This window comes from Euphorbia lathyris, chromosome 3 (genome assembly GCF_963576675.1).
Source record: "Euphorbia lathyris chromosome 3, ddEupLath1.1, whole genome shotgun sequence".
Classification (NCBI taxonomy): Eukaryota; Viridiplantae; Streptophyta; class Magnoliopsida; order Malpighiales; family Euphorbiaceae; genus Euphorbia; species Euphorbia lathyris.
This window is the reverse complement of record NC_088912.1, coordinates 21,363,044-21,435,132: the sequence shown is the minus strand read 5'-3', so window position 1 is coordinate 21,435,132 and position 72,089 is coordinate 21,363,044. Positions and strand designations below refer to the sequence as shown.

Genomic DNA, 72,089 nt, shown 5'->3' with positions numbered 1-72,089 from the left:
TTTATAAATTGCTCTTGACTCTACTTAGACGCTACGACTACTTAGGGGCAAGTGTACCCCGTCATATCAAGTAATAATCCGGTTAAGACCGGGTATCGAATCCACGGGATTTATAATTACAAGTATTAGACGACTCGGTTTCGTATGTTATTTAAGCGGTGATTACTTTGGGGTAAAGTAAGATACAACTACACACTAACTATTGGCGACGCAGATTTATGTGGCTAAAACTCTATGAAGTGGGGTGAATGTGATAAGTTATAACCACGACAAATAATGACTCTAAATGTATACGGATAGTAAATCGCTCTTGCAAAGACGACTAAGTGAAATAGGACCGACCCGTGAAGCACTTAGACTACGTGATTCCTAGTCAAGGCGTGTCTAAAGCGGGGGAATTAGAAACTAGGGCCCGTAAGTTCCGTGGCTTGTCAATTCCTACGGTTTCCGGTTTGTCACTTCCGGTAGGGCAACACCTATATAACTCCCTAAGGATAGCCCGAATGGCGTCGGAAATCGCGTTCTCCTACACAATAGTCAATTATCAATATCAAAACAAGTAGCAAGCACTAATACGTAAAGGGAAATAGAGATTATAAATCATGAAATTATAAATATGAAATGTATATAAATGGAATACAACCAAGCCTAGTACATAGGAAGAGTACAAGCTAATTAACACGTAAAAGGGGAGAATCTGCCCTTGAAACTAGCTAACCGGACTCAAAGCCGTCTCCTAGGTCGTGGAGGTGGAACTCTCAAGCTTGGTGACGAATGGTGGAGCGAAACTTCGATGGAATGCCAGAACAACCGAACAAGCTCTCGAGGTGGAGAGTTTAGCTACAAAAATTGAATCTATACTACAACAAGTAACAAAACAAGTATAGTTTGCTCTCTAGTGTATAATTATTTCTTAGTTCATAAGGTATCAAATGAAGTTCAAGAGCTTCCTATTTATAGACATCAAGCAAGGGCAAGCTTGTAATTTCACAAAGTACAAGTATGGAGCAACATCATTGAGTGCAGAAATCCTATGATACGCCCCGCGTAAAATGGTCTACGCCCCGCGTAAGTGCCCACTCCGTCAGAAATCTCCTGCATGTGGACCAATTCCGTGTCTAATTGTCTCAAACATGCCCTGCGTAGCTGAAGTACGCCCCGCGTGTTTGAGTCTCTGAAGTTTTATTGCTTGAATTGGTGCTTTTACGCCATGCATAGCTGAAGTACGCCCCGCGTAAAAGAGCCTCTGATCTTTTTACGTTGAAGAACTGCCTTTTACGCCCCGCGTATATGGTGATACGCCCCGCGTATGGAGAGTTGACTCTAGGAGACAATGCAGTCTGACTTTCAGGATTAGGCCAATTATTGCCGACATGTGTCATACGCCCCGCGTAGAGTGGCATACGCCCCGCGTAGAGTGGCATACGCCCCGCGTATGCTGAGTCAGTTCCACATGGCTTCTGTGGATAAGGCAATCATTACCGACACCATGTTTCACGCCCCGCGTAGGGGATTATACGCCCCGCATATGGAGTGGATTTTTGCTCCTTTCTTGTACTTGAAATACAAATCTTGAGAGCCGAGTTAGCTTGACGTTTTTATTTCCTAAATTAATCAAAAACGAGGAAAATAAACTGAAAGTACGAGATTTATTTTTATTTCTTTATTTTATCAAAAACACTTTATTTTTGTAATTAAACTTATTTATTTTATCCAAAATCAACCCGTAAATCACGCTAAGAGATAGGGGTAAAATACCCCTATCAAACCTCCTCGGACTTTAAAGTTTTACTTGTCCTCAAGTAAAAGAAATCGAAAGACAAGGGATTGAGAAAATTAAGAAACAAACCGAAGGTTGGTTTTGCCAAGTGCGTTATTTCAAAGTTATGGTTTTGTGCAAAGGTCTCGGTAAGTACCTACGCAAACAATTGAGTACAAAAACTTGTTTGAAACCTCCATGATTAAGATTTAATAGGCAATATTAACGGGGGTTGATTACCTTTTGAGAACCCGATAGTACCTCACCAAGGGATTTCGCTCTTACGCTCAATTTTAGGTGGGTCGGTGTTCTAGCACTCTTCTTTGCACTTACTCGAGATCACGTTGAATTTGCATTTTTATCCGGGTTTTTCCTCCTAAAATATGGTTAGGCAATATTAAAAATGAACCCGGAGGGGGGTTGTAATGTGGATGGCTACTTTAGTGGTTAGTTTAAAGAAACTCGAGTTCAAAAATACCGTTTTGTGATTGCACCGTATCATTGCTTATTTTGGCCTTGGCGAATTTTACAAGACGTACTTCAAAATTGCTCGGGTGGAGCTTTGAGAATGCCTTTTTATTTTTTTATTGTATCCTTTGTTTTGATAAAGGCACAAAAATAATATTTTGAGAGCTAATGGTGCTCATTTGCTAAGGCCGTGACTTATTTCGGGTAATTCGGGTGCAACTTGATTATGTCGGTAATTGAACAAGAGGAAAAAGGGTTAAATGTTAAGAGGGTATTAACAAAAAGTTGGTTAATAGGCTCGAGGGGGTTTCCTAATGTTTAATGAAAACGAGAAAAATAAATTAAGAAAAATTAGCCTAAATGGGTTCGGTTTATCATCTATTGCCTTTTTACCACAATAAGTGTACTTAACCCGGTATTAGATGCAAATTCTATGAGTCGAGTGAAGTCAAAGCTCTCGAAAAATTGTGAAAGAATTAGAGTTCTCGTACGAACTCTTTTAGGTTCAAATATACCTCACAAAGATTCGGGTTTAAATTGTGTACTATCAAGTTTTCGCTAAATTCTCAACTATCCCGTTTTTATTGCCTTTTTAAAGTTCATTATAGAGATAACATTTGGGTTAAGACTCAATGCCTTAGTTTAGTACTAACCTAAGCTTTGTACAAATTCCCTAACTTTAAGATCAAGACTAAAATTTCTTAATCGAATCATTCCTTTATGTTCCGACGTTTTTAGTTTTGATGACAAATAACGGAACTTTAATTAATTTCCGAAGGAGGGGTAACGTGTCGGGAAAATTTAAAAGAGTAAATAAATTAGTTTAATTATTTTGTTGTTATTAAATTTTTTATTTTTGTTTTTGGTAGTGCAAAACAAACGTTAAGTGCGGCGTTGCACGTCCCTCCGCGTTATTTATAATGACGCCTATTCCAAGGGCGTTGCAAAAAGAAACTAAAACAAAAACAAAAACAAAAATAAAGCTAAGGAAGGGAAAGAAGAAGACCCTAAGTGGTCAGGGGACCTATGCGAGGCGTGCCCAGAGGGGCGCCCCGCGTAGGGTGGCATTTTAATGCGTGTTGAGTCAGAGACTCAAATACGCGGGGCGTAATAGGGAGGGCGCCCCGCGTAAGGCGGCGTTTTTACGGTTTTTGGAGTTAGAGACTCAAATACGCGGGGCGCAAGAACATGGCGCCCCACGTGTTTGAGCTTCTGAGCTTTTTTAAGCATATAAATGATGGGTATGCGGGGTGTGCCATGGGGTACGCCCTGCGTGGTTTTATTCTAAACAATAAAAACGAAAATAACGAAAGCACAAAACGCAAACGGAACGTAACAATTTCAATGAAAAACAACATCTTACATTAAAATAGAAAAATAACATAAGGGATAACAAAATAAAATACATAAAGAAAAGAGAAAGAAAAACGGAAACTATGGTTGTGGTGGAGGCGGATTTCCATGGAGGTTGAAGTATGAGGTGAAGGAGTTGGTGAGGGCATCAAAGCGAGCATCGAGATGAACCCGATCCTCCCGTTGTTGTGCTTCGATGGAGTCGAAGCGGGTGTTGAGGGTGGCGAATTTGGAGTCATAATGAACCCGGTCCCGGCGTTGGTTATCCTCCAAGATATCCAACCGAGCATAAATGGCATTGAAGTCATGGTTGGGCGGAGGACTGAAATTGAGGCCCAAATCCGAATCCGAATCCGAACCCCCTTCCTCGTTGGCATGAGCCGCCCCCGAAGTCTCTCCCGAGCCCGAAGTGGAATGGTTAAGGGACTTAAAAGCATTTTTCTCCATGGGCCTAGGCAAAAGGCTTGGGAGGCGAGCAAGGGTAGCCTCGCCAAGAGCGGAAGTGGCGAAAAGAGTAACTAGATGGCCCAACCCGATCTTGCCCCGCTTTCGGGTGGAAATGTGGTGGAGTTGGACGGCCACAAGATAGGAGAGGTCATAGGCACGGTTGTTGACACAATAATAGAGTGCCAAAAGTTCGTCCTTGTTGACCTTGGTGGATTTCGACTTCCCCGAAAAGTAGACGGAGATGAAGCGGTGGAGAAGTTGGAGGATTGGATCACGAATGAGAGAGGGGCGGAGGTTGGAGACGTCATAATCCTCGGACCCGGTGATGGAGGTCCAAAAATCACGAGCGGAAACATCCTCGGGCCAATGGGAGATACCATTTTCCGCTTGTTTGGTGAAGTGATTGCGGAGCCATTGGGTATCAATGGTGAAGGGGTGGTTGTGAAGGCGGAAATTGAAGAGGGCGGCACCGGGGACATTGTTAGAGGTGAGGGTGGTGTAGAACTCCAAAACTAAGGAGGGGTAAATGTGGTGCTGTGTAAGAAAATGATCGTACCAAGAGAGAGCACGGAGGCGCTCCACGAAGGCCCCGCCAAGGCCGAAATGGTCAAGGGTGTTCCGCTCAATGTATGGAAGTTCCATAAAGTGGGCAGCGGAAAGTGTTTGGTAGTGCTCGGCCTCCCCCTCGGTTAGGAGATGAAAAGGGGCCCGGTGTAGGCGGGTAAGTGGTGGAGTTCCCTCCCGTTCGGGAGGTGGAGGTGATTATTGGTTTTGTGCGGAACGGGAGGATCGGGCCCGAGTGGACCGTGGGGGGCGTATGTCGGTGGCTCTCTTTCGTGCCATGGCAATAATTAGGAATGGAGAAGGATTGAGAGAAGGTGGAAGAAGGTTAGGAGAGAGTTGAGATAGTTGTGAGGAAGGGAAGGGAGAAAAGGGGAGATATAAATAGGGGAGAAGTGGGGAATCCAAGCAGAACTCGGATTCCCAGAGGGGTACGCGGGGCGTAAAGGGGCCACGCCACGCGTATCCCTCCCCCTGATGTTATTTTTGCGCAAGAATGGTAAGATACGCGCGGCGTAATTGGGGTTAGGCCACGCGTGTCGGACCTCCTGCTCCTTTTTTATGACAAAAAGGGCGGAGACGCGGGGCGTAAATGGGGTTACGCCCCGCGTATGAGGACGGAAGATGAAGGATTTTTGTGGTTTTGGTAATTTTCTGATTTTTTGATTTTTGGATTTATGAGTGTTTAATGATTTTTAATTGTTTTATGATTTTTATGTTTTATTTATGAGTGTTTAATTTTTATTAATTTGTAATTAAGGGGGTAGTTAATGAAAATTTATTATGGAGGGAAGGTGGAAATTTGAATTTGAAAGGATGGGAATTGATTGGGTGGAAGAGGAGGTGGAGTGTGGAAGTGGGAAAGGTGTATAGGGAAGAGGAGTGATGGGAAGTTAGAGAGAGAGGGAGTTTCCATAGGGAGTTATGATTCACAACTCCCCGAGGATACGCGCGGCGTACCCTAGGGTATGCCCCACGTGTCCTCTACGTGGCATTTATTAAACAAGAGCTTGTTTTAGGGAAATCGTACGCGGGGCACAAATTCAGGTACGCCGCGCGTAGTGTGTCCTTTATTAAGTAAAAAGGGGCAGACACACAACTACGCGGGGCGCAATGGGTTGTACGCCCCGTGTATTTTAAGAGTTTTGGATTAATGTGGGATTTGTTTTTCTTTTGATTTTATGAAAATAAAAGAAAAAAGGGAGAAAATAAAATAAAATAAAGTAAAGATGAAGACAATAATGCAAAATAAAGAAAGGAGATAACGTTTATAATACATATAGACAAGTGGTTCGAGGAATTCAAACCGACGCTACGTTTTGAGTCGAAGTAGCTCGACTTTCTTGTATGGCGGCTTATTGCAAGACGTCCGCGTTGGAGCTTGACGGGTCCGAACTCCTATTATTGAGGAGCGTTATCACTTGTTCGGATTCCCTATTCTTACCCCGCGGATTTTGTTCAGTGTTCGCTGGGAGGGTTCCTAGTGGCCTTTCTTGTTTGTTGACGGTTTAGGTGGGCCACCTGGCGGCTAAGATCCCTACAAAACACTTCGCTATCGGAAAGACGGGTTAATATGTCCTTCAACAAGGGCGTGACCGATTGGTCGTGTACATTGTTGGAAGGTGGAGCGTTTCGATTACCGGGCGCGGCTTGTGATTGCCTGAGCCCGTTTTCCCGAAATTCTTGCTCAAAGCCGGATGGGGGCCTCAACACGTTATTATTGTTGCCATATGATAAGTTCGGGTGTTGGTACCGAGGCCTCCATCCGCTGTTATTATTATTATTATTGTGGTGAGAATAGGAGTTCGGATGGGAATTATACCTTTGGATACCTCCTATATAACTTACATTTTCGGCATCGCCGGCGAAGGGGCTACCGATTTGGCAATTAAACGCATCATGGTCTCCACCACAGTGAGTGCACATCAGGACCTGCACACTTTTATTGAGGCTTAATTGGGCGATCAACGAGTCAAGCTTCTTGTTCATTTCAGCTATGGAGCTTTTCAGAGCCTCTTTCTCCACAGCGAATGTCTGGTGTCGCGACGGGCCGGCAAGCCGATCCTCTTGCCATTGCACACTTTTCCTTACGAGCTCATGAGCTCGTATGCCTCACTAGCTGACTTCCGAAATAGATCCCCACCTGCAGCGGAATCAACAGTCGCACGGTTAGTGGGAGTTAATGAAGGAAATTAGGGCTAAGGTATAGCAGCGGAAATATAAAATTTTTAGCCTATTTCCTTTTAACCATAGGATCCGTTAATCGTTATTTCATATAAAGAGGGATAAGAAGGAATACCTTTCGATGAACAATCTATCGTTGTTAAAGAAGCGCCCACAATTCTTCTCCGAGGTTCCAACCGCAAAGTAGAATACGGTGAGGTTAAGATAAAATCAACCCTTATGAGATGCAACCAAAATAGATTGCCTCTAATTAACCAACACAAGATCAAGGAGAAAGAGGGATGAATAAGATTAATCAATCGATGGAATGCCGTATGAATTCTTGTCCACGAACTTGGGGAATAGAATTCTTTTCTCTCTCTCTCTAAGCAATTTCGAAAATCACAAGTGGGGAGGCTTAGGGCTTGGTCGAAATTCACTATAGGGAGGGGTATATATATTAGCTTGTATCTAAACCCTAGTTAGATAGGAATAGGTTACTTAATAGGAATCCAATTCGGAAAAGGATTCCTAATTATTATCTCACTATATATCTAATATATTTAGGATAATAATAAATAACCTAATTGGATAATAATAGGAGAATATTAATCTAATTAAAACTCCTAATTAAATTATCTCTTAATTAATTTAATTCATAATCCTAATCAAATTAGGATTAATGGAATAAAATCAATCCCTTACTAATACATACAAATTTCGGCCCCCTCCTTGTATTTGGGCCTTACTGGGCTCAATTGGGCTTCCATCTATTAATCATATCCATCTCTCTTTTGGTTCCAAGTCTTATGTGTGATCCATTAGGTCCTTACTACTTCTGGCCGTATGAAACCTATTAAATTAATTTCTTCAAGAATTATATTTAATCCCTTGCATAACGGAATGATGTACAGAGTATGTTATTGGCAAGTCTGTAATCATTCCCCCAGAGTCCGTTAAGAAGACAGGTTGATTCTGTCGTTAACCCTTCCGTATTAGTTACGGTATAATACGATCCTTTATCAACTACATCCTTGAACTGAATCTTATGACTATGGGTAATGTCAAGTCACATATAGCGAGACGTTCGTTTTACTTGTTATTGGCCGAGTCAACTCAAAAAGATAGGTTAAGTGAAATCTGTATTTCTACTCTTAAGCTATCACCTTGCAAGGGTTTAGAGTCAAGTCTTCCACAAGCGATCCTTGGATGTATCTCCCATTAATCGGGAGTGATAAATGCTCAATCCAATGTATAACTACCCTGAAATTACTTCCTGTGACACCCAACCTTTGCAGTTCACATCCCAGAGTCATCTCTGTTAAGGATCGTGGGACCACAGGATCAAAGTCTCACATTCAGTAATTCAGGATGACCAATTAACATTCCTTTGAGTCTGAGGATTAGTTATACCTATTAATACCAATGAGATGAACAGTTGACAAGGATGAATCTACCCATCCTGTTATCTCAAATCGGATCCCCAATCCTAATGAACAACGTTTCATCGGATCTATATAACTGTCCAGATATCTGTATATATGAAGCTTGTGAGATCAGCTTTATGTCGGACAGAAGACATTGTTACATACAAGTCTCAACAGTGATATATCAATCCTAAACATATCACTTGACTTGGGGTGGTTTTAAGTTTATTATAAAGTTTTGTCTCACTTCATGCTTGTATGAACACTTTATAATCACTTTAAACAAACTTACGGATTTCCTTTTATTAGACTTTATTTAGTGCTTAAAAGGGATTGCCTTTATATAGTTATAAAACATATATCTCATTAAAACAAATGATATAAAGAACAATTCATTTACATTAAGTTTGTATCCTGCAACAATTGACTATAGGACACTAAACCCCAACATACTCCCGTGGTAAAAAGTGCTTACCAAGTCGTGCTTTGGGATGTCATGGTGGGGGAAGTTTCAGAGCAACTTCCGGAACCTAGCCCAAGCTGTGTGAAGGGCCTCGCATTCCAACTGCCTGAAGGATGTGATATCGGTCCGTAACTTGACTGTTTTGGACGGCGGAAAATAGTAGGAAAGGAACTCCTTTTCGAGCTCTTCCCATGATGTGATGGATCCCGCCTCCAATGAGTGTAGCCATTCCAACGCCTGTCCTGTCAATGAAAAAGGAAACAATTTCAGTCTCACAGCCTCAACGGGAACACCATTTTGCCGAGAGGTATCGGCACACATAAGAAATTTATCCAAATGTTCGTTGGGGTTCTCATGGAGTTCCCCTCCGAATTGACCACATTGTTGTATCAATTGGATCATTCCGGTCTTGATCTCGTATGTGTTGGCCGGGATCGTGGGAGCGACAATGCCGTTATGATTTTGGGGATGATGCGGCGCAAGGATCTCCATCATCGAACGCGTATCATTTCCCCCACGGACGTTGTTCACGTGTGGCCTTTGGTTTCCGTCGGGTTGGTTGACCTCGGCGTTGGGGTTTGCCATTCTCTTTTCGAATCCTACAAAGAGTACGTTCAATTTCGAGATCAATAGGAATAAGAGACTCACTTTTTGATCGGGTGTGCATAAAGTAAAAAGAAGTATAAAAGGTTATCAACAAGAAAGAATAATGTTAGTCAAAGTATATATAAACAATTTATACAAAAAGAATGCTTAAACTAACAATGAAACGTTTTTGTCTAATATTGTAGGAGATTATAAATCCTCGGCAACGGCGCCAAAAACTTGATAGCGCGCGACGCCTAGTGGTAGAGTCTCTTACGACGATTAAATGTGTATTGTGGTGAATGTGCTATGTCTATGGATGTGGTCTTTATAAATTGCTCTTGACTCTACTTAGACGCTACGACTACTTAGGGGCAAGTGTACCCCGTCGTATCAAGTAATAATCCGGTTAAGACCGGGTATCGAATCCACGGGATTTATAATTACAAGTATTAGACGACTCGGTTTCGTATGTTATTTAAGCGGTGATTACTTTGGGGTAAAGTAAGATACAACTACACACTAACTATTGGCGACGCAGATTTATGTGGCTAAAACTCTATGAAGTGGGGTGAATGTGATAAGTTATAACCACGACAAATAATGACTCTTAATGTATACGGATAGTAAATCGCTCTTGCAAAGACGACTAAGTGAAGTAGGACCGACCCGTGAAGCACTTAGACTACGTGATTCCTAGTCAAGGCGTGTCTAAAGCGGGGGAATTAGAAACTAGGGCCCGTAAGTTCCGTGGCTTGTCAATTCCTATGGTTTCCGGTTTGTCACTTTCGGTAGGGCAACACCTATATAACTCCCTAAGGATAACCCAAATGGCGTCGGAAATCGCGTTCTCCTACACAATAGTCAATTATCAATATCAAAACAAGTAGCAAGCACTAATACGTAAAGGGAAATAGAGATTATAAATCATGAAATTATAAATATGAAATGTATATAAATGGAATACAACCAAGCCTAGTACATAGGAAGAGTACAAGCTAATTAGCACGTAAAAGGGGAGAATCCGCCCTTGAAACTAGCTAACCGGACTCAAAGCAGTCTCCTAGGTCGTGGAGGTGGAACTCTCGAGCTTGGTGACGAATGGTGGAGCGGAACTTCGATGGAATGCCGGAACAACCGAACAAGCTCTCGAGGTGGAGAGTTTAGCTACAAAAATTGAATCTATACTACAACAAGTAACAAAACAAATATAGTTTGCTCTCTAGTGTATAATTATTTCTTAGTTCATAAAGTATCAAATGAAGTTCAAGAGCTTCCTATTTATAGACATCAAGCAAGGGCAAGCTTGTAATTTCACAAAGTACAAGTATGGAGCAACATCATTAAGTGCAGAAATCCCATAATACGCCCCGCGTAAAATGGTCTACGCCCCGCGTAAGTGCCCACTCCGTCAGAAATCTCCTGCATGTGGACCAATTCCGTGTCTAATTGTCTCAAACACGCCCTGTGTAGCTGAAGTACGCCCCGCGTGTTTGAGTCTTTGAAATTTTATTGCTTGAATTGGTGCTTTTACGCCGTGCGTAGCTGAAGTACGCCCCACGTAAAAGAGTCTCTGATCTTTTTACGTCAAAGAACTGCCTTTTACGCCCTGCGTATATGGTGATACGCCCCGCATATGGAGAGTTGACTCTGGGAGACAATGCAGTCTGACTTTCAGGATTAGGCCAATTATTGCCGACATGTGTCATACGCCCCGCGTAGAGTGGCATACGCCCCGCGTATGCTGAGTCAGTTCCACATGGCTTCTGCGGATAAGGAAATCATTACCGACACCATGTTTCACGCCCCGCGTAGGGGATTATATGCCCCGCGTATGGAGTGGATTTTTGCTCCTTTCTCGTACCTGAAATACAAATCTTGAGAGCCGAGTTAGCTTGACGTTTTTATTTCCTAAATTAATCAAAAACGAGGAAAATAAATTGAAAGTACGAGATTTATTTTTATTTCTTTGTTTTATAAAAAACACTTTATTTTTGTAATTAAACTTATTTATTTTATCAAAAATCAACCCGTAAATCACGCTAAGAGATATGGGTAAAATACCCCTATCACCTGACCAAATCCCAGCGATATTATGGTCATACCGCACAACCCCGCACTCCGGCATAGGGCGCACTCCTTTTTTCCTCACTTATGGGGCAGAAGCAATGGCACCATCTGAGGTCATCCTTCGCTCTCCTCGAAAGACCACCTTCGAAGAGGCCGACAACAACGCGGAGCTGGCGAAAGCAAGTGAGCGTTTAGAGGAAGAGCGCCTTAATGCCTTATTGTACATCACGGCCCATAAGCAGAGTATAGCGCGATACCACGATAGGCGGGTTCGTCTCCGCACTTTTCAAGTCGGAGATCTTGTGCTCCGAGACGCCGCTGCTGCCCAATCCCCGCTAGCTCACGGCAAGCTCGGACAGTCATGGGAAGGGCCGTACAGAATCGATACTGTCCTCCATAACAGAGCCTACAAAATCGCCTCTTTAGACGGTTTGGTCTTTGACAATAGCTGGAACATTCAAACGTTGAAGAAGTATTATCAATAGGCTCCTGTAATGTGAATCATGAATAAGAATTTGTTTTTTTACAGACAACCCCATGTTGTTACCGATTCAACAAGAAGTGAGCTACCTTATACGGTCCTCGCATGGAATGACTCAAAATGTTATCCCCCGGCTTCTCGATCATCTTGACACGCCCATTAAATCGTGCAAACAATCCCATGTTGTTACCGATTAAACAAGAAGCGAGCTACCTTATACGGTCCTCGCACTGAATAACCCAAAACGTTATTCCCCGGCTTCTCGATCATCTCGAAACGCCCCTTAAATCGCGCCAACAACCCCATGTTGTTACCGATTAAACAAGAAGCGAGCTACCTTATACGGTCCTTGCACGGAATGACTCAAAATGTTATCCCCGGGCTTCTCGATCATCTCGACACGCCCATTAAATCGCGCAAACAATCCCATGTTGTTACCGATTAAACAAGAAGCTGTTGGAAATTAGGCTAAGGTATAGCAGCGGAAATATATAAAATTTTAACCTATTTCCATTTAACCACAAGATCCGTTAACTGTTATTTCATATAAAGAAGGATAAGAAGAAATACCTTTTAGAAGTTCTATCTACCGCTGCAAACGAAGTGCCCACAACTTCAAAAGAGATAGAAACTGTCTACCAATCTACCCCTATCCGAAACAGACCTTCCAGACCTCCGAACGACAATCCCTTCAGTGGAAACGTGGAAGAATATGTCTAGAAGCTCCTGTCCAAAAATCGCGATGATCCGACGGTTCAATCTCCGGGAATCCGCGAAATCGTGAACTGACCTGATGTAGGAGTAGTAAAACGAATTTCTCCCTTTTGTTTGTTTTTTATTTTTCGAGTTCCCAAACACGAAATAAAACACGGGAAGATTAATTTGGAATCAACCGTTGAATAGCAACCAAAGTAGACTGCCTCTAATTAATCAACACAAGATCAAGGATAAAAGAAATAGATGAAAATCAATTGATCAAACGAAGCCGTAGAGAAATCTCGTCCTCGAATTAGGGGTGTCGAATTTTCTCTCTCTTAGACTAGGTGATTTTCGAAAATCACAGTAGGGTATGGCTTTCTTGGATTTCGAAAAACTCAAGGGAAGGGGTATTTATAATCTCTTGTATCTAATCCCTAGTTAGATAGAATTAGGTTACTGAATAGGAATTCCATTTGGAATAGAATTCCTAATTATTATCTCACTATATATCTAATATATTAAGGATAATAATAATAACCTTATTGGATAATAATAGGAGTATATTAATCTAATTAAAACTCCTAACTTAATTATCTTTTAATTAATTTAATTCATATTCCTAATCTAATTAGGATTAACAAAATCAAATTAATTATTCATGTATATTACTACATGAAATTCGACCCCCTTATGTCCATGGGCCTTATTGGGCTCAATTGGGCTTCTATCAATTAATTAACATCTATCTCTCTTTTAGGTTCCAAGTCTTATGTGTGATCCATTAGGTTCTTATTGCTTATAGCCGTATGCAACGTTATTAAATTAATTTTCAAAGAATTATATTTAATCTTTGCATAATGGAATGATGTACAGAGTATGTGATTAGCAAGTTCGTAATCATTCCCCCAGAGCTATAAGAAGACAGGTTAATTCTGTCGTTAACCTTTCCGTATTAGTTACAGTATAATTCGATCCTTTATCAACTACATCCTTGAACTGAATCTTATGACTATGGGTGATGTCAAGTCACATATAGCGAGACGTTCGTTTTACTTGTACAGGCCGAGTCAACTAAAAAAGATAGGTTAAGTGAAATCTGTATTTCTTACTCTTAAGCTATCACCTTGCAAGGATTTAGAGTCGAGTCTTCCACAAGCGATCCATGGATGTATCTCCCATTTATCGGGAATGATAAATGCTCAATCCAATATATAACGACTCCGCAATCACTTCCTGTGATACCCAACGTCTACTGTTCACACCCCATAGTTATCTCTGTTAAGGATCGTGTTACACCAGAGTCAAAGCATCACATTCCGTAATCCAGAATACCAATTAATATTCCTTTGAGTCTGAGGATTAGTTATACCTATTAATACCAATGAGATGAACAGGTGATAAGGATGAATCTACCCATCCTGTTATCTCAAATCGGATCCCCAATCCTAATGAACAACGTTTCATTGGATCTATGTAACTGTCCAGATATCTGTATATATGAAGCTTGTGAGATCAGCTTTCTGTCGGACAGAAGACATTGTTACATACAAGTCTCAACAGTGATATGTCAATCCCAAACATATCACTTGATTTGGGGTGGTTTTAAGTTTATCAGTTTACTATAAAGTTTTGTCTCACTTCATGCTTGTATGAACACTTTATAATCACTTTAAATAAACTTACGGATTTCCTTTTATTAGACTTTATTTAGTGCTTAAAAAGGATTGCCTTTATATAGTTATAAAACATATATCTCATTAAACAAATGATATAAAGAACAATTCATTTACATTAAGTTTGTATCCTAGAACAATTGTCTATAGGACACTAAACCCCAACATACTCCCACTTGGACTAAAGCCAATTGTTTCTAAAACTTATCCCAGTAGAAGTTAAATGACGATCATGTATTCTCTGGGTTAAAGGCTTTGTCAACGGATCTGCAACGTTGTACTCTGTAGGTACTCTTTCTATTCTCACATCTCCTCTAGCCAAAATCTCTCTAATGATGTGGTATCGCTTAAGGTAATGCTTGGATGCATTATGAGACCGTGGTTCCTTTGCTTGCGCAATGGCTCCATTGTTATCACAGTACAGTGTAATGGGATTGACAATGTCAGGCATCACACCTAGTTCTGCAATGAACTTTCTAATCCAAACCGCTTCCTTTGTTGCTTCTGCAGCTGCGATATACTCTGACTCGGTCGTAGAGAAAGCTACGCTTCCCTGCTTGGAACTCTTCCAACTGACTGCGCCCCCATTCAAGATAAACAGGTATCCTGATTGGGATTTATAATCATTCTCATCTGTGAGATGACTTGCATCTGAAAATCCTTCTATTTTCAGATCACCTTCTCCGTACACTACGAACATTTCTTTAGTCCTTCTCAAGTACTTAAGAATGTTCTTGACGGCAATCCAATGCTCGTCTCCCGGATTTCCTTGGTAACGACTCGTTACAGATAACATGAACGCTACGTCAGGTCTAGTGCATAGCATAGCATATATAATCGAACCGATTGCGCTGGCGTACGGGACTACAGCCATGCGTCGTTTATCATCATCGGTTTTAGGACATTGATGATTGTTTAACTTTACTCCATGTAACATGGGTAAGTTACCTCGTTTTGATTCAAGCATGCTAAACCGATTTAGCACCTTTTCAATGTATGTAGCCTGTGAAAGACCAAGCAGTCTTCTCGATCTATCTCTATAGATCTTTATACCAAGTATATAAGCTGCTTCACCAAGGTCTTTCATTGAGAAGTTACCAGATAACCATACTTTCACTGACTGTAAGAGAGCAACGTCATTTCCCATTAATAATATATCGTCCACATATAGTATGAGAAATGCTATAGAGCTCCCACTTGCTTTCTTGTAAATGCAAGCTTCTTCGCAATTTTGTTCAAACCCAAATTGTTTTATGGTTTCGTCAAAACGCTTATTCCAGCTTCTAGATGCTTGCTTGAGTCCATAAATGGATCTCTGAAGTTTGCAAACTTTATTTGCATCCTTCGATATGAAACCTTCAGGCTGCATCGTATATACATCCTCAAGCAGGTTTCCGTTTAGGAAAGCTGTTTTCACATCCATTTGCCAAATCTCATAATCGTAGTGAGCGGCAATTGCAAGCATGATTCTGATTGATTTGGACATAGCCACATGAGAGAAAGTTTCGTCATAATCAATTCCTTGCTTCTGACGATATCCTTTCGCTACTAACCTAGCTTTGTAGGTGCTAACCTTTCCATCCATGTCTGTCTTCTTTTTGAAGATCCACCTGCACCCAATGGGTATTATCCCTTCGGGTGGATCAACCAAAGTCCACACTTGGTTAGTATACATGGAATCCATTTAAGAATCCATGGCCTCAAGCCATGCTTTAGAATCTGGACTAGTAAGAGCCTCTTCGTAGTTTTCAGGTTCGTCGTCTAACACGGGAACCTCATTATCATCTCCCACTAGAAAACCATATCTAACTGGGAGTTCACGAACTCTTTGTGATCTACGAATAGGTGGCACTAGAGTCTCATCTAATGGGACTCCTTCGGGTACCTCAACCGCCTCTGTTGTTTCAATCGGTGTTTCTTCTTCTTGAACTTCGTCAAGTTCAATCATGCTTCCTTTTTGTGTTTCTTCGAGAAACTCTTTCTCTAAGAAGGTTGCGTGTTTGGATACGATTACTTTCTGATCATCTGGATGATAGAAGTAATATCCCATAGTTTCCTTAGGGTATCCAATGAAGAAACATTTACCAGATTTCGAATCTAGTTTGTCGGACGCAATGCGTTTGACAAAGGCTGAACAACCCCATACTCTCATAAATGAAAACACGGGTTTCCTACCAACGAACAATTCATATAGTGTGGAACTAGCGGATTTAGTTGGTACTCGATTTAGGGTGAAGAGGGCAGTTTCTAAGGCATAGCCCCAGAACGTCTTTGGAAGTAAGGCCATGCTCATCATGGATCGTACCATATCTAATAGGGTACGGTTTCTCCTCTCGGACACACCATTGTGTTGTGGTATATAGGGAGGTGTCCATTGTGAGCATATCCCACATTCAGTTAGATAATTCAGAAAATCATCTGAAAGATATTCGCCACCTCGATCAGATCGAAGCGTCTTTATTTTCTTTCCTAATTGATTTTCTACTTCATTCTTGAAGCATTTGAATTTCTCAAAAGCTTCTGACTTGTGCTTCATCAATTAGATGTAACCATATCGGGTATGGTCATCTATGAAGCTTATGAAGAATCTGAATCCTCCTCTTGCTTGGACAGACATAGGACCGCATACATCTGAATGAATGAGTCCTAGAGTGTCTAATACACGCTCACCTTTATTGCTAAAGGGTGTCTTTGTCATTTTACCTTTTAAACATGATTCGCATGTTTCCAATGATTCGGGATCGATTGGATCTATAAGCCCATCTGAATGTAGCTTTAGCATGCGTCTCTTGTTTATATGGCCTAAATGACAATGCCACAAGTAAGTTGAATTATCTAGCTTATGTCTTTTGGTATCAATTGCAAAAACAGGAATTTTGTCATCTAACACATAAATCCCATTTTGTGATATTCCTGAAAAATAAAAGATCGAATCTTTATAAAAATTGCAACTCTTGTCTTTTATTGAAATATGAAAAGCCGTCGTCAACAAGGCGGCTAATAGAAATAATATTTCTAGATATTCCTGGAATATCCTCAGGCTGCATCCGGTATCAAGTACCAAAAGATTCAGACTGTGAAATTTCAATATAAAACATACCAGATGTTGAAGTCTCAGCTTCTTCCCCTTTTGAGGAAGGCTAGGTACACCAACAGTTTCTTTTCCAATGCCCGTTTTTACCACAGAAGTGGCACTCTCCTTTGGGCTTCTTCACTTCCTTTCCCTTAGCTTTGTAGGGCACGACTTTCTTACCTTTCTTGGGATAATTAGGATTGGGATAATTCCCTTTCCTTTTCTTTGATCCCTCAATGACAAGAGTCGGTATGGCTTTGTCTTTCTTTATATTGGGCTCAACTGACTTGAGCATATTTGCAAGCTCTTCAAGAGAGGTTTGGAAGTCATTCATCTGATAGTTCATAATGAACTGTGAATAACTTTCTGGGAGGGATTGAAGAATTAAGTCTATACTTAATTCGTTATCCATCGCAAATCCAATACTAGAAAGTTTGGTAATGTAGCTAATCATCTTGACACAATGTGTCATGACAGATGTGCCCTCTTGCATCCTACTACGATATAGCAACTTGGATATCTCGTAGTGTTCGCACTTGGTTTGTTTCCCAAACAATCCCTTTAGGTGCATGATGATGGAATATGCATCCATTTCCTCATGTTGCCTTTGTAATTTCGGTGTCATCGATGCAAGTATGATGCATCCGGCATGATCATCATCAGCCTTATGCTTCTGGTAAGCATCAATTTCCTCAATGGGAGCATCATCAGCAGGGAGAGGGGGTATCGATGTATCAAGTACATACCCTATTTTATCGAACTTCAAAATAATTTTGAGGTTACAAAACCAGTCGGTGAAGTTTGAACCATTCAATTTGTTATCGGTAAGAATGTTTTGCAAATTGGTTTTAGTCATGATTATAAGAGTGGGTTTAATTAAACCTGAGAGTGAGAAAGAGTAAACGTATGTCATTCATTTGCTTAAAGTATATCAATCTAAAATTATAGGCCCTTTAGTTTATTTTAGATTGCTCCCACTATTTTGCCAAATTAATAGCCCTCCATATTAATTCGAAGAATTTCACAAATCCTTTAGTGAGCTAGGATCCTAACTCCTGAGATTTCGCCTTGAGTTTACTCAACAAGCTAGTCTCATTCATTAGGTAGATTCCTGTAATCAATCACATCTTTAATGTGATTCCTATGTTATTGGGTTACTAACCACATTAGTAACTAATATGCTATTCATATTAATCCCAACCGTCTTGCCCATTAGTTTATGACAACATGAGTTTACTCATCCAATTATCATAATCTAATTTAAGTATTACCCCATATTCATGAAAAATGATTTTCGATAATTCAGGTGTTACCAAAAGGACCCCGAGCTTGAGTTTACTCAACAACCCAAAGGCCCTCAGCACTGCCGGCTGAATTATAATATTAGGGAGGGGCAACCGATTTTAATAACTTGTTTATTTACTTAACTTTTTAATGAGGGATTTTATTTTAGGTCTCATAATCTAACTTAGTCTTGATTTGCTTTAGCATACATCAGACACATACATTCACATACATTGGCGTTATGGACATATCATCTAAATTATTCCGTCGAGCCAGAGACGGAATAAAAGGGCAAACCTAAGGAAATACTAACTATTACATATTTCTCTTTAGGTCCTCCGTCTTCTCCATGACGCCTTGAAATTACATATTAATTTCTATACTACTAAAGAAAACTTTAATTGAATTGAAGGGAATCAGATGAGAGGAGAAATTATAATAGATAGTAGAAATGCAGGACTCACAGACCCTATTTCAAAAATACCAAAAGACTAAAGAGGATCCAAATATGTCCATAACTCCAAACATGCATAGACTCAATTAAATAAATTTAATTGGTTGATTACATAACTATCTTATGTAATATTTATGTTAATCACATTAACATATCATATTAACTTTCATCCAATTTTACTTCTAATAGTTTCGTATCTTTTATATTAATCTTTAGATTAATATAACTATACAAAACTTTAATTACGCACGTCCCAATTATTTTGATCTTAATTCATTTAACATTTTGGTTTACAAATTGGTAAAACAAACTTTTAAACGAATTTTTCATTCGATAATCAAAACAGAAAACTATCAATTTCTGAAACATATGTATTTAAAATATATAAAAATGATTTTAAATATATATATCAGTTCTAAAACGGTTTTAAAACGATTTTCAGAAAATAGGAAAAACTACTATAGATTTCCGTTTTATCTTTAGAATTAATAAAACTGATTTTATCAATCTAACTATAAAACTAATAGATTTTGTTATGATGATTATCAACCAAAATAATTAGGAACATACGCACAATCTATTTTAATTAACAATTAATTAAAATTTATTTATCTTTAGAATTAATTAATCAAAACAATTTGTTAATTAATCCTAACTATAAATATTTATTCAATCATATTGAAAACTTCTAAATTTTCATATATGAAATAACGGATTTAACGATGGCTCTGATACCACTGTTGGTAATTAGGTTAAAGTATAGCAGCGGAAATATAAAATTTTAACCTATTTCCATTTAACCACAAGATCCGTTAACCGTTATTTCATATAAAGAATGATAAGAATAAATACCTTTTAGAAGTTCTATCTACCGTTGCAAATGAAGTGCCCACAACTTCAAAAGAGATAGAAACTGTCTACCAATCTGCCCCTATCCGAAACAGACCTTCCAGATCTCCGAACAACAATCCCTTCGGTGGAAACGTGGAAGAATATGTCTAGAAGCTCCTGTCCAAAAATCGCGACGATCCAACGGTTCAATCTCCGGGAATCCGCGAAATCGTGAACTGACCTGATGTAGGAGTAGTAAAACGAATTTCTCCCTTTTGTTTGTTTTTCTTCTTCGAGTTCCCAAACACGAAATAAAACACGGGAATATTAATTTGGAATCAACCGTTAAATAGCAACCAAAGTAGATTGCCTCTAATTAATCAACACAAGATCTAGGATAAAAGAAATAGATGAAAATCAATTGATCAAACGAAGCCGTAGAGAAATCTCGTCCTCGAACTAGGGGTGTCGAATTTTCTCTCTCTTGGACTAGGTGATTTTCGAAAATCACAGTAGGGTATGGCTTTCTTGGATTTCGAAAAACTCAAGGGAAGTGGTATTTATAATCTCTTGTATCTAATCCCTAGTTAGATAGAATTAGGTTACTGAATAGGAATTCCATTCGGAATATAATTCTTAATTATTATCTCACTATATATCTAATATATTAAGGATAATAATAATAACCTTATTGGATAATAATAGGAGTATATTAATCTAATTAAAACTCCTAACTTAATTATCTCTTAATTAATTTAATTCATATTCCTAATCTAATTAGGATTAACAAAATCAAATTAATTATTCATGTATATTACTACATGAATTTCGACCCCCTTATGTCCATGGGCCTTATTGGACTCAATTGGGCTTCAATCAATTAATTAACATCTATCTCTCTTTTAGGTTCCAAGTCTTATGTGTGATCCATTAGGTTCTTATTGCTTCTAGCCGTATGCAACTTTATTAAATTAATTTTCAAAGAATTATATTTAATCTTTGCATAACGGAATGATGTACAGAGTATGTGATTAGCAAGTCCGTAATCATTCCCCCAGAGCTATAAGAAGACAGGTTGATTCTGTCGTTAACCTTTCCGTATTAGTTACAGTATAATTCGATCCTTTATCAACTACATCTTTGAACTGAATCTTATGACTATGGGTGATGTCAAGTCATATATAGCGAGACGTTCGTTTTACTTGTACAGGCCGAGTCAACTCAAAAAGGTAGGTTAAGTGAAATCTGTATTTCTTACTCTTAAGCTATCACCTTGCAAGGATTTAGAGTCGAGTCTTCCACAAGCGATCCATGGATGTATCTTCCATTTATCGGGAGTGATAAATGCTCAATCCAATATATAACGACTCCGCAATCACTTTCTGTAATACCCAACGTCTATTGTTCACACCCCAAAGTCATCTCTGTTAAGGATCGTGTTACACCAGAGTCAAAGCATCACATTCCGTAATCCAGAATACCAATTAATATTCCTTTGAGTCTGAGGATTAGTTATACCTATTAATACCAATGAGATGAACAGGTGACAAGGATGAATCTACCCATCCTGTTATCTCAAATCGGATCCCCAATCCTAATGAACAACGTTTCATCGGATCTATGTAACTGTCCAGATATTTGTATATATGAAGCTTGTGAGATCAGCTTTCTGTCGGACAGAAGACATTGTTACATACAAGTCTCAACAGTGATATGTCAATCCCAAACATATCACTTGACTTGGGGTGGTTTTAAGTTTATCAGTTTACTATAAAGTTTTGTCTCACTTCATGCTTGTATGAACACTTTATAATCACTTTAAATAAACTTACGGATTTCCTTTTATTAGACTTTATTTAGTGCTTAAAAGGGATTGCCTTTATATAGTTATAAAACATATATCTCATTAAACAAATGATATAAAGAACAATTCATTTACATTAGGTTTGTATCCTAGAACAATTGTCTATAGGACACTAAACCCCAACAGAAGCGAGCTACCTTATACGGTCCTCGCACTGAATAACCCAAAACATTATTCCCCGGCTTCTCGATCATCTCGAAATGCCCCTTAAATCGCGCCAACAACCCCATGTTGTTACCGATTAACTAAGAAGCGAGCTACCTTATACAGTCCTCGCACGGAATGACTCAAAATGTTATTCCTCGGCTTCTCGATCATCTCGAAACGCCCATTAAATCGTGAAAACAATCCCATGTTGTTACTGATTAAATAAGAAGCGAGCTACCCTATACGGTCCTCGCACTGAATAACTCAAAACGTTATTCTCCAGGCTTCTCGATCATCCCGAAACGCCTCTTAAATCGCGCCAACAACCCTATGTTGTTACCGATTAACTAAGAAGTGAGCTACCTTATACGGTCCTCGCACTGAATAACTCAAAATGTTATTCTCCGGGCTTCTCGATCATCCCGAAACACCTCTTAAATCGCGCCAACAACCCTATGTTGTTACCGATTAACTAAGAAGCGAGCTACCTTATATGGTCCTCGCACGGAATGACTCAAAACGGTTTTCCTAAGCTTCTCGAAATGCCCCTCACCAATAAGCCAACCAAGGGCGGTGTCAGATGCAGTCTTTGCTCAAACAACGTCATGCAAGTTTTTAGCACTTTGACTGCGTGCCCATAAGGAGGCAATGTGCGATCAAATATGAAACTCGATCGATTTTGTTGAGAGTACTAACAAAGGAAATCCGAAATTGCAAATTTTCATTAGAAATAATAAACCACATAGAGTTGGGAAGCTTAAACAAGAAATCCCTAATACAAACACTGGAGCACAAAAGCTCGACACAAGATAGTCCAATCTCTTACAACATTCCATTAGCACAATCAGGATTAGGAATGGCCTCAGCATCCATTAAAACCTGGTGCACTGCCCGCCAGTCGATACATTCATCAGTATTATGCCCATTCTGCCTATGATATAGGCATGCTTTCCCAACATGCGTCAATCGATGCGCCGGATCGGCTGGAATAGGCCCCAAAAACCCCTGTCTAGAAAATTCAAGAAAAACCACACTACGAGGTTTCAGCAGATCGACAAACGTCGGCCCATGGGGTCGACTCGGTGAAGCATGGCGTCTAGAACGACGGCCTTCCATCTCAAGAGGAAGATTCATAACTCTATCAAGCTCGTCGGTAAGAAGCCTCCTTACCCAGGCAGGATGCGGATTCGTCACGGGTACCACCGACTCGTCGGGATTTAGAAACCCAATCCCATCCTGCGACCAAGCTTTCTTCTCAGTAGAAGACAAGGCGCTGACAACCACATCGCACGAATCCGTCACAGATCCAGTATAGGGCACGGAACTCTCACTCTCCCCGTTTCGGCTTCTCCGTGAAAAACCCCGATTCATCCACACAGGGGAAGCATATCGCACCTTCCTGTCCAGCTCATGATCATCCCTCGGGGGACAATACACATAGGGGTGAGGCATCGCCGAAATGGCATTCTGCACCTCAAGCACCTTAGCGGAGTCCACAACATCCCGAAGCGACATCACACGAAGATAGAAGTAAACAAATGACTAAGAATACGAGCACTCGAAGCAAGAACGCCACATGAACGAGAAAAACAAAAACCGACTCCTATTTATAGCAAGAATGGACAAGACATGACAAACACATCAGGAAGTCTCAAATCAAATCAAAGTGCAAAATGATGGTCAAAATAAACTGCCAAAAGATCCCCAAAGATACAAACCGTATAGCCAAATTATTACATCTTTGAAATCAAAAAACAAAAGAGCATGCTATCTCCAATTCCAACTATTTCTTCTTAAAACGGCCGCAGAACTCTACGGCTTTCGCCTGGGCCACTTTATCATACACGTTCGGAGAGAATATGACCTCCGGAGGAACCTCATACTCAGCAGAGTAAACAGCAGCAATGAGCATCATTCGATCCATTTTGATCAGCTTCTCCTCGCGCTGTCCCGCAAAGGCACGCAACTCACTAGCCTCTTTCCGAGCCACCTCAAACTCTCACTTGAGTCTCTCGTTCTCGTCGGACAGCGCGACTGCTTGCCTGGCTCTCTCGTCGAACTTCTCCTTCACTCGGCGGGTCCATAGGATAGCAAACTTGAACATAACCTTATAAGAGTGGAGCTCATCAGCATCATGTTCCAACTTCTTCGCCATCTCCACTCGGCCTCCTGTCTCCACTTTCAGCTGCTCGGTCAGCACAGCGATCTCACCCTCACGGAGTTCCAACAACTCTCCAGCGGTAGCTAGCTTCCCAGTCACCATTTCCAGCTCCTTCACCGCATTCCGCAGACCTTGCTCCATATCCCGAAACAGATTCTCATCATTCACACACATGTCGAAGACAGTGTTAGCATTTTGAATGGCCTGCATAAAAATTGCACAACTCAGGACACAGTTGTTAGAAACAAACCTAAGCGAGAAGGTTAAAAGAGCTTACCACACCAAGCCCCGATAGAGTCTCCACACCAAGGTTCATCTTGGTCACACCGTCCATTCGGGCAACTTCTCCAGGCACCTTAGCGACGCGAGCCATCACCCGCGTAAGGTCAGACGTCGTCAAATCGGAGTGCACCGACAAGCCCATAACGTATTCCCGGAACTTAGCAATATTGACGTCCATTCTTTTCATCATCTCCGGGTGATCGCCTACACGATCCATCATCCCCACTACAAGCTCGGTCCCGCCGTCAGTACACGCTCACTTAGAGCTGTCGTTTGCCCCAACGGTATCATCACCAGCATGTATTTTTTTGCCTTCTATCCCAGCAATGGCCTTACCCTTCTCTTTCTTACGTTTTCGGGTAAGGGGTCCCTGAATCTGATTCTCGACCTTTTCCTCTTTGACAGCCATCACCTCCGCAGTTTCCTTTGCCTCATTCTCTAACACATGCATCCCTTGCGGTATGTCACCAGTAGCGTCAATATCCTCGTGCGTCGCAAGCACGCCCCCATGCTCTGAACCACTTGGTTCGTATCTTCAAGCGAAGAAAACGAGGCCAGGGATCCGGATGCACCAGCAAATGCTTCCTCCATAGTGTCGAGGCCAACACCGAACTCATTCGGATCGAAATCCATACTAACACGAGGATCACCTGGACCTGCATCAGTAACACCATGATCAATATATTTCAATCAAACACACGTAAAAACTGCAAAACAAAGCTCACAACCCGGACCCCTCACCTACAATGGCAATGTTTACAGTTATCGCCTCCAACTCCGCTAGTTCTCCGGCTGAAAAGTTATACCCACGTTTCCACTTCTCAAAATCCACCTGCGACCAGCCAGATAACTGGGCCATTCGCCACTGTTTCCAGATGTAATATCCAGCGATAAGGAAATGACCAACGAGCTCGTCCACATCCTTCTTACGTTCTTTGTTCGTCGGCAACCCCTTTAAATACTTTATGATATGCTCTTCCGATGGCAACATCGGTCGCGTTTTTAGCCACCTAGCAGAATCTATAGGATCCTCATTCCATGTCACGCGGAAAGGGAAGTCGCCATCCAACTTCCGCACCAGAAAGTACCGATGCCTATACTCGGGAATCTTATCCTTCAGCCCGCCGAGTACCTTAAACTTTTGATGCGAGAAGGTCACATGTTAGGAGCGGGGTCCCTTATTCGGTCGAAAGAATTCTAGAAACACCAGCCCGGTAGCTCGATATCCAGCCGACCGGCATAACGAGTAAAACGCCACCATCATCCTCCACCCGTTTGGATGAATCTGACCAGGGCACAAGTCATACTCTTTTAATACCTCCATGAAGAAGGGAAGAAGAGGCAGCCGCATCCCTGACTCCAACTGCTCCTCGTATACTACCAGCTTGTTTGCCCCACCAACATGATGAGCACGATCATCTTCATCCAATGCAACCAACTCATACGGCTGCCCTAGTCGGTACACTGCAGAAATAGCGGCTAAGTCCACAGACACAATGATGCTATAGGCGTCGTCCACCGAAAAGGATTCCGGCCTCTTCGGGCGGTGCCTCCCCTCAAAGCGTTTCCCGTCCACACTTGTCACACCTGGCGACCGCGTCCACACTCTTTCATGCATTTCTTCGTAAATCAAGGCCAAAGGTCGCTCTTCGGTAATCACTCCCTCCGGTACAACCACAATTACTTCAAGGATACCAGCGGTGGCTCCTCTTGACGGTCGCTCAACACTGGGTGGCGCGCGCACCACGACGGTTTTTCTTTTCTTTCCAACAGAGACACCGCCCTCCTCCTCCGTCGCCACTCACCTTTTTCGTTTTACAGATCACGTTCGAGAGGCGTCACGTAGCGTGAAGTCGCCCGATGTCACTGGCGGCAGTCGTCTTAGGGCTCCCCGCGAAGAACCCTCTAACATACTATCCCTCCCAAGATAAACAAATGAAATAGCGAAACAGAAAAAATGAGGAAGAGGCAAGATTGACCTCAAACACCGTCTAGACAACGAGGATAAACCACCCTCAGATGAGCGCCACGAACAGACAAGCCCGGCGTTTGGTAATTTCTGACAGAGAGCGGAGCACAGATTACAATGACGACAAGGGAAGCAAAAAGTCCAAGGAACGAAATAGGCGAACAAAACACAACATATGCGACTTTGTAAAGAAAGGATAGAACCTTTTTTCCCCTATTTATATCTCAAACGGAGGCGCCGGTAGAGCACGGTTTCCAACGACACTTTACGGCGCATGTAGAAACATTAATGAAGGGGCAATTAATTTTCGCATCAAAAAACTAGGAGCGCATGCGGCAATTTGAAGGGCCACCCCAACCCCCGATGCTCTCCTTTCTAGTCTACCAACGCGAGTAGCGTTTTTTCAGTTTCCCCCTGCACACTAGACGGTGAAAATGCTATGAACTCCCCGACAACACCTCGCATGCAATACTCGGAACCCCTGATCGAAGGGGGGGGGGGACTACCTGATTCGGAAGATCAATTGAGGGCCCAACTGGCCAATTAGGCCCAGCAGGGCCCAAATGGACTCACTATAAATAAGGAGGATACAACCAAGACATGTGATCGGGTGACATACTATCTAACTCGTTCTTTCAGCAAAATATATAATTCTCTAGAGCGACTAACTGTCTTGATCGTCGGAGTATATGCAGGGACCGCTCCCCGCACAGAGACGATCATCGGAGAGCACAAGAACCTTTCCCGGAGAGAGCCGGATCACTGTTCCGCGTATCCTGATTATTTTTTATAATTTCAGTTTTGATTGAGAGAGATAACCAATTAATAGTTTATGAAAGAAAAATATGAAAAAGGCAAAATTGTCCAATAAAAAAGCGGTAACTAGCAATATGGGTATGGTAAATAGCAACGCCTAAAAAGATTATAGCGAATATTAACAAAAAAAAAAAAATCAGTTTTCAATTTTTTTAAAAAATAAAAATATTCATAAAGAACAACTTTATAAATATATTACACTCATTTAATTAACAAATCCCCTATTACCCCATAGAAAAAGTAAAAGGAAAAATCAGGGGTTTCTATGCTCGGTTTTGAAGTTGGAGACCATAAAGAAAATAAGGGAAACGTTGGAGGATTTTGGGCATAATTTACCCGATAAACGAGTTAAGATAAGGTGTTGCCGTGCCTAGTTTAGACTGAACCGGCAATCCTCGAACTCTTTTGTAGAAAACCGCGATCCTTTTTCGCGCTTCAATCTCAAATTTTGTGGCACCGGAGAGAAGAGCACACTATCAGAGAAATAGAGACGGCGACCATGGACGGCCCTCTTGATTTTGAATCAGAAGACCCACTTCTTAGTGCTCCTGTCACTAAGAAAAGGTTTTTCTTTGTTTCAATTTGAAATTTTTGTTATTTTCTTACTCTGTTTTATATTTCAGCATTTGTTTCGTCGTTCCAAGTTCTCAGATGTGTAGTTACACTTTTCGTCTTCTTGTTTCTGCGTTGAAGGGTTTATTTTGTATTAATTGCAATAAATTGTCAAACTTAAATGATCAGCATTTTACATGTCGAGGGTTTTTCTTCGACCGTTCACCTGGCTCGCTAGGGCTTTCATTTGATGAACATTGGTTGTTTGCTAATTCATTGCTACATTTTCTTAAGAAGTATCTCTCCTTTATAAAAACCATTTTGTTCTCACTTCTTTTTGAATCAAAACCTAGGACTTGATTGGAATGTGAAAAATTGACTAGGTAGAGCACGATTTGATTTTGTTTTTTTGGGTGATTTTAGGTTTTAGTTACTTAAGTGGACTTTAATTCGTTTTGATTTTGTTTAGAGTTTCATATAGGCGTATATATCTGAACCAGGAAAAAGGTTATTGGCTTGGATGATCTTTTGACTGACTTCTATAAGGAGAAAAGCAAAATGATTGAGAGGGAGTCAAAACAAGCAAAGGCCCGTAAAAACGACAACTCCGATGATGATGAATCTGACAATCGCAAAGAGGCCATGCTATCAAGAAAAATAAATGAATGCCACAATCAGGTATTATATGTTTTCTCTATCTATTTCATTTTACATTGTTATTTTCTCATTTTATAGATTACTGAGATTTAGAGCAAATTTTGTGCAGATGAAAGATATGACTGGTGATGAAGAGATCAGTAGATGGGGTGTACAGGTTTTTGCAAATCAGGTTCTCTTCAGATTTTCATTTAGGAACTCGTTGCTATTATTGATACTTTGCAGTTTTGAAATTCTGAAAAGATTCATTTCGAGTAATGATATATACATTTTTTTTGGATTCACAATGTAATTGCAGAAATCCCCGCCAGCTTTTACTTCTCCTGAACTTGGAAGCTGGTCACTTCTGCAGTCTTTCATGCGTGATAAGTTGAATAGTTTGGTTGAACTCACTACTGAAAGCGAAGAAAATTTTCTGGAAGAATTATTGGTAAACGGCTGGCTGTTAAGATTGGTTTCTAAACATATGCATGTGGAAGAACCAATAGCGAAATGGACTTTTAATTTGAGTGAGTACCTGGTGGTCCTAGTCCGTTTTATTGTTATGATGTTTTCTATGCTCTCATTCTATGGTTTTTCTAGTGCTATATTCGACGAAAGAAGAACTTAGGATGCCTGCTTGTGACTTCTGGTGCACCATTCTATCACCTCTGAATCAGGTGAATTCTCATTCATACCGACTTTGATTGCGCACAGTTCTATTGTCAAATATTTCAAAGCTAACTGTCATTCCTTGTTGATTGGGGTTTGATCAGGCTGAAAAGTTGTCTGTTAGTACCGAGTGGTTTCCTTGCTACGCTGACCTTAAAGGAGCCCTTGCAACATATGGATATCTATTCAATTGTTCATCACACATAAAATCAACAAATACGGGTAAGTTCTGTTACCTTCTTAATATTTTGCTCATATCATATGAAATTCAAGTATTTATTCTTTTGTTGTATCTCTATATTTCCCTTTCTTTAGTGATTTTCTTACTAATTCTGTTTACTATTCAGATTCCAATAGTGGAGGGCCACCTGAAAATATAAGAAGCTGGATCAAATTCACTACTGCTTGCTTTCATGTGAGGTATGCGACTGATTTCAAATACATGAGTCCCAAAATTTGCTTCCCTCAATGTTAGACATGTTAACTTTTAAGCCGAAGCTTGTAATTTTTTATTAGTTCACATTCACTATATTTTACTTATTTCTAAAGTTATTAAGGATTATTTTTATGTACAGGAGCAAGCATTCTTTGTTTTCAGCTTCAGAAGCTCAAGAGTTGCTTGAGTTTGTTATGTTTATGTCGTTAGACCGCCAGCTTCAAGGTTTGCTGATACTTTTGAGTGAATGCATGCAATCAGCTGTCAGCTACTTCACAGATCAGGAATGGAGTACTAGTTGTGAAGAAATAGCAAAAACTCTTGCTTGCAGGTTATTGATACATTCTTTCAGTCTGTTTATGGCATCGTATTTTACTGAATATTAATAGCACTGCCTAATGCCTATGATGTGAAATTAAAGATGGATGTTATGATGTACTTTGGCTTAATGACTTAAATTCTTTGAATTTTTCTGCTATTTTTATCCAAACTTTGTATTTTTTGTATCGTGATTTCAACAAGTAGTTGCTCTTTCATCTAATTAAAATTAGTCCAGAGTTCAAGTATGAAAATGTAATTCAGCAATGCTACTTGCTTATATCATGCTTCATATTTTTACAAAAGAAAAGCTCTGAGAAGAAAGCAATTGATTATCAGAATTGTAGTTGATGTAATAATGCTTAGATAACTATCAACTGAACATTTGGATAAAGTTTTCAAAATCATATCCAAATTGTCAAAATTACAAGGTTTGGACAAAATTATGAACACCAAAACCTGAATATTTTGTCATTACAACTGTTTTTTACTTGCATCTTTACATATGAGGGATTTGTCAGGCAGCACTGAATTGAAGATTCTAGAATTGTTTCAAGCAATGACACTTGTGTGTGCTTTTTTTATGAGCCAGAAATTTACGGAATGCTATCTGCATGTTCGTTAATTTCTTGCTTGCAAACAATTGAATTCAATCTCGTATTCATATTTACAGTTGTGGCCTTAGCCAAAGAAACTAACAAATAGCAAACCTGACATTCTTAAACATGAATTAAGTAGTGTAATATATTTCGTACATTGACTTTGACCAATTACCATTTACATTCTTGCATTTTTGGTATTATTGATTGTGTGCAGAGTCCCTAGGGATTTGAACTGCTTGCGAGCTTTGGAATGTATATCAGGAGGCAGCACACGTAGTCGTCACCTCAGAAGTGTAGTTGCTTACCAGATTCTGCTTGTTTGTTTTGATAATAAGGTTGCCTTCTTCTTTATTGTATTACTGCATGCTTTTAGAACTGTAGAAGGGTATAGTAAGTAGTAAATACGTAGTACTGTTTTTCTTTTCAATTTCTTTTGTGGCTCTGCTTCTGACATTATCTGCAAGTTTCTTGTTCAAGCATCGGGGTTGGTTTACTTTTCCGTTATTTCGATAATGTATACCAGTAACTTGTTCATATTGGTTGGAAATATTTAGTTTCGTAATTGTACAAGTAGATTATACTTCATTCAATAACTTGATCTTGTATTTCGTTTATGGTTTATCATACCTTGCAGGCTGCTGATGAAGAAGGGATCCTGAACTTGCTCATTTCAATTAATGTGAAGGAAAAAAGTTGCGACTTTTTCAACATGTACATTTACCTGGTGTTGACCGAGAATTGGCTCATATCAAATCCGTCTTTGGAATATAGTCCACTGATCTATGAAATGTGGGGTGTTTACCTTCGGAACTGTTCATGCCAAATCAGCAGCACAGACTTGAGGCCTTATGCATCCAAGGTATTCAATCAAAATTTTCTTTTGTTCATGCACTTGCAATGATTTTTATTGATTTTCTTAATGTTTCAGGTTCGAACAGAAGCTTCATATCTTCTCAATAGCTCCTCCAAGAAATAATGATTCCAAGTATGTATTTTGGACCCCCTTCTGTGATGTATCCATGTTCTTCATTCATATATGATGTGCATCTTTCTGTGAAATTCTAGAGGAAAGTATGTGAATGTGATCTATGTTGCATGGAAACAGAAACTGAAACGGACACACCGGGAAACGTTATTTCTATTAAAATATTGCTAGAAAACAGAAATTGAAACGGAGGAGAAACTGCAATGGAAACGGACACAAAACGCAGAAACGCTAATGAAGAAGAGTTTCCGTGCAACATAGTATGTGATAGATGCTTTACTGTAGCCGAAAAGAGCAGCTGTGTATCTATGAATCCTGCTGTACCCTCTAAATTTAGGCTAGTAGACATCGTGGGATCAGCCTTGGCTTGACTTCATTACTTCCTACATTTGCAGGGTGATTGGATAAAAATGGAATCTAAGCCTCAAAACTCGTGAGAAATGGAAGCTGAAAAGCTTGGAGATTGCGGTTGGAAGAGGTAAAATCACTCATCTAGCACTAGATATGTATAGAAGACGTAATGACTAGTATAGGTAGAGTAACCTCCTTTTCCCGCCTCCCCGGCCTTGAATCTCCGGCTTTTTTTGTTCTTGGTTTTGCTATTCCGGGATGTAGTGTAGATGAAGATAAAAAGAAGCTGGTTTGCAGGCACTGTGAGTTCCACGTCGTAGTATAATACATCTGGATCGTATTCCTGCCTTTTACTAATTATTTATGTGTTACTGTGTTGTAAGGACTTGAAAACTGAGCACAATGGTTGGTTGCTTGCTTTTGACTTTTGAGAATGTACTTATTGGGGAAAACAGTGAACAAACATAGCTTGTACAGGCTTGCAATTTACTCTTGTTTCCTTCTATTGAATCATATTTTTATCATTTGAGACGCACAGGTGATGAATGATGTCAAAAAGTTTCAAATTTTTATGGTTTGGTTTTTGCATTTTGCAAATTGCATGGCATGCTTACTCCATTTTCTAGGGATAAAGTAAAAACGTACCCCTATGTTATTTTGAGGATGTATAAACCCATGGAATATTAGCACTAAGTTTTGCAAATGAAGCAATTTCTGACTCGATAACAGTAGATTCAATAGAATGCAGTTTCAATTTCCGTTTCCATTAATTAATGGAGGAATCATGGATCTAAATTAACAAAAAAAAAAAAAAAAAAGAGTTTCTGTTAGATTTTTCGATTTTGCTTGTGGAGTCTAAATTAGGGGAAATGTTGTAATTTATCCCATTTTCATATTCCAAACAAAAAAGTGCTAAAGTAATCAAGGTGTTTTCAACATTAATATGCGTGTGAACTATTGGGTGTTTTCAACATTAATATGCGTGTGCAACATTAATATGCGTGTGAACTATTGATGCAATGTAAACTGTGCATATAGATAGCATGCGCTTAATTGAATTATTGGGTCGAATGTGATTGAATATACAAACTTATCGAATGAATGTGTTTTGTAGGTCCAATTGTACCATATAAATCCATCCATGAAGGGAAGGGCTTGCCGTAAGAAGCAAGTCGTCCAAATTGTACGGATTGTGCACGAGAGACAAGTGAGGAGCCTGTGAAGATCATGAGGTGGCAGCTTGTGAATGGTGCCACTTCGTGAAAAAAAGCTATTTTATTTGTAACTGCAGGTGTTTAGAATTTTGATAATACAATTTTACCCTCATTTTCTTAAGGAGAAGGTTTTTGTTTTTTCCCTACCAAGGGGTAGGGCTATTTATAAGGCATTTTTGGTCTTTTGTAGATATACAATATTTTCGGATACAATTTCTAGTTCAATATAATTTGCTATTTTCCATTTCCTTCTTCTGGAGAGGACCGGAAGCTTTGTGTTCCTATTCTTGGTATGAAGCTGTGTCGTCTATAAGCTCTTTATGATCTTTGTATCATGAAGAACGAGTAGACTAATCAGCATGTGATCGATCTTAACAATGGGGGAAGGTAAGCATTATGTCTCGGTATAAGGGTATTTATTTGTTTATGCATCCCTAAATTGTGCTGAATGAAATATTAATAGGCCATTAATATTGTATGTTATTGAGGACTAAACAATTAGGTAGAGATGCTGATTTTGAGATAGACAAGCTGTATATATGAGTAAGAGATTATCTATTAACTATCTGATGATGTGCTTGTTAATCGGTTAAATATTTAAGATTGATAGAGATATGACTTAGACATAGCTTGGACTTCTTCGACCATGGACATGTGGGAAGAATGCTTTTTAAATGCCTTGCTCTTATGCTTTAAACATACCCTTATGAGATGTAGTGCTAAATCTTTCCCCTTGTTGTGTAAGATCTATCCAGTGCATTTACCCAAATAGTATCTCGTTTATCCTGTGTTGTTTCTGTTGATTTTAGTATATTTGGTTTGGTTTCACTATAAACTCTTAAATCATTACTTGGTTACTTTCATCTCTTAAACATAAGCTAAATAGAATATAAATACATCTGCAAAACTCCATGTGGATCGATACTCATACTATACTGTGATTGATGATGTACGTGATAGTCTTATAACTATATTGTGCTAACAAAATAAACACATCAACTATAAACTAGTTAAATAAGCAGGATGACCAAATTTTTTTGCTAACAAATAACACGCAAGCATGAGATATATAGATTATGTTTCAGATCTACTCTAAACATAGATGTCATTCGCTTTCTAAAACCTCGTTTCACTTTGGAAGGCTCACAATAGAAGATAGATTATTAAAAATCATACTTGGTATTCAGGTATCGACTTCAAAGAAAAAATTCAGTCCAACACTACAAACTCAGCCCATACGTTGAATCAATACCCCTCTTAGTCAGCAGGGTGCGATAACTGCGAGGAGATCATAAGACCTTTCAGGGACATTTAGGGCATTCCCCTCTCACTAGGGATTAATATAAATAGGAAGATTCTGTCCATGGTCCAGGATATGTATTATTCTCTCTGATTCTTCTCTTTACTTTCTCTCTCTTAATCCCTCACTACATTTACTATAAATAGGCACAGAAGCCCAATCCCACTAAGAGCACATCCATCCCAACTTCTCATCACCTGTTATTTAACTGTTTCATCCGACATTTCAAATATTAATTATCTTAATTATTTACTGTGTTACTAACAAAATTACAAAGAACCTATCAAAATACTAAAAACTAAGAATGTCACATATAAGGTAATAATAAAAAAAATTAAATTTTTTATTATATTATTAACATAATTATAAACAATTTGCAAATCTATATAAAACAGACTCAATTTATCGATATTTTATATGATAGTCAAATAACTTGTTCAAATTATTTATTAAGGTAAACTTTTACCATTACAGTAAATTTATACTTCTCTAAAAACATGGGTAAAAGTTGATCATTATCCCTCTAAACATGGGTAATTATTATGCACATATTGAATTGAATGGAATTAACAATATTGACAAAAGCCAAAGCACATGGAGCCAAATCTACCAATTTCGGTAGAAGGGAAAAAAAAAGGCAAAATAAGGCTCGGAGGGAGGTTTGGAAATTCAAAATCAGGTGTGGTAGCATGTTGGTTCTTTAGCTTCGGAAAGCCGTTAACTCCAAACCTCTTTTCCTTATACTTTCTCTCTTTCGCCCTTTTTCTTTTCTGTTTCTTTCTTTCCTTTCACTTCCCTCCGCTCACTCTCAGTTTCTTCGAATCAAATCTTCCTTTCATGTTCAAATTTCTCAAAAAAATTCCTTTAGCAGATTCCTCTTGATTTTGAATCTTAAAGTAATCGAAATTTGTGTTATTCATTCATTTTAAATTTCCAAATTTCTGCAGAGCCAGGAAAGGGAAAACCCTAAAAAAATCCCCAAATTATCTCATTCACTTGTCTGCAATTGCCATTTTCTTTGCTGGTTGTTCTTCACTTCTGCAGAATTTCTCATTCTCCGAGCTTGAACTTCTTTAATTCTTTTTTCCTTCTTTGAGATTATCAATTAGGGTTTAGATAATGATGAAAGGTGAAAGAATGGCGAAGAGATCTTCATTTGGGAGCATAGTAAGGAAAAGGCTTTCTGACATTACTAACTCTCAATCTCAACCCAAATTGATTAGCCAAGAGGAAAATCAATTACCAATTTCTAATCCGACAGAAGATATGATCAACCAGCTTCTTAAGGTATATAATTTATTGAACTGGGTTACTTGTTAAATTTCTGAACTTTTATGTTTGAATTTGTGTTTTTTTTTTTGTGCTTCTATCTTTTGGGTGAAACAGGAAAAAGCCTCACTGATGAAGCTTGTAGAAGACAGAGAGTATCCTTTGAAGATTATGGAGTTTATCAAATTTAAAGAAAGCATTTTCATTTCATTTATGTTTCTTTAAATTTGATTTAGGTTATGTTGGTTATGTTTCAGAAAGGAACATAACCTATAATCAAACTATTTATCCCTCATTTTGGAGGGATTTGTATTTTCTTAATCTATAATTAACAGTAAAGTCATAGCAATAAGTGATAATCAACTGAGGAATCTGAGATTGCATTATCAGAAATTGCAGCTACAGAACTGGAGTCTTGCTCAATCAAACAGCCAGATGTTAGCAGTCAGTTGTTTTTTTTATTCTCTTGTGCAATAATATTGAAAAATACATTATTTAGTAGTGACTAATTGTGCTCAACATTGATTGCAGGAGCTCAATTTAGGAAGAGAAAGGGCAAGTCTTGTTTCCTCATTCAAACTCTTTGCTTAGTACCATATTAATTGTTTTTATAAATGTTGTTGTCGTGTCAGAAATTAACATACCCTACTATTACTTTTAGAGTAACTCGAGAAATTGGTTTATGTTTTAGGTGAAAGCACTACAACATGAACTTGTATGCAAGGATGCATTACTTAAAGCAAAGTATTCAATGTCAAAGGTTAGTTTGTGGTTCCATTATTTGATTGATTATCACAAAATTGTATCCATTTGAACGATAGGTGTTAAATTAGTAAATTGTAGCGACGCGTTACTCACGCTCATATTTCATAAACTTCACTAAATTTTATTTTATTTTAATAAAATCATTCCAACAATTTTATATATAAAACTCACCGGAATATTGACTTGATACACAAGTCAATTGAACTGATTGTATGCCAATTAAGCAACATAGTCAGATTTGTCTGACATGATGTATAGTTGGCACATAATCAAATGCTTTTTTTTTTCATATCACATCGATATTCCAATGAGTTTTTATACACAATTTAATCGGAATGACTTTATATGAAATACAAAGTGAGTGATTTTATTAAAGAAATGAAATTCAATTTGTGAAATAGACCCAAAACTTCAGTAACCATTACCGGGAGTTAAATTGCTCTGGTTGAGAGGCGATATGATACTAAGAATTCAAGCAAGTGATATGAGGTGAATGTTAAATCTACATCAACTGAAATCAGTTAGTCATGTTATGCAGGGAAAAACAGAGATCAAGGATGAAATCAATGGTTCCCAGGTGAGTCTTTAATTGAATTTGATCTTCTTCTTTTAGTTATTATATAGTTTCTTCTGCTCCTTATTCAATTGAAATGTCATTCTTATTGATTTGAAGGAAGGGGATAAGAAGAATGCAGTAGATAACAAAACTGATCGCATCAGAAGAAGAATTACAAGAAGTCAATGTAATCAGTTTTTACCTTTCATCTATGTTGCACGGAAACTCCGCTTCATTTCTTCTTGTTAATGGTTGCTGATCACTTTCAAATTACTTGCAGCTATGGGGCCTTCTACTACATCCAGACATGGTGTAGAAAAAGAAAAGCTTGAAAACAAAAGGTGAGTCCAAAGTAGAGTTGTCGATGGGGCAGGGATTCCCCGTCTCTGTTGGGGACAGGAAATCCCGAAAAAGTACCCCATATGATGGGATGGGGAATATATTATCCCCGAAGTTGAGACAGGTACGGGTACAGGGATAAAAAAATGCACTCCCCGCCCTGTGGGATTCCCATTCCCGACTTCATGGTGATCGCCATAACACTTTAACGAGAAACTCGCTGTTTGACTTTTGTTTCTTATGTTGTCCTTTTTTATTGACATAAACCCATTTGCCGGAGATGTCACTTGGATCTCAAGTCACAACACTCTCTTTAGACACCAGGATTAGGGATGCAAGAAAGATAATTAATTTTTGTCGTTTCTTTTATTTTTGAATTTCCCACGTGATTAAAAATAGTTGACATGATACCACGTGGCCTCTTGCTAGTTTATGATCAAAAGGACAATAGAAGAAACAAAAGTCAAATGATAAAGGTTCTCGTTATGGAATAAAAAGTTGTGATAATTCCGTTCTATCTTTGATAGTTGAAGACCATGACTGTAGAAAGAACCTTCGTTCCAATTTTATTGGAATTGTCTCCAAGATGCTGGGAGGGATTTAGGAGGTCGGGAGAGAGCTTGAGTATCCATTAGTCGCTGGAAACTTGATTGAAACTGTAGAGTTATAATTTTTTTTTTATGATCAACACCAAAAAAATTCCAATTAAGCATCCATAGACAACGAAGCACCTCTTGTCAGTGAATCCTATATCCGCCACTGTCTGCCTATACAATTTTTAGTATCTGCATTCCTAGCTGCAATTGAAGATTTTGTTGTTGTAATCTGTACAGGCGATGTTTAAGAAGACAATCAGATAGGTTCAAATCCGAGCCTAAAGAGAACTTATTCGAGATCGAAATCGCAGAGCCCGTGGTGGATGGAGTAGTGTTAAGTTCATCTGTTATAAAGGAAGAAACATGTGATCTAAGAAATAAAACACAAACAAGATGTTCATTAGGAAGACCAGTTCGCAGAGCAGCTGAGAAAGTTCAATCCTACAGAGAAACTCCAGTTAATGTCAAAATGCGTAGGGAAGCATGAGACCAGAATCAAACCGTGCTACATGATGTTCTCTCTGTTTCGGTTAATCTATTTTTCGATTATTTTTGTATAGGCTAACTTTAACAAACATTAACATGTTTTAGAACGATTCCTGTATTTTTCTTTTGTTTGAGTTAATGAATTTTGGTATTTTGTGAGTTATTAAAAGAAAAACTAGTTTCCCGAACTGATTATTAACTCTATTTTGAACTGAATCTATAGGTAAATCTAAATTGTAATAGAATCTTATGATTCAATTTAGCTTTATTTCGAGTCGGATCTTCATCACTGCTCATCAAAAACTTCAACAACACTAACTACTGAATCCACTATCCTCTAGTCCGATTATTATTTTGCAAGTTATCAACTTAAACAGAGTCCGATTTGTTGAATTAGTTTGATTAAGTTTGCATTAGATTCCAATTGTAAGTACTTGGTTGATTGTTGTGATTTCTTTTTTGACATTAAAATTGCATTTCTAGACTAATATTTGATAACATTTTGAGTGGTAAATATTTTTTTTTATAGTATTATGAATTTGAACGGAATCTTTTAATTCCATTCACGAGTCACGATTCACAAAATGTGGATTTCGATTCACGAGTCGAATCTCGATTTGACAACTATAGTTGCAACCAGGTTGATCGCAGATATTTCTGCAATTTAAATAGTTTTTCTATTTTAAACTATTTTTAAAAGTCGGTCGTCATCATTCGTATTTTATATCAATTGCGATCCAATTGCGAAGTAACTCTATAGTTTAGTGTTTCACAATTAACAAGATGCGAATTAAATCTCCCAAAATGCGAAGTTTATTTCGCAATTTATATAGTTTAATGTTTCACAATTGACAAGATGCGAACTAAATCTTCCAAAATGCGAAGTTTATTTCACAATTTATATAAATTGTGACTCAATATATAAAATTGCGATTCACAATTCCTCAAATGCGAACTGACCGTCAAAATGCGAAGAGTTAATTTCAATGAATTTCACTCAATTTCACAATTGTGAACTATCTATTCTATGTCTTTGTTTAAAATGATATAATTCTCATAGGAATTTAACAATGCATTTTGTTCATTTCAGTAGAAGTATGTTTGCAGAGTTTGTTATTTGTTTGATCTCGTGAAAAGGCTAATGGAAAAAGTTGCAAATATCATGACATGCGTGGGTGGTGAATCGAAGTTGCTCCGGGTTTCAACAAAAATCAAGTTGGAGAGGTTAAAAGAGAGAATTTATACTTTTGTACGTGTTGATTCAATCTCATTTGACATACGTGTGTCCACAGAGTTTGTTATTTGTTTGATCTCGTGGAAAGACTAATGAAAAAAAGTTGCAAGTACCATGACATATGTGGGTGGTGAATGGAAGTTGCTCCGGGTTTAAAAAAAATCAAGTTTGAGAGGTTAAAAGAGAGAATTTATACTTCTATACGTGTTGATTCAAGCCCATTTAACCTACGTATGTCCATGAAAACAAAAGGCGGTCCAAACAATGATCTTGGAAACGTAGTATCTATTGTCAGTGTTTTGAAAACCGGACCGGACCGGCCAGTCGAACCGGTCGAACCGCGAACCAGTCAAGTGTCCGGTCCGGTTTTAGCTATACAGGTTCAACTATATTAAACCGCATCAAACCGGGGTTGAACCGCGAACCGGTGTTGAACCAGTGAACCGGATTGACCCTGGTTTTTTGCCATTTTTTAAAAAACATATTGAATTAAGGGAAAAATTTAAAAATTAGGTAGAGAACAACCTCTTTAATAATTGGTGTTAATTAATTTAATTTTAATCTTAATATTGTGTTAAACTATGGGTTTGATTTTAGATGTGTGAATTTTTAATTAATGTGTTAAATTAAGGATTGGTTGATGTGTGAATTTTTATATTATCTGTATGAATTTTTAATTTTTAATTAATATGTTAACTTAAGAATTGTTTATTATATGTATGAAATTTTTAATTTTATGTTCAATGAAACATCATTTTATTTTTATATATATATTTATTTATTTTTTTATCCGGTTGAACCATTCCGGTTGAACCTATTGAACCTTGAACCAGTTGTCTCACCGGTTCAACGTCCGGTCCGGTTTTCAAAACATTGTCTATTGTAGATCGTAATGATGTATGATGTTTCTTAAAGTATTGCTGGAAGAATCTGACTTATGTGATTTCACTGTATGTTGAATTTATACCACGAACAATAGTACACAAATCCCGCGATGTTGTGAGGAAGAGAATGTTGAGACCAATAACCCCCGCAAGACAATATACGTTCAAACCATGTCTCAGATCAATCAAGTAGTGATTCATTTGGTGATCATATAACACATGAAGATATATGATGTGCATATCTCCAACAACATTATACGCGTTATAATTACCTCATACATCATTATGTACCATTCCATCAACAAATAGATCATCACTTGATTGATCCGACACATGATTTGGACTTTACATGTGAAAAAAACATTTGAATATGTTATTATATTCTATATATCATAAATAGGGTAAGTTACATATTAGTCATTATCAATCCAACTATTTACAATTATCTTATATTTATAAAGAATTTCTTAAAATGTCAAGTAGTTGAATAATAAAAATGGTTTTAGCATATGTTTTTTTTTTAAATTGTGGCTTATCACGTTTTCAAACCTGAAAAGTGGTAGTTTTTTATTTTTTTCAAACTCAAAAAAAAAAAAACTGTATACTTGACAAAAGTCTAATAAAAATTTCAAATTTGATTTTATACGTAATTTCCTCTCACAAATAAAACATGATTTTATATCCTAATTTGAGAATTTTATATTTTAATTTATAAATTCTAAATCTTAAAAAAAATATATCTCTAATTTATAAATAACCTAAAATATATTGAAAATAATATATTTTTACTTAGATATAATTAAAAATATTATTTAATAGAATTGTAGATGATTTTTTAAAAATGAATTCTATGTAAATTTTCAAACTTTATAAAAAAATTTCAACTGGTGGACAATAGTCCAATTATAGGAGGTATTCAAGTTAGGGCTCAGGCCCGTTATAATTCTTATCGTGTATAGCCTTCCTCAATTTGTTTTGGGGTTAAAGCACTTTTTGATTCCTGATCTATCTAAAATTTGTGTATTTGGCTCCTGACCTATTATTTGGTCATATTTGGCCCATGACCTATCAAATTGGATAAAATCTAACCCATATTAAATGAAAAATTAACTTTGTTAGAAAATTAACGGCAGTAACCAATACAAAAATAACACATGTCACATAAATAAAATTAATTTTCACTCTATCGGAACACTAGAAAAGGTTTTTAAGATTTGTTTACTGTGTAAAATAGTTACTGTTGCCATCTCCAGTTGAAAATTAATTTTATTTATGTGTCATGTGTCGTTTTTGTATTGGTGACTGCTATTAATTTTCCAACAAAGTTAATTTTTCATTCAATATGGGTTGAATTTTATCTAATTTGATAGGTCATGGGCCAAATATGACCAAATAATAGATCAGGAGCCAAATGTATAAATTTTGAATAGGTCAGGGGTCAAAAAGTGTTTTAAGCCTTTGTTTTGCAATATGTGCTTTTTGCAAAATTAGAACCCATGATTTTGCAAAATTAGATAGAACCCGTGGCTCAAAACTTTTCAAGTGTGTTTATTTGACAGGAGTATACCTGCTCGAGCTGAGTTTAACGGGACTTAACACCTAATTACCTTGTTCAAACTTAGCTCAACTCGCCTTTATATCAAGTTCGGATTGGGCTAGTCTAATCCACCCCAACTTAACCCGTTTGCTGGCTTGTCAATAATGCAAGTGTCAGAGGTGGTGGCAGTAGTTCCCCGATGGTGGTGGACGGATCTACTCTGGTCAAGACAGTCAAGGTAAATGATAATTATGTTGCCAGTAAATGCTCAATTAAAAGCATTACTGATAATTATGATGACAGTAACTACTCAATTAAAAGCGTAGCTGATAATTGTACTGGTAGTAATTGGTCAATTAAAAGCCTAATTGATAATGATGATGGCAGTAACCGCTCAATTAAAAGCGTAATATGAGGGGTAGTAAATATGAAAGTTATACTATCAATGGGATTCAATTCAGGAAGGAATTCAAGAGGCAATTTTGCAAATGGAATGAGTAGTTATCTCTGTCCAAAAACAATGAAGGATGGAGGTCTGCGAGGATTGTAATAATATTTTGGTTATTTCTCTATTTGCAAATGAAGAGATAACGTCTTGGTTCAGGGTTCCAGAGGATAATGTGGCAGCAGCAATAACGATTCGGGAAGTACTATCATAGATTAAATTGTCAGGTCTAAGTAATGTGATAGTTCAATCGGATTATCATTCACTTGTTCAAGCTATCAATAAATTGGCTCATTTTTTATTATATTTGGCCCATGTGGTTCAGGAATGTGTCAATTTCATTAAAGAGTTAAATAACATGTCAATCTCTTATGCCAAGTGTTCAACATATTCTTCAACTCATTGCTTAGCTAAGACGAGAGTTTTTATATCTATTCGTGGACTGTAAAAATACCCACTTTTTTTTTCTTATCAACGTACTAGTTTCAGATTTAATTTAACGAAGTTTTATTTTAAAAAAATATAAATTTGAAGAACAGCTCATGGAAGGGTGTCAAGCGACCAAAATGCTAGTGTAAAAAGAAATAAGGTTAAGTGTAGGAATGGTGTCCATATCATATCACAAAATTATTCTTCAATTAACTAACTGTAACTCACTCAATTATTGATTTTCTGCTAACGAATTTTGTTCACAGTAAATTAAACCGTGTGGGTCCTCAGAATATATAATCAAAATAAATTAACTAAATATGCTTTTCATCTATAATTATTTAATTATAAATGTGATCACTTATTATTTCTCTAATCTAATTAATTAAGGTAAATTTTCTTTAAATTCACATGTTATGATTTTCTCACTTTTGTAGTGATGTAGAAGAGTTGAGAGAAATGATTTGTATTGATTTTAATCCGAAATTTATAAGCTCAACTTGAAAATCATCAATTCTAACATCTCAAAAAATAAATCTGAAAATTCATTTGATAAAATTTTATACTTATAAAATGTTATCGGATAAAATTATATCAAATCCAATTAAAATTAATGCGATAAAATTATAAACTTAAAAGGGAAGACTAAACAATAAATTAATCAAATGGGAGACGTGTTCACAGTTTAACTACAATTCTCTCTCTTTCTCTCATAAAATCTTAAATTCTAATGAGTTCTGTCTCATTCCTCTTGATGTCTTTTCAACTTGATATCAGTTTAACTTTTTAGTTAGCAGATCCACAATATTGTCCTTTGATCTTTTGAAATCAATAGAGACGACACTTATTGAGATTCATTTCCTAAATGGTGTTATGTCGATAACACATTTGTCAATTCTTAGTGTTATACATCGCGTTTTGCGCGCTGTTAATCAGTGCTTGATTATCAAAATGTATGCACATGCTTTGGCCATTTATGAATATCCTCTAATAATTTTTGTAGCCACTCGACTTCTTCTCTAGTTTTATCCAGTGATAAAAAAAAAACTCAGACTTTATGGCGGATCTGGTTATGATTATCAAAGTATCCACTTATGCATTTGAAATTTTTAATATCAAAGTATCATTCTAATACATCACGATCTCTCGTATAGTGCAGTCCATAATCATGAGTGTATTGTAAATATCTGAGTATTCTTACAATAGATTTCCAATGGTTCTACCTTGGATTACTTGCGTATCTACTTAAACTAATGACAGTAAAAGTGATATCAAGTCTTGTGCAACTGATAAGATACATCAGAATGCCTATAATCCTTGCATATACCACTTGGTCAACGTTTTCACCTTTATTTTTAGATAAATGTTGCCCTGTGTCCAGGGACGGAGACAGAGGGGGTCACGGAGGGTCGGCCGACTTTTCGGCCCGTCGGAACACCCTTAAGAGGGATGGTTCCGGTAGCTCCTCCCCAAGCTGCCATGGCTAGGAGCTCCTCTAGCCATGACAGTTCTTTGAAGAAGAAGAAGAAGATGGGGGTGGCTGAGCGCCCATCTCTGTTTTTTTTTAATGTCCTAAGTTAAAACTATGTCGTTTTACTTCAAGAATTTAAAACAGTAAAGGACAAACTGTTCCATCATTTAAATCCGAAAAATGTATAAATGAAACAATAATAGAATGCAGATACAATTCAAACAAATAAAGATATCAGATAAAATATATGAACATATACAAAAATAATAATAATAATAATAATAATAATAATAAAGAATAAAGAGTTACCTCTTCAAAATAAATCATTAAATGGAAAAGTTTGCGTATTTGATAGATCACGAAGAATTACTTTGTTGATTTCTAATCCCTGATAAATTTGTGTTTTCCTATTAAAATACATTATTTATCCACAATAATTTAATTCGAAAAATCAAAATTTCCCATTCCATAGAAGTATAATTTAATCTTTTTTTTTTCTCCATGAATTTGAGGAGCCAATTAGTTCAAATTTTAAAAGTAATTTATACAGTATCTATTTACTTTTAAATAATAAGATCCGTTCTTGACTCGTATAAATTGAATTGAATTAAATTAAATAATTTATAGAATGAAATATATAAACTTTTGAGACAAACAAAGAATTCAAAGAATGAATTATATTGTATTGAAATGCTAGCCTGCCTGCCTTTATGTCACTGTCTCACTCTCGTGCACACCCTTTTATTAGACTGATTTTATACTAGAATTATCCAACAAAATAAGCAACTCAATTCTAAAACATAAAATCTTATATTAAAAATATAAATTATTTCAATTTAAATATATGCTTAGTATATCATGAAACTTTTTTTTTTCTTTCTCTTCTACCGCTCAAAATTGAAGAAAGAACACAGAAGTTTCAATTTTTTCTTTCTCCTTCCATCTGTCGAAGATTAATATAAGATATATAATTGAGTCTTAATTACAAGTTCGAGCTTTTAGTTCAATCAGTTCCATGACATGGTATCAGAGCCTCTATGACCAAACGGTCGAGGGTTTGGAAAAAAAAATAATACAGATCCAAATATTCAAAAGAAACTAAATGATGAAATTTTGATTGTATCTGTTTTTTTACGGATCTGAATTTATGAAAAATATATATAATTTATAGTTCTTTTGTATTATTTGTACATTTTATGATTTTTATTACTCTTTATAAAAAATTTCTTTCCTTCGTTAATCTTTTATATTAATTTTAGTCGTTTTAGTGCCTTTATAGTTCTTGTAAGGTTTTATTTCTTAAGTTTTTGTTGTTGTACTTACTTATATTAAAGATATAAGTGTTTTTATAAAAAAAAATATATTAAATATTGGTAAATTCCAATAGAAAAACAAACGAAAATCATTTTCATTGAGAAGTGAATTAGAATGGGACACGTGGCGAAACTCAACAAACGTGAACTACTAATCGCAACACTACTCACATGTTATACAAAATGACAGAAGAGACTGTCGTTTTAATACATCAGACTTCCATACCGCGTTTTCCATATTTATGGATTGTCAACTAAGAATTTTTGCATTCTTTTTATTCATGTATATTTTTCATTTTTTTTTTTTTTTTGAAATATGACACCTAATATCCCAATACCCAGGGCCGATCCTGAGAGTTTAGAGGCCCAGAGGCGAGTTATCAAGTGGGACCTAATAACTAAGTACAAGTAAAAAATAAAGTTGAAAAGTCAATTGTATAAAAGAATATTATTTAAAAATGATATTTTTTTGTTACACGATCTAATAAAAACATTTCATATGAAAAAATATTTTATATTGCTTTAAGTACCAAATTTCTTATATAAAATGATGTCTATAAGCATTTCTAGATGCAAAATTCTCAAATTTAATAAATTATGAAATTGTTCTAATAGATTTTATACAAAGCATGATAACAGAAAAATGAAAAACCAAATTTGAAAATTAACTCACTTAACGGGCTTTAGGGGCTAAGTTTTTGAAATTGGAAGATTTTGATGCGTTTCTCCTAAATTTTCTCTAAAGACCAAGTAAATCAGAAACTGATAGAGTTTTTCAAAAAGAAAAAAAAAAGACTATTAGCAATTGGAAGTTTCACAATGAGATGATAAGAGAACAAAATTGACTATGTAATTGATGAATTGAAGATGAACTGAAGATGAAGGATAATATTATCGTTCAATATTCTTTGGGATTGGTGTGTAATTAAAAAAGGGAAAGATAAATTAGAAATTTTATTAGGATTGATGGGGGAGAGAGATAATTATGGAAAAATTTTGAGATAAATTAGGGAATTGATGTCCAATATTTTGTTTAGGAAATTTGAAAAGAATTTGAGGTAAATTAGAAAATTTGGTAACTGATGCCCATATTTTTAATCAAGTATATTTTTTTTTAATTTAATCTAATGCCAACATTTTTAATTTGGAAAGAATTTGATGATAATGTTTTTAATCAAAGTACATTTTTTTTTTAATTTAAGTATATTTTAAAAGCCTTAGAATTATATATTATTATAATTGGGCCCTCTCTCATCTTTGGGCCATGGGCAGACGCCCCTCTTGCCCATACTCAGGGACGGGCCTGCCAATACCATATCCTAAAAAGAGAGTAAACTTTTTCGCAATAAATTTTTTTTTAACTCAGAATTTGGTGAATTGCTTAACGATTACTTCCCTTTGAAATTCTTATCTTTCATAATTTTGAAAGCCACTTCGAATTTTGAGATTTGATATTGTTAGTAGACTTGCACATGGGCCGGCGAGCACGTCGGCTTGCTCAGGTCCAAACCCATTTAGTCGGGTTTGGACATATAAAATTGGTGTCTGGGCCGGTTCGGCCCAAGTCTATATAAGCCCGTCAAAAATTGGACGAGTTTGAGCTATATGAATTTTCCATCGGACCGACCCGGCCCGATATATATATATATATATTATAATTTATAAATATAAATTAATTATATTTTTTATGTTGTAATTTATTTTGGATTTGATGTTTCGATAGACAATTAGTTTATTAGAATTTTTCCAAACTTATTAAGTATTGAGTTGTGTGTACTATTTTTTTTATTATTAAGAAAAGTTGGTGTGACATTTTAATTGTATTTTTTTTAATATGCAGATGGGCTTGGATGGACAAGTTTGGGATTCATATTTTAGACCCGATCCAAGCCCGATTCAATTTATTGCGGACTGGGCTAGGCTTGGGCTCGCCAGGTTTTATTAAAAGCCCAACAGACCCGATCCGAGCCCAGCCCATGCCCAAATCTAATGTCGGATATCCATGGATACGGTACCCGTTGTCATCCCTGTATTACTATTAGAGACTGTTTTACGAATTTTAATGGTATTAAAACACTTAATTATGTTGGTCCCGTGTAATTAGTTCCAAGGGGGGGTTAGGAACTAATGTAACTTTTTCGTTTAATAATGTTGACTTAATCAATTCTTTAAATTACTTAACTCAGTTTTGGTCAGCACGGGTGAGGGAGATGTAAGACAGCTTTAGTCAGAGGCTGACTAGAACCGTTTTACTTGCGAGTTGGGAATTAACACTTAGGTCAGCTTCCAACTCAGCACTCTGATTACTCAGTGTCAACTTATACAATTTATATCTTGAGTAATTTAAGCAAGCAACACATACATATATATATATATATTGAGAAAAAGGTTTAGAAATTACTCAGCAGATTTATCCTGGTTCGGCCTCACCGCCTACGTCCAGTCCTCAGAATCCTTCCGGGCTTTTTCAATCCAATATTGATCTCTTTACAGGTAGAGCACAAACCGTTTACAAGGCAGTTGAATATGCAAGAGTACCTTCCTCTATTCGTCTACTCAACTCCACTAAGCGCTATAACCGAACACTTAGATTTTCTCTACCGCTGAGTACTAAAACCGAATACTCAGCACCACTCTCTCAATTTTTACAATTGATACAAACTTGTTCTTTCTAGATGAAGAACACTTTAGATGAATACAAATTCAATCTAGCTTTTACACAGAGATAGAAATTTGGTGTAAGATTTTCTTTTCTTGTTTGAATGTGCTTTGTCTGTATGCTCTTTTCTTTTTGTACTTCGGCAAAGGATCCAAGAGTTGGACTTGTCCTTTTATAGTGAATTTCTGATGCCTCAATCATTTGAATTCGGATGTATCCGTTGAATTCAAACGGCTCCTTGCGTCATTCACTGGTCAGCATACAGATGTTGCAGGCCAATCCTGTCGTCTGAATTTAGCAGGCGTCAAGCTTGTCTTCTTCCGCCAGGTTCGTCTTCTAGCGCCAGTTTCATCTTTTAGCCAACGGCCAGTTGACCCATGCGTCTCGAAACTGTCTCCGTGCGTAATTCCAAAGCTTCTGTATTGGTGCAGACAGTTGTCGAATCTTGTCTTTTAGCAAACGGATCATTCGCGCTGTCCTGATGAACACTCAGCTTGACTTCATTGACGTTGCCTTAGATCTTTGTCTCTGGCGATGCTGAGTCAAATTCTACTCAGCTTCTTCGGCCAGCTTCGTCTTCAAGCATTTGTTCTGAAGAAGACTTTTCTTCTATTATGCTGAGTTGTGTTCCACTCAGCTTCTTTGGTCAGCTTCATCTTCAATCGTTTGTTTCTGAAGATGACTATTCTTCTATTATGCTGAGACGTATTTTGCTCAGCTTCTGTGCCTCATGCTGACTTCATTCTGTCGTACTTTTTATTTCTGTTCACTTATAATTATACTCAACATTGAACAAACATATTAGTACAATTAAACCAAAGCACTTAAATTTAATTGCCCATTAATCATGGATTAACTTAAATACTTTTGTCAAATCAAAATCATATAGAAAGATGTTTCAACAAATTATTCTTGTAACACTCTGAGTGATAATAATAATAATATAATGATAATTTCTGCTCGTAAGTACTAGAGTATACTACTTAAGGGGCCGTTTGTTTCGGGGTTTCAGGAAAGGGTAAGAGAATGAGGAGGTTTCATTTCTTTTGTTGGTGTTTGTTTTATCAATTCAATCATTCTCTTTATCCTCTTTTAGTTTTGGGTTTACCCCTAACTCCTCTAATCCCATTCCCCTCAACCCCCTAAGGTTTTCCATTTTCTTTCTCCTCTTTCCCACTAATTTAAACATCTACTCTCCTTATAAAATTTCATTTGAGTCTCCATTTTGTTTTTAATTTTATTTTGGTTCATATATTTATTTATTCTTACTTTTTTAATCCTTGAATTAATTTCACTTTTGATCCTTACACTTATATATTATTTATTCTCAAAAAATATTTTTGGACTAATTTTTACTTTTTTATTTTGATCTTTATATTTATTTTTTTATCTCTAGACTAATCTCACTTTTGATCCTTATACTTATTTGTTTTTATTTTTTATCCTAAAAAATAATTTTGACAAATATTTTTCTTTTATAATATTATTCGATTTTGGTATTTACTTTTAATTATTTTAAAATAATCACTTTTTTAAAATAAAGTACTTATGCATTTTCTTTGATTTATTTTATTTCTGTTTCTTCAGTTTCACTGATTTTTTATTTTAATAGTTGAATAAATTGATTTTCATTCTTATATTTACATGTGATTAATTTATTAATATAGACATATTATTGTATAGAAATTATTGTTAAATATACAAGTCTAGTTTATTACCTCATTTGAACCAAACAACTGTTGGTCCCTTGTTTAGTTGCAAGTATAGTTCCAAGGGGGGGTTAGGAACTATTTAAACTTTTTTCGCAATTTAGGCAGACTTCTTTTTCTAAAGAAAAAGGTTTGAACAGCGGTGCTGAGTAAACAGCAAGATACTGGCTTAGTCAACAGGTGACTAGGTCAGTTCCTCAGCTTGAGTCAGGAGATAACACTTGGAGTCTATTCCTGAACTCAGACGTTCAACGCGCACAACTCAACTTGACCTCTTTACTTGGTCAGTTTTGATTATTTAAAGCAAGCAATATAAATTAGGAGTTAAGGTTTAGAAATACTTCACTCAGCAGATTTATCCAGGTTCGGCTTCTTCTAAGCCTACGTCCTGTCCCCGGAACACTTTCGAGATTTCGAATTCTCTACTGAGCTCTTTAAAGGTAGAGCCTCAAACCTTTTACAATATCAGCAATTGAGTATGACAAGAGTACCTTCCTCTATACTTCTACTCAATCCTAATCTCTCCGCTGAGTACTTAAAACCGAGTACTCAGCCTCTCCTTTCTATTTCTAGAAATGATAAGTGTTTTTGTCCTAATACAAAGATGTGCTAAGACACTTTAGACGATTTACAATCACTCTAGACTTTTACACAAATATGAAAATGTAGTGTAAGAAATTTGCTTTGCTTCTTGCTTGCAGAACTTGTAGAGATTTGGTCAGCGTAATGGCTTGATCAAGTTCTGTATGTTGTGAAGCTTGTGATGGCACTATTTATAGATACGTCTGGTCATTCGGTCATTTCGAATTTTGAAATAACCGTTGGAGGGAAACGGCTATATGTCGTTGTCATCCTGACTTGCACAGAGCTCTCGGCCAATCATAATCGTGTATCTTCTGTCCTCGGTCAGCACAGCAGATGGTCTCTCCTTTTATGGTAAAGTCAACTGGACAGCATACTGTGTCGTCTGAACTTTGCCAAAAGAGGAAACACTTTGTCTGGAAGTTTTCCTTTGCCAGCTGCTGTCTTGTACGCTTTGTCGAGACTACTCAGCAGCTTCATCTTGAAGTTGTTCCCGAAGGTCTTCTAGATCCTTCCGATTGCTGAGTTGCGTTTTGAACAAAAACGGCAGCGTCTTGACATACGCGGGCCGAGTGTACTGAGTTGTTTAACTTGGGCCTTGGTTTCCGTATTGGGCTTGGGCCTTCCAATCCTTATGACTTATAACATTTATACTCAACATTGAACAAACACATTAGTAGAATAAATCAAAGCATTTAAACTTAGTGTGTTTAGGATATGTGTTATAATTTATATTTAAACAATTTTGTCAAATCAAAATTATGTGGAAAGGTATTTCAACAAACTCCCCCATTTTGATGTCGGCAAAACTATTCAGCAAGGCATTCAGTATGAGCTCCCCCATGATAGTTGACCTTATATCATTCAGCAAACTCCCCCGTAAGGGTTGCACTACTGACTTAGTTTTAATTGCATCATTTAAGAATTTAAATGAGTGAGTCTAAGGTCAGTTTTTAGGTGTAGGTCAGCTATGTTACATATTCTATTTACTCAGTGTTAAGCGGAAGTTTTAGATATACAGAACGCGCTGAGCAAATTATTGTTCAATGAGTTCTTTATCAGAATGTTTCATAAGATCATAGTATGATTTCAAACATGTTATCATCATATCATTTAGTCAATAAATATTATAAGTGTTAAGTATGGCTGATGAAGATACAAAGTAACTCAGTACTATAAAAGCATATATCATAACTCAGTATTGAAATCAGGAAATAAAGTATGATATATATATTGAGAGAAGTCAGCAAGTATATAGACAAAAGAAGTAAACTAGACAAAATGGGTTACACAGATGTGGCTTAAGCATTATAGTCTATCTATTTCTTTTTCTTGCCCTGTGACTGACTTCGCTCCTGACTTCGCTCGTACTGACGTCGCTCATGCTGAGCTCTGGCAGCTTGCGCTTTCTCCCCCATTTTGTCAACGTTAGGGAGCTTGAACGCATCTGTTAAGACAGCACGAGAAAGTTCTTGTGAAAGCTCTTTTAGTTTGTCAGCACTTTCGTTCACGCCATCAAAAATGGCAACCCCATCAGCTGAGACTTCTACTGGTATATGAAGATCAGCAGCACTGAGCATATTTACACTGAAGGCTTGAGCGTTGGCTTGCCAGATGAGAGCTTCAGAGAGGCCAGCGAAGACTTGGTGGAATGTCTTCAGAAGTGCTGAGTCATAGTGATGTCGTTGAATATTATTATGACGGATATGGTTGAAGGATTGTTGTGCGAGGGACAGCAATTCATTCTGCTTCAACGCATCAGTATCCATTTCTTGCTTGTTCAGGTTAAGTAGCCTGACAGCCTCACTGATTTGCTCAACTGAGCACTGACTATAGGGCACCATTTGCTCATTTGTCTTGAGTTGCTCAGTATGCAGCTGAGCAAAAAGCATCTTCAGTTCTGAGGAAGTGGCGTAGTCAGTGTTCACAGTAGATAACCTCTGGACTTGCTGATGTAGCGAGTTCAGATGTTGAATTGTGGACAGTTGAATCTCTGCCAACTTGGCAAGTGAGTCTTGCTTTGCTTGCTGGGCTTGAAATGATAAGACGACATTCAGCAGGTCCTTGAGTCCCTTGACTTCGTTGAGAAGTAGAGTGACTTGGGAGAGCTGAGTTGTCTCTGGGAATGAGGATCCAGCAGCAGGTGAAGCAGACTGTTGAAGATCTTGGATGAGAGCTTGCACTGAGTCGATGAGATTCTTGCCGGACTCAGTGGCATCCCTATGTACATCCGTATGACCAGAAGAGAAGGGTGTGAGAGGAGTACCCTGGTCAGTGACAGGATGAGTTTGCTCAATCTGCACTTGAGATGGAGGAATTGTTGTGTGATCGGCAGAGAGATTGGTTGTAGAGGTGTTAACTCGAACACTGTCTGTGCTGACGGCAGAAGGATGGGGAGTCAGCACCATGCTTGAGGAGACAGCATGAGCAGTGGTCGGTTCAACCTGACTGGTTGAAGTAGTGGAAGTATGATGCTCGGCATGTTCCTGTTGAGAAGAAACAGAGGCTTGTTTTTCCAACGGCGTTGTAGTAGAGGAAGTTGAGGGCCGTTTGAAAAATTTTAATTGGACGGTAGAAGGATCCTTTGTTGTCTTGGAGAGGACAAGTTCAGGAATAGATGGTGATTGCAAAGGGGGTTCACTGACCATTTTCTTACTGGCCTTAACCAGCTTTCGCCTTCTACGTGGTGGAGAGGTATGATGAGCAGGTTCTTCTGAGTGAGTAGGTTCTTTTTCCTCATTATGGGTCTGATCAGCTTGATCCACTTGCTCAATTCCAGCAGCTAACTCAGTGTCAGTCTGCATAGCTCCACCAGCTAACCCAGTGTTAGCGTCCTCAGCTTCAATTTCGCTGTCATACTCTTCAGACTCCGCAGCGTCATCCTGACCGCTGGTTTCATCGTCTTCTTCTTCTTCTTCTTCAATATTATCTCCATCAAGTTCTTCCTCAACTTGGGAGATGAAGTGGTCATCTAACTGGACCTCAGGTTCCTCAGCATCAGTACCTTGGCATTGAGTGAAATGAGAATCACCTGGTACAATAAAATCTGTCGGCATGACATCGAGAGGTGCCAGTGTTGAAGATTTCTGCTTCTTCTGAGATAGCTCAGCAGCTTCCTCAGTGTCAGGCTCATCTTGCCTGCTTCTCTTCTCAGCTGACGTTCCAGCTGACCTCTGCCTCTTTGCTGGAGACACAACATTAGGTGCCTCAGCAGATTTTCTCTTGCGAGAAACTGGGGCCTTAGTTCTTTGCCCTTTCTTAGGCTCAGCAATAGTCTCCTCAGTCTGATCAGCTTGGCCAGCAGCAGCAGCAGCTTTTCCTTTCTTCAAGGGCTGTCCAAATTTAAGTGCCCTCAGCGAGGCAGCTGTGATTTCAGTTCCTCTAAAAGATTCCTCACCTTCGAGGTCAATCTTGTGGTCGATGAGGATCCTGGTGATGATTCATCCCAACCTCATTGTACCCGTGCTGCGTAGGAACCCAGCAACTAAGAAAACTGGCATATTGATGGGGGTGTACGTCAGCATGTGCCATATGAAGCACTGTTCAAAGTTGGTTGCTGATGTAGTGCAGTTGATCTTTGGGTAAATGAAATAGCTCAGCAGGTAGTGAGCCATCTTCTGATGTTGTCCCATCGAAGATACTGAGATCTCTCCTGAGTGACCCTCAGGTTTGCAGAAGGTATGGACGTAGTCGGTCTTGTCCTGATCTCCTGACTTTCTCAGCCTTACTCCCTTAGTTTTGAGCTGGAGGAGATTTCCTATGTACAGAGGGTTGATGAAGATGGTTTTCCCTTTTACTTCAGTGCTCAGGTAGTCGGCGGAGTCACTGGCAACCTTGAGGTTGTGGTAAAATTCCCTCACTAGGTCAGGATATGTCTCATCCCTGACCGAGAACAGCCCAGTCCATTCGTTCTTTGCAATCCATTCGGCAAACGGTTGTTCATGTTGGACGAAGTGCTCAGAAACCCATCTGGAGGGCTCAACTTTCCATTCGAGAACACTTTCGAAGACTTTGGAGTAGGTTCGTATTTTCACAGCTTTCTCTTTTTCAGAGTTTTGATCAGTTTTACCCTTGCTAGAGGTGGAAGGGTTTCGTGAAGGTTCATCGGAGCTGGACTTATTTTGGCCGGCACCGGAGACGTTGAAGGATAGCTTAGTCATGCTTCTAAGATGGAGAGAATAGAGGTATTTGAGAGAGAGAAATTTGGGTGATTTCGTAGCCTTAAAAATTTGTTGAGCATAAGGAGTAAGAGATGGGGAATTTCCCATGATTTATAGACGAGTTGAACGGTGTGGATCTTAACCAAATCCATGTGTCAGTTGCCTTGGGATCATGTACCGATAGGGATCCTGGCATTTATGACACATTACGGCGAATACGTCATCCTAGGTTATGCGCGTGCTTGGAAATTATGCTAACGGATTAATCACTCAGTATTTAGAATGTCAAGCGTTTGATATTCTGAGAGGTCAGTGCATTATTTAAGGATGATTTTAAGTTCAAGTTCTAAACTAATTTACTCAGTGTGCAAGTTTACTCAGTATTGTATATTCAGTCAGTTTCAAGAGATACTCAGCAAACAATAAATCATTCAGCATGTAATTCACTCAGCATTCAATATTCATTTAGCACAGGAATTTACTGAAGAGGATTAAACATACCAATTGCTTCTCTCAGTATGCTAAATTGCTCTTGTGCTAGAGGCTTTGTAAAGATATCAGCAAGCTGCTCGTCTGTTGGTACATATGTCAGCTTGATTTCTTTCTTGAGTACATGATCTCTGATAAAGTGATGTCTTATGCTGACATGTTTCATCCTGCTGTGTTGAACTGGGTTCTTTGAGAGGTCAATTGCACTTTTGTTGTCGCATTTGACTTCAATTGTCTTTGTTTGAACACCATAATCTTCAAGCTGTTGCTTAATCCAAAGGACCTGAGCAACACAGCTTCCAGCAGCAATGTACTCAGCTTCAGTTGTGGACAGGGCTACTGACGCCTGCTTCTTGCTGAACCAAGATACAAGACAGCTTCCTAGGAATTGGCATCCTCCAGAGGTGCTTTTTCTTTCCAGCTTGTCTCGTCCATAGTCAGCGTCAGTGTATCCGATGAGTGTAAAGTCATGAGTATTTGGATACCACAGACCTGCATTTACTGAGCTTTGCAAATATCTAAGGATCCTTTTTACAGCTATGTAATGGGATTCCTTAGGGTTAGCTTGATATCTAGCACAATAACATACTGAGAACTGAATGTCCGGTCTACTTGCTGTTAAGTAAAGTAAAGAGCCAATCATACCTCGGTATAACTTGCTGTCTACTGGCTTACCATTCTCATCAGCGCAGAGGACAGTGTCAGTGCCCATAGGAGTGGATATTGGCTTGCAATTTTCCAAGTCATATTTCTTTAAGATCTCCTTGGCATATTTTGCTTGACTGATGAAGATGCCATTGTTTCCTTGTTTAATTTGAAGACCGAGGAAGAAGTTGAGTTCTCCCATCATAGACATTTCAAACTCAGTCTGCATTTGTTTGCTAAACTCCTTGCACATTGATTCGTTAGTTGCACCAAATATTATATCATCAACATAAATTTGGGCCAGCAGGGTATCTTTACCCTTTTTCTTAATGAATAAGGTTGTATCAGCTTTGCCCCTGACGTAATTTCTAGTCAGCAGGAAACTGGTCAGCCTCTCGTACCAAGCACGTGGTGCTTGCTTGAGGCCGTACAGAGCCTTTTTGAGTTTGTAAACATGGTTTGGGAACTTAGGGTCCTCAAAACCTGGAGGTTGATTTACATAAACCTCCTCGTTTATAACTCCATTAAGAAATGCACTTTTGACATCCATTTGGAATAATTTAAAATTCATGTAAGATGCATATGCACATAATATTCTAATTGCCTCCAGCCTTGCCACTGGGGCAAAGGTCTCACCGTAGTCTATACCTTCTTGCTGACTGTAGCCCTGAGCTACAAGCCTTGCTTTGTTCCTGACTACGTTTCCTTGTTCGTCCATCTTGTTCCTGAAGACCCATCTTATTCCGATGGTCTTTTGACTCTTTGGATGAGGCACTAACTCCCATACATCATTTCTTCGAAATTGATCGAGCTCCTCTTGCATTGCGTTCATCCAGAATTCATCGTACTCAGCTTCAGCGAAATTCTTCGGTTCTTGTACTGAGACGAAAGCAACATTGCTGAGGTATTTCCTGAGTTGATTCCTCGTCATCAGGGTATTCCCAGCAGAATCAAGGATTGCACTTTCAGAGTGCCCTTTAGGAATCCTTATTTCTTTGGGTAGATTCATGTCTTGTGCTATTCCTGTTTCAACAATCTCTGCAGAAGTAGATGGGTCAGTAAAAGTAATCTTAGGTTCACTCTTACTCTTGGTCAGCCTTTTCGTGAATGACTCAGTAGCTGGTTCTGAGTCAGCGATGGTTACTGAGTTTGGATCATCTTCGGTCAGTGGCTGGTATCTACCTGCAGGGTCAGTTTCATCGAACTCTACATGTATTGACTCTTCTAAAACTTGAGTTCGCTTATTAAAAACTCTGTATGCTTTGCTGTTTGTTGAGTAGCCCAGAAAGATAGCTTTATCAGCTTTTGAATCAAACTTTGCTAAGCTATCTTTGGTATTTAAAATAAAACATCTACAGCCAAAGGCACGAAAGTATCCAATATTGGGCTTTCGTCCTTTCCAAAGTTCATAGGGGGTTTTCTTGAGTATAGGTCTAACTAGAGCCCTATTAAGAATGTAGCATGCTGTGTTAACAGCCTCACCCCAAAAATACTTTGGAAGCCTATGCTCATCCAGCATTGTCCTGGCTATTTCAACCAGAGTTCTGTTCTTCCTTTCTACAACCCCATTTTGCTGAGGTGTTCTAGGAGCAGAAAAATTGTGGTCAATGCCGCTGGCTTCACAGAATTCAACAAACTTTTGGTTTTTGAATTCTCCACCGTTATCACTATGGATATGAGCTAATTTTAGGTCTTTTTCATTTTCAATTTTTCTAACCAAATTTGAAAATGTCTCAAAGGTCTCATCCTTGCTGGTCAGCAAGATAACCCACGTATACCGAGAGAAATCATCTACAATGACCAAGGAAAATCTTCTTCCAAGTGTAGTAATTCTAACGGACGTTTAGTTGAGACAATGTTTTTACTGTGAAAAGATTGTTTGGTTTGTTTTCCAGCTTGGCAAGCGTGGCATAATTGATCTTTTTGGAATTTAAGTTCAGGCAGTCCCTCAACCAATTGCTTTCTTGCTAGTTTGGCCAGGAGGTCCATGCTTACATGACCAAGTCTCCTGTGCCATAGCCAGGAATTTTCTTCCTTTGTTACTAAGCACACAGTTTTTGAAAACTTTTTCTCTAAATCTAGCATAAAGACATTATCTATCCGAGGGGCAGTTAAAATTAACTCATTAGTTTTACCCTCGTATATTTTACATCCAGTAGCATCAAATATAACTTTTCTCCCATTGTCACATAGCTGAGCTACGCTGAGTAAGTTATATTTGAGTCCGCTGACTAGGGAGACAGATTCAATAGTAGGGTTACCTCCGACGGTTCCTGAGCCTACTATCTTACCCTTCTTGTTGTCTCCAAAACTTACACTCCCTCCTCGTTTACGTTCAAACGTGATGAACCGAGTTTCATCACCCGTCATATGCCTTGAGCATGCGCTGTCAATATACCACATCTTTGACTTCTCGGCACATCTCAGGCTTACCTTCATTGTAACTAGTTACTTTTAGGTACCCAACTCTTTTTGGGTCCTGACTTGTTAGGTGAAACAGGTATAGCATCATATTTTATTTTATGGCGGCATACATGGACAGTATGGCCATTCTTTCCACAGAAGTCACAACTGACCTTCTGTTTAGGATTTTTTACTGACTTGTCAGCACCCCAGTGCTGAGCGTGCCAGCACACTTTAGTAGTGTGTCCTAACTTCCCACAAAAATCACATTGGACTTTTCGCTGGGGATTTCTTCTCTGCTGAGTACCTTGGTACTGTGTACCTTGATACTGAGTTCTCAGCGGAAAATTGTTTTTGTTTGGAACCTTTAATTGGTTCTGAATGGTTGTGACATCCTTCCTCAGTTTCTTTGAAACTGACTGGACTTCAGAGACAGACTCATGAATGATTTTCATATTTTCATGCAAAACTGAGTTGTCTTGAAGAAGGTATCTGAGGTCACTCAGCTTGACCTCTTCTACTTCATCACAGCGCCGGCTGAGTGCTTTAATCTTCCTATTACACTTTTTAACAAGTGTATAGAGATCACTCAGGGCGTTACCCATTTCATTTCTGAGTTGAGAGAGTGAGATTACCTCATTAGATTGCTCTTCATTATCTGACTCATCAGATTGGTCAGCATGCTCAGAAATGCATGGCTCAGCAAGTTCGTCAGCCATAAAGCATATCTTCGCTGACTCGGTGGCCTCAGTTTCTGTTGATGAAGATTCATCACTGTCACTCCAAGTAGCCACCATTGCCTTCTTCCCACTTTTCTTGTCTTTCCTCAGCGTGGGGCAGTTTGACTTAATATGGCCATCTTGGTGGCACTCAAAGCATGTAATGGGCTTTGAGCTGTCCTTTCTGTATTTGCTGTCGCTTGAGTCAGCCTTATACTTATCAAACTTTTTGTAAGGCTTTTTGGAATATTTGTCGTTCTTCCTGAACAGCCTCTTCATCTTTCTTGTAAACATAGCCATCTCCTCATCATCAGTTGAACTCCCGTCAGTGGAGTCAGCCTTCATGACAAGTGACTTCTGCTTCTTGTCATCAGATTTTTCCTTCACCTCAAAGTTCTTCATTGATATCTCATGGGTCAGCAATGAACCGATGAGTTCGTCATATTTGTAGGTGGTTAAATCCTGAGCTTCCTCAACTGCTGTCTTCTTTGCTTGCCAGTCTTTTGGAAGACTCCTGAGTATCTTTTTGACTTGTCTTCCTCAGTGAAGATTTTCCCAAGTCTCTTGAGCTCATTAATGATGTTGGTGAACCTTGCGTTCATGTCTGAAATGCCCTCATCATTGTTCATCTCGAACAGCTCGTACAGTCTCATCTGCTGATTCACCTTGGATTCTTTTACTTTGTTTGTTCCCTCGTAGGTGACTTCCAGCTTCTTCCAGATCTCTTGTGCCGACTCACAACCTGAGATTTTGTTATATTCTGCAGCATCGAGCGCACAGTGAAGCATATTGATAGCCGAAGCATGGTTTTGAAGCTTCTTAAGATCATCCTCTGTCCATTTGGCCTCAGCTTTTATAACTGTTTGGCCAGCCACAACCTCAACAGGTACAAATGGCCCTTGGACTATAGATAGCCAGGCACTCATGTTTGTAGCCTGAATGAAGTTTTTCATCCTATTCTTCCAGAAGGTATAGTTTGACCCGAAGAATAGGGGAGGCCTAGTAATGGACAGCCCCTCAGGCAGTATTTGAGTTGTTTGGTTTCCAGGGAGAAACCGAGTGCTGTTTTCGCCCATGGTAGGGATCAGCTTAAGGTTGTTAGACCTTTTAAAGTGAGCTTTTAGGCTCTGATACCACTTGTTGATCCCTTGTTTAGTTGCAAGTATAGTTCCAAGGGGGGGTTAGGAACTATTTAAACTTTTTTCGCAATTTAGGCAGACTTCTTTTTCTAAAGAAAAAGGTTTGAACAGCGGCGCTGAGTAAACAGCAAGATACTGGCTTAGTCAACAGGTGACTAGGTCAGTTCCTCAGCTTGAGTCAGGAGATAGCACTTGGAGTCTATTCCTGAACTCAGACGTTCAACGCGCACAACTCAACTTGACCTCTTTACTTGGTCAGTTTTGATTATTTAAAGCAAGCAATATAAATTAGGAGTTAAGGTTTAGAAATACTTCACTCAGCAGATTTATCCAGGTTCGGCTTCTTCTAAGCCTACGTCCTGTCCCCGGAACACTTCCGAGATTTCGAATTCTCTACTGAGCTCTTTAAAGGTAGAGCCTCAAACCTTTTACAATATCAGCAATTGAGTATGACAAGAGTACCTTCCTCTATACTTCTACTCAATCCTAATCTCTCCGCTGAGTACTTAAAACCGAGTACTCAGCCTCTCCTTTCTATTTCTAGAAATGATAAGTGTTTTTGTCCTAATACAAAGATGTGCTAAGACACTTTAGACGATTTACAATCACTCTAGACTTTTACACAAATATGAAAATGTAGTGTAAGAAATTTGCTTTGCTTCTTGCTTGCAGAACTTGTAGAGATTTGGTCAGCGTAATGGCTTGATCAAGTTCTGTATGTTGTGAAGCTTGTGATGGCACTATTTATAGAGACGTCTGGTCATTCGGTCATTTCGAATTTCGAAATAACCGTTGGAGGGAAACGGCTATATGTCGTTGTCATCCTGACTTGCACAGAGCTCTCGGCCAATCATAATCGTGTATCTTCTGTCCTCGGTCAGCACAGCAGATGGTCTCTCCTTTTATGGTAAAGTCAACTGGACAGCATACTGTGTCGTCTGAACTTTGCCAAAAGAGGAAACACTTTGTCTAGAAGTTTTCCTTTGCCAGCTGCTGTCTTGTACGCTTTGTCGAGACTACTCAGCAGCTTCATCTTGAAGTTGTTCCTGAAGGTCTTCTAGATCCTTCCGATTGCTGAGTTGCGTTTTGAACAAAAACGGCAGCGTCTTGACATACGCGGGCCGAGTGTACTGAGTTGTTTAACTTGGGCCTTGGTTTCCGTATTGGGCTTGGGCCTTCCAATCCTTATGACTTATAACATTTATACTCAACATTGACTAAAACACATTAGTAGAATAAATCAAAGCATTTAAACTTAGTGTGTTTAGGATATGTGTTATAATTTATATTTAAACAATTTTGTCAAATCAAAATTATGTGGAAAGGTATTTCAACAACAACCACAAAGGGAATTATGGGTATATCATTCCTTTTGTGGAACTGAAACAAACAGAGAAGGAAATTCAGGGTCATTCCATTCATTTCTCATTGTTTACCTTTCATGATTCCATTCTGTTACCCCTATGTGAACCAAACGCCCCCTAAATCTCTTTTTTGAGAGAAGATGGACCTTAATATTAATCAAGCCTTTCGGCATCCGAACAAACAGAATCCCAGATACAATTCGGGTAGTCCTCAATGAAAACAAGAGGGGTGTTTGCATCCTTGGCCCATGTTGCCAATCTATGAGCAGGGATGTTTCCCTCCCTCAGGGTAAAAGAAAAGGAACATAATTCAAAAACCAAACTGAAACGAAAAATATCATCATAAATAAAACGTAACTCTATCATTGGTGTTCTTTTCTGAAGAAGTGTGTCGATGACGATCTTTGCATCCGACTCAATACAAACCCGACGGAATGAGCAGTCCTTGGCCAAGTGTAGCCCGACCAAAATAGCTTGGAGTTCAGCGTCTTCAACGGAGGCGCATGGTTCTAGAGGCAGCCCCGCTGTAGCTAGAATTTGTCCAACTTTGTTTCTAGCTATTAATCCGGCCCTTGCGACTAAGCCATTCTCCCCAATTAAGGCGTCACAATTAATTTTTGTGATACCATGAGAGGGTGGACACCAAGCCTTATAAGGGTCTAAGATCACAGCATCGGAATGTCTGTTTGACGAAATATGCGGACTCACTGAGCTCGTCTGCCATTCACGTGCCCGATTCAGCGTGTTTACTTGTATTAATTCATCATCGATCCATTCTTCCCCGTGGACGAATTTGTTTCGTCGATACCAAATCCACCACATAAGAAAAGCCGCATGGATGAACTCTTTTTTACTCAATCGCTCAATACACTGCTGTAACAAGGAAAAAAAATCAGTAACCTGCATTTTATCAACTCGAAATGAAAAACCAGCAGTTTTCCAAAGCAATTTAACAGCAACACAGGACTTTATCACATGTAGGTTGTCCTTGCACGGAGCTGAGCAACAGGCACACATCAATGAACAATTAATTCCACGTTTACTCAAATTCGCATTAACCGATAGAATATTTTTTGACAATTTCCAGAGGAAATGTCGAATTTTTGCAGGGATATTTGTATGCCACAAATTTTTCCAGAAACATGTTGAAGCTGATACTGAAGACGACGCCTTACTGGTATGGCCTTCACGGATCTGTTCGGCCAAGTAGTAGGCCGACTTTACCGAGAAAAGACTCGTTCGTGTGAATCCCTAGTACCTCTCGTCATTTGGTCGTCGTGAGCTTAATTTAATCTTCCGGATTTCATCCCAGTCCGATTTGACAAAATGATTTTGCAGCAACTCAAGGTTCCATTCGCACCTGTCAAAACAAATAAGCTCATTAACAGTTAAAGGTTTCGGTGTGGATGTGCTTACCAAGGGGCGTTTTGCATTAAGGTCAGGCACCCAATTATCATCCCAAATACTAATGTCTGCACCACCACCCACTCGCCACATTAGCCCTTTACGCACAAGCTCTTTGGCCGTTTGCACACCGCGCCAGAAATAACTCGGGTTAGCTCCAAAGGATGCCGACATGAAATTTGAGTGTGGGAAATATTTAGCTTTTAGGACCCAAGCACAAAGTGAATTTGGGGAGTCCATGATCTGCCAGCATTGCTTTGCCACAAAAGCAGTATTGAAAGATTTAAGCCACATAAATCCCAAGCCACCATTCTCCTTTGACTGACACATGGCTTCCCAGGATAACCAGTACATAAGCCGTTTCTTATCATCACCCCCCCTCACCAGAAGCAGCTGATAATCTGCTGAATTTCCAAGCAAAAGGCGTCCGGAAGAAGGAAGCAATACATTAAATACTGGGGAATGGCCTCGACAATAGTTTTACTAAGGGTTTCCTTTCCCCCAGCAGATAGCAAACGTTCCTTCCATCCTGCAATACATCGTAATACGCGCTCCTTAACCCCTGAAAATGCCACTTTCTTTGATCTTCCGACGATGGTTGGTAGACCAAGATACCATGGTAAGCCTCTAGATTCCTTTACTCCTAGCATTAGAAGTAGCTGGGACCGCATATTATCAGGGATCTGACTGCTAAAAAATATCTTAGATTTGTCAAAATTAACCATCTGACCCAAATATAATTCGTAATCCTTCAAAATCCTTCAAAATTAACCATCTGACCCTAAATCTCTTAAAAAAATATACTAAATAGCAATATATATTATCAAATTGGATAAATAATTAATTAGTTCTACTTTTTTATCTAACAAATTGTTTAGTCTTTTTATTTTACAAAACATATTATAAAGTCTCTATTTTTTATCACAGTTAACTCTTTAGTCATTTTATCTATTTTTTTAAAACTTTTGTTATATTTTGCATGATAGACTAACATAGCCATTTTATATTATATTATGATTTTTCTTAAAATTAAGATATGTTCGCTAAACAAATAAGTAAAATGACCGAGTATTAAGAAAAAATAGAAATAATATAATATGTTTTTCAAAATAAGAGATTAAATATTAAGATTAATAAATTATTTACTCTATTAAATTAAAAAGTTGATATTATATTAGCAACCAATTGGCACTTGGGATTCCAAAAAAGATATTGATTTGAGATGGAATTGACGACCCACCACCTAAAGTCCTTTTTTTTAAATAAAAAATTAAATAAATAAATAAAAAGCAATATGACATTTAGATTCTCTATCTGATTATTTCTCTATGTTCCATGGAAACATGGACCCCACACGCTAATCAAAAGTTGGCATCCATCATTCATTTTTCACCTCTCCAATCCGACAGCTATTAGCCGTTAGGACCCCACTTTTATAGGTCCCACTCATCATGTTATATCCTTCTTTCTTTTTTATTATTATTATCCTAAAATTCTCATTGGTCTTCAGTCTTGACTCTTAAGTATATTATTACTATTAAGTATATTATACTTAATAGTTAATCCCCCTTTTAAATTAGGCTTAAAGTACTTTTTAGCCCCTGGCCTATCCAGAATTTATGCATTTGGCCCCTGACCTATTATTTGGTCATATTTGACCCCTGACCTATCAAATTAGATAAAATTCAACCCATATTGAATGAAAAATTAACTTTATTGGAAAATTAACGGCAATAACCAATACAAAAATGACACATGACACATAAATAAAATTAATTTTCACTCTATCGGAACACTAGAAAAAGTTTTTAGGATTTTTTTACTGTGTAAAATAGTTACTGTTGTCATCTCCGGTTGAAAATTAATTTTATTTATGTGCCATGTGTCGTTTTTGTATTGGTGACTACTGTTAATTTTCCAATAAAGTTAACTTTCCATTCAATATGGGTTGAATTTTATCTAATTTGATAGATCAGGGGCCAAATATGACCAAATAATATGTCAGGAGCCAAATACACAAATTTTGGATAGGTCAGGGGCCGAAAAGTGCTTTAAGCCTTTAAATTATTGTCAGTATAAATAATTTTAGGCTTAATATCTTTCTAGCCCTCTAAGTTATTCCAATAATACTCTCAACTTGCTTATTTAGAACAAATAAATCCTCAAATTACTCAATTGGCACAAATAAATCCTCAAGTTAGTTATTTGGAATAAATAACCCCTAAATCAAAAAAAAAAAAAAACAACATTCAACATAATGTTACATCAGAAATAAAAGATTTCCAAAACATTGGTTGTTACATCTAGCTAATCTACTGATACATTAACCAAATGGCAAAAAAACTCCTGAAATCACAAATATTAGCCTATTTGAGAGGTTATTTGTTCCAAATAAACAACTTGAGGGGGTTAGTTATCACTAGGGATGGCAACGGTACTGTACCCGCGGATACCCGACACTATCTGATCCTAATGGGACTACCCATATCCTGTATAAATGGGTATGAGACGGGTATGAGATCAAAACCATTACCCGTTAGGATAATGGGATGGGTACAGGAATACCCTCAGGGTACTTGGTACCCGGTACCCGTCATAAATTATTTATATATTAATAAATATCATTGCTTTTTTTTTATGTAAGACGTGAGATTTGAATCTCAACCTTTTGTTTTTTAACCATTGAGTGATACCACTAAACTAATTTATTCTTATTAATTAAGGTTCAATTTGTTCAATTTTTAGATAGATGATTTATTAAATTTATATTTTGTTAAATTTATAATATTTTTTGTTTTATTTATTGATTCCTAACGGGTAAGGGTACTCGCGGGTACCCGTGAATTAAATGAGACGGGTATGAGATGAGAAAAGTATACCCGTTAGGGTAATGGGACGGGTGACATTACATGCGGGTACCCTACCTGTTGTCATCCCTAGTTATCACAAGTCTAAGTTCGGGGTCAGTTGCAATATTGGGACAACTTGAGAGGACTGGGAAGGTATTAAGTAGATTGACTCTCTGGACTTTGTTAGTCACTCATCAGCTCTCTAAACTTCTTATTTTTTATCACCAGCTTCCTAAACTTGTCCATAAAAATATATTAGCTCCCTGAACTTTGTAAGTGTCTCACCAACTCCCCAAACTTACTTATTCCATACCAACTAAGTACAAAAACTTATTAAACCTAAATTTTAAAAATATATCTTCATCTATTCGAGAGGTAATTGTCTCTCTTCTCCTACCTTTCAACCTATTATAAGAGTTAGAGTTGCAGGTTTGATCGATAGAATGGATAAAGATCGAGAGTTAGTATTATAGTTTTTGTATTTAGTTGTTACGTAATAAGCAAGTTTAGAGAGCTAATGAGATACTTGGAAAGTTCACGAAGCTCATGTACTTTCATGGACAAGTTTAGAGTGCTGGTGATATGAAATAAGCAAGTTTAGGGAGCTGTGAGACACTAACAAAGTTCACAGAGGCAATCTATTTTTTTTGGGACAAGTTCAGAAAGCTGGTGATGTAGTAGACCATTTCTTTTTGTAAAATTTATATCTCTTACATATTTATAGAATTTGACAATCTATTCTCGGTTCGATGCTCATTTTAGGTGAACCCTCTCAATTAAAACATTATGTGTACACTTCGAAATCTAACTAAGTGATCTGAGACCTTTAACCACTCAAGCTAACTTTAATTAGTTATTAAATTATTTTTCATCTCTTTATTTTCAACTTCTATTTACTCTAAGCTTCTTTCTTTTAGTTAGAGTTTCTTCTGTTAAATCCATATTACATATTTATATTACTCTTATTATTTTCAATGGTGGTGTTGTGCCAACCTCATTTATTTATTTTAAGAAAAATCTGAAGTACAAAAATTAATTGTATGCAGAATATATTTATAATTATTGACATAAGGGTGATATTTGTGGAAAATAACATTGATCAGAGTTCTGTCCCGTGAGATGCCGTTGGGATCGGACGGAGAACACTCTGATGCCAAAGTCAGTATATTGTTTGAAAGTAATAAAAGTAATTGACAAGAGCTCTTTTAGGAATTAGAAAGCATACATAGAATACCTTGAGATTGAGGTATTTATATAGATTTTTGTAACCGTTGAGCATTAATGATGGTGTATCTGAACAGTCATGCCATTAATACTCTTTATTATGATTATTGATTACTCCTAGAGTTTGCCTGTTCCTGTCTTTAATGTTATTAATGACAATAACCTTTGAGCTCCGTTGAGACGATACATTTGAGGATAAGGAAGTTGTTAAATTCTCAAAACTACTTGGTTCAGTTGTTAGTTAACAGTTGTTAGCTAACAATTGTTGATATTGATGTTAGTGATTTGTTATTAGTTGTTTAATTATTAGTGTTCGGTAAAATTATATTGAACTGTTACTGTTAGTATTTAAATTATCTAATATGGATATATTTTAAATTATTATTTTTTTGTTTTTTTTTTAAAAAAAAAATTTGCGCACAATGCGCTTACATTAAAGAAGAAAGAAAAATCTCCACCAAACCCGGATGTGATTCGAACCCATGACCTCCCAAGGCATAGGTAAGCTCTCAACCACTAGGCTAAGAGCTTCACCACATATTTTAAATTAATTAAAAAATGAATTAAAAATTAAAAATATATTACATAAATTATTAAAAATAATCTAAATAAATAAGTGATAACATTGAGATATTATCCCGAGGACCAAAAGAGATATTCACCTAAAGAACGCCGCGTATTGATCCTCCAAAGAGATCCGTCTGGCGGATCACCAAGGTCCCATCAAAAGAGACCCGCCAGCGAACCTATGAGGCGAATCTCCTTGAGCACTCATTCGCCGTTAGAACGGCTGGGCCGACCTGGCCATAAAGACCATTAATGAGTTATCAATTAGCTAACCACCAGCTTTTAGGTAACTTGTAACCGCCATTAATGGAACATTAATGGAGACTTTCTAGTTACTGAAGGTTACAACTTTCTAGCTATATATAGCCTACGTCTCAGGCTATCCAGGTACACATTTCACTTACCCTTTGTCAATTCAGTTTGCTCTCTTGATCTTCCTTACTGACTTTGGCATCGGAGCTTCCCCCCGTCGAACCCAACGACGCCCCCACAGGGACGGAAGTTGATCAGAATTTCTCCGCTTGTTATCAATTGGTGCGGTGAGCGTGGAACCCTTAAACAAATAAAGGGTTTTCATTCACGATTAGAAGAAATATGACAAATGGAGATCATAACCCCTCCTCATGGGTTGAAACACCACCAATAACTAGTGCTGGTCGCACTGATTCGAACGCTCCCACAACACAAGCTGAAAGTAGTATGCCCCCGGACGCATTCATCAAAATGTGTGCAGAAGCTATAGGGGAAAAGTTTGGCCCTGAAACAGGTGATCGCCTGCGGTCGTTCATGACCATTCCCCCGTTTTGGAGCCTGGCGCCTTCATCTACGATATCTTCTTGGCCCCAGATGACTCTAGGACCAAACGCCCACAATTCTTCATTTCTCCAAGCCCACAATACGGAATCCATGGTAACTACCACGACGGCGTTGGGAGAACGACCGATCAATCGAGAGTTATTCCCTACTGGCGCAGGAGGAAGTCAAAGGAACAATCAAACTCTTGCTGGCGGATCTACTAGCCATGGGATCAATCTGGGCGGATCAGATATCCCAAGGCGACCACAGTCAAATCTCTCCTTGGGTGGATTAGAAGGGCGAAAACACAAAAAGCGTAGAAAAGAGAAAAGTAGGCGGTCCGAATCGCCTTCGCCCCGAAGACCGAGATCCTCCCGCAAAGGCAGATCACCCCCACCTACTGGACGTAGACAGAGCAAAAGGCCAGTAGACACGCCACATCCAAGCGGGCCACCACCACACCATGGGAATGATGGGCATATTCCTTCAGGAGGCTCTAGAGGGGGTAACGGTCAGGCTCCCCCCGGGCGGAGGAGGAGGTGGCGGACGTGGAAACGGAGGCGGACGTGGCGGACGATCACCCTCAGATCCATCTTCAGGATCTAGTTCATCATCTTCTCCAAGAAGATCTCCACGGAGGGGTCGCCCAAGGGCGGATCCGGAGAATTTTGACGATAGAGTTCGAGCTGCGGTGCTCCACATGAATGAGGAGAATGCCAGGCATAACCCGTTCGCCAATCGAGATTCGCCCTTCACGGCTTGGATTGAAGCAGAGGAAACGGATAGGCATTTTAAAATACCAAATCTCGCCATATACACGGGTGTTGACAACCCAGAGGCCCATGTCAGAAAATACCGAATATTGCTTCGCCTCAACCGTGCAACTGAACCAGTGCTATGTAAAATGTTTGTCACCATGTTAGGAGGTCCCGCTTATGGCTGGTTCCAATCACTACCTCCTGGCTCGATAGATAGTTGGGACCAACTAAGCAGAGAGTTTTGTGCTAAATTCGCCGGCTGTATCCCTCCAGTGGTCAAATCCAGGAAGCTCTTTGAATTAAAGCAGAAGGCGAATGAATCTCTTCGAGATTATATAAACTCCTTCAACAAATTGTGTATACAAATTGTTGATGTAGATATCTCCATGGAAGTGGAATCTCTGGTAAAAAATACCACTTGTAAGAGTTTACAGGAGGATCTAATCCGCAAGAAGCCCACCAGCATGGCAGAATTAATAGAACGCTGCAAGGACTTTATGGAGGTGGATGACATTCGCCGTGAATCAGCAGCTCCGCCCAGGAGGGACAAAAGCGAATCTCGCCATCGAGATAGAGAAAATGACAAGCATCAAGATTCCTCCTCTAGAAGTAGGCGAAGGGGTTCTAAGAACAAATCGGCATTTGTCACATCCTTCACACCTCTCAATGCTTCCAAAAGTGAAGTGCTTATGTGGATTGAGAACAGTCAACACAAGCGGAGCATTTCATACCCCGAACCAAAAGGGGGGGGAGTACACCAATACTTGTAAAAATCCTAAAATTTATTGTAAATATCACAGGAAAAACGGCCATGACACAGATGCATGCTAGGAGTTAGCTCGAGAAATAGAGCGTCTCATTGAGAGGGGCAAGTTGGATCGGTTCATCCAAAATGATGGCAAAAGGGAGATGGTGATAGATCCAGGTATGACCCAAAGAAGAAAGGAAAGGGGACCATCAATGTCATAGCAGGCGGACCTGGGTATCAACCAGTACTGAAAAAGGCAAAAACCACTGCTCTTGACAGGACATCGCTGAATCGCCCATTTGCAGACGTAGGACCAGAGATCTCTCCTCATGCAGATGCCTTGGTAATTACTATGATGATGGAAGGTTGGGAGATGAAAAGGGTGATGATCGATACTGGGAGCTCGTGCAATGTCATCATAAGAGGAGCTTTCGCCAAACTCATGGTCGATCCAATCCAAGTAGAACCAACTGTAGTGGATATCCTGGGAGTAACAGGACATACCATTCAGACAAAAGGCCAAGTAACGTTGGATTGTGAGTTAGCAGATGAGGATCAAGTCTGAAGGGGTGATCTAGAATTTTCTATCTTGGATGGTCAGTTAGCCTATAATATTATCCTTGGACGGCCCTTTATCTCCGAGGCAGCTGCCCTTATCTCCATACGCCACTTAACTCTTTACATCCCTACGACCAAGGGAGGTGTAATGATCAGAGGGAGCCAAAAGGTGGCTCAGGAGACATATTCGGCATCATTAATGATTCGCCCCCAATCTAAGGACGAAGATGAAGAGGAACTCGTCACAATGGCCTTGGACGAGACATAAATGTACCTCATGGCGGATGAAAAGCAGGTACGAATGGCTAAAGGGCTCAAAGGTGAAGTTAAAGAAGCAATCACCAAAGTTCTCCATGAAGCGGAGGACGTCTTTGTATGGAAAGATGAGATCCTCCCAGGGATCAGTCCAGACGTGATCACTCACAAACTTAACATCGACAAAGATGCAGTTCTCGTAGCTCAGAAACGGAGAAACCATGGCCTTGAAAGGCAGAAGGTGATAGAGGAAGAGATCACCAAGCTCCAACGGGCGGACGCCATTGAAGAGGTCCTTTATACACAATGGTTGGCGAACATCGTTTTGGTGAAGAAGGCAGGCGGATCCTACCGCATGTGCATTGACTTTACGGATCTCAACAAAGCTTGTCCCAAGGACAATTATCCTTTGCCGTGTATTGACATACTCATAGATGGAACCGCTGGACATGCTATGTACTCCATTACAGATGTAAAGTCGAGTTATCATCAAATCCCCATGGAGCCTTCAGATAGAATCAAGACCTCGTTCGTGACTCACCAAGCCACTTATTGCTTCAAGGTCATGCCCTTTGGGCTTAAGAACGCAGGTGCCACCTATCAGCGGATGATGAATAAAATATTCGCAGAAAGCAAAGGTGATAACTACTCTGTCTATGTAGATGACATGATCATCAAAAGCACCACTGTGGAGAAGCATGCAGAGGATGTAAGGGAGGTACTGGCCGTACTCCGACGCCACAATATTAAGCTACACCCGGAAAAATGTACATTTGGTGCGACATATGGAAACTTCCTGGGATTCATGATTAGTGAAAAAGGAGTGAGCCCAAATCCCGATAAGGTTAAGGCTGTTCTGGAAATGCAGGCACCACGGAACATCAGGGAAGTGCAACGCCTTAACGGGCCGATCGTGGCCTTGGGCAGGTTTATCTCCTGTTCAGCTCGTAGGTGTCAGCCCTTTTATGAGGTCATCAAGAAGCAAAAGGCATTCGAGTGGAATGAGGATTGTGAAAAGGCTTTCGAGGGGATTAAACGGTTTCTCACAGAACCGCCCATGATGAGCCGACCCCTAAAAGGTGAAAATCTCTACATGTACGTCTCAGTTACAGAAAAAGCTGTGTGCACAGTCATGATAAGAGAAGAGGATGGCCAGCAGTACCCAATCTATTACGTGAGAAAAGTATTGAAGGATGCTGAAACCAGGTATTCTAAACTTGATAAAATGGCTCTGGCCGTCGTCACCACGGCAATCCGTCTTAGGCCATACTTCCAGGCCCACACTGTCATAGTTCGTACGAATATACCCATGAGAAAGGTATTGCAAAAGCCGAACACTTCAGGGAGATTGATGGAATGGGCAATTCGCCTCGGAGAATTTGATGTGCGATATGAGAGCAGGACCGCCTTAAAAAGTCAGGTCTTGGCAGACTTTGTAAATGAATTCACAGAAGAAGGGGTGAATCTCCCTAAATCTCAAGTAGAGGAGTGGACGATGTACACGAATGGGGCTTCCTCTACAGATGGAGCTGGCATAGGTATCGTGATCAAGGGCCCCCAGAACATAAAATTACGGTACGCAGCAAAGTTGGATTTCCATGCCACCAACAATGTCGCCAAATATGAGGCTCTAATATTAGGG

At 38.5% G+C, this 72,089-nt stretch overlaps 2 protein-coding genes across 4 annotated transcripts; both read left to right on the top strand.

Moving 5' to 3' along the window:
• The first annotated feature begins 27,405 nt into the window (after positions 1–27,405).
• Positions 27,406–32,982, top strand: LOC136224789 (uncharacterized). Of its 3 annotated transcripts, XR_010686615.1 has the most exons (13): positions 27,407–27,594; positions 28,083–28,260; positions 28,349–28,411; positions 28,538–28,748; positions 28,822–28,898; positions 28,995–29,112; positions 29,238–29,310; positions 29,466–29,657; positions 30,461–30,581; positions 30,881–31,105; positions 31,175–31,231; positions 31,627–31,709; positions 32,697–32,982. XR_010686615.1 is itself a non-coding variant. In XM_066013210.1 (12 exons), exons 1-11 carry the CDS (start codon positions 27,530–27,532, stop codon positions 31,220–31,222), a joined length of 1,371 nt encoding a protein of 456 aa, XP_065869282.1. In that variant the 5' UTR covers positions 27,406–27,529; the 3' UTR covers positions 31,223–31,231; positions 31,352–31,620. The 3 variants fall into 3 exon arrangements, 2 of the variants coding, with proteins under 2 accessions (XP_065869282.1, XP_065869281.1); XM_066013210.1 differs by lacking the exons at positions 31,627–31,709; positions 32,697–32,982 and adding an exon at positions 31,352–31,620 and having other exon boundaries at positions 27,406–27,594; XM_066013209.1 differs by lacking the exon at positions 32,697–32,982 and having other exon boundaries at positions 31,627–32,106.
• Positions 32,983–34,866: 1,884 nt separating this feature from the next.
• On the top strand, positions 34,867–38,288 carry LOC136223402 (SHUGOSHIN 2). The gene is made up of 9 exons (XM_066011366.1): positions 34,867–35,383; positions 35,483–35,520; positions 35,701–35,809; positions 35,897–35,920; positions 36,057–36,125; positions 36,669–36,707; positions 36,804–36,873; positions 36,967–37,027; positions 37,859–38,288. The coding sequence occupies exons 1-9, from the start codon at positions 35,216–35,218 to the stop codon at positions 38,106–38,108; spliced, it is 828 nt and encodes a 275-aa protein (XP_065867438.1). The 5' UTR covers positions 34,867–35,215; the 3' UTR covers positions 38,109–38,288.
• The last annotated feature ends 33,801 nt before the right edge of the window (positions 38,289–72,089 follow it).

What these genes read in the sequence shown, in the direction of transcription:
- LOC136224789 (XM_066013209.1), top strand. Translation starts at nt 27,530, where the DNA reads ATGGACGGCCCTCTTGATTTTGAATCAGAAGACCCACTTCTTAGTGCT. An exon ending in GAAATGGACTTTTAATTTGA is followed by an intron (nt 28,749 to 28,821) that starts GTGAGTACCTGG and finishes TGGTTTTTCTAG; the next exon opens with TGCTATATTCGACGAAAGAA. An exon ending in TTCTATCACCTCTGAATCAG is followed by an intron (nt 28,899 to 28,994) that starts GTGAATTCTCAT and finishes GGGTTTGATCAG; the next exon opens with GCTGAAAAGTTGTCTGTTAG.
- LOC136223402 (XM_066011366.1), top strand. Translation starts at nt 35,216, where the DNA reads ATGATGAAAGGTGAAAGAATGGCGAAGAGATCTTCATTTGGGAGCATA. An exon ending in CAAACAGCCAGATGTTAGCA is followed by an intron (nt 35,810 to 35,896) that starts GTCAGTTGTTTT and finishes CATTGATTGCAG; the next exon opens with GAGCTCAATTTAGGAAGAGA. An exon ending in CAAAGTATTCAATGTCAAAG is followed by an intron (nt 36,126 to 36,668) that starts GTTAGTTTGTGG and finishes CATGTTATGCAG; the next exon opens with GGAAAAACAGAGATCAAGGA.